At 32.2% G+C, this 71,652-nt stretch overlaps 8 protein-coding genes and 1 long non-coding RNA gene across 9 annotated transcripts in view; 6 read left to right on the top strand and 3 right to left on the bottom strand.

The window, feature by feature from the left end:
- The window catches only part of LOC114757732 (pentatricopeptide repeat-containing protein At1g64100-like), a 12,124-nt gene extending 777 nt beyond the window's left edge, over positions 1 to 11,347 (top strand). The window contains exons 1-3 of the mRNA XM_028946802.1: positions 1 to 847; positions 6,167 to 6,242; positions 9,515 to 11,347. The exon at positions 1 to 847 is cut by the window's left edge and continues 777 nt beyond it. Coding sequence (XP_028802635.1) covers positions 1 to 847; positions 6,167 to 6,242; positions 9,515 to 11,237 — 2,646 coding nt within the window. The 3' untranslated portion in view covers positions 11,238 to 11,347. The remainder of the gene's footprint in view (positions 848 to 6,166; positions 6,243 to 9,514) is intronic.
- Positions 11,348 to 30,077: 18,730 nt separating this feature from the next.
- LOC114757731 (pentatricopeptide repeat-containing protein At1g62670, mitochondrial-like) lies at positions 30,078 to 31,871 on the top strand. The gene has a single exon (XM_028946801.1). It carries the CDS (start codon positions 30,078 to 30,080, stop codon positions 31,689 to 31,691), a length of 1,614 nt encoding a protein of 537 aa, XP_028802634.1. The 3' UTR covers positions 31,692 to 31,871.
- A 2,013-nt stretch (positions 31,872 to 33,884) lies between these two features.
- LOC114757725 (pentatricopeptide repeat-containing protein At1g62670, mitochondrial-like) lies at positions 33,885 to 35,722 on the top strand. Its single transcript, XM_028946796.1, has 2 exons — positions 33,885 to 33,958; positions 34,240 to 35,722. Exon 2 carries the CDS (start codon positions 34,254 to 34,256, stop codon positions 35,544 to 35,546), a length of 1,293 nt encoding a protein of 430 aa, XP_028802629.1. The 5' UTR covers positions 33,885 to 33,958; positions 34,240 to 34,253; the 3' UTR covers positions 35,547 to 35,722.
- Positions 35,723 to 39,290: 3,568 nt separating this feature from the next.
- LOC114757726 (ribosomal RNA small subunit methyltransferase) lies at positions 39,291 to 41,731 on the top strand. Its single transcript, XM_028946797.1, has 2 exons — positions 39,291 to 39,651; positions 40,749 to 41,731. Exons 1-2 carry the CDS (start codon positions 39,340 to 39,342, stop codon positions 41,502 to 41,504), a joined length of 1,068 nt encoding a protein of 355 aa, XP_028802630.1. The 5' UTR covers positions 39,291 to 39,339; the 3' UTR covers positions 41,505 to 41,731.
- Positions 41,732 to 44,568: 2,837 nt separating this feature from the next.
- LOC114757727 (60S ribosomal protein L11) lies at positions 44,569 to 46,503 on the top strand. Its single transcript, XM_028946798.1, has 5 exons — positions 44,569 to 44,615; positions 44,716 to 44,823; positions 44,914 to 44,956; positions 45,544 to 45,739; positions 46,083 to 46,503. Exons 1-5 carry the CDS (start codon positions 44,613 to 44,615, stop codon positions 46,279 to 46,281), a joined length of 549 nt encoding a protein of 182 aa, XP_028802631.1. The 5' UTR covers positions 44,569 to 44,612; the 3' UTR covers positions 46,282 to 46,503.
- A 1,990-nt stretch (positions 46,504 to 48,493) lies between these two features.
- On the bottom strand, positions 48,494 to 50,065 carry LOC114757737 (mitochondrial import inner membrane translocase subunit Tim9). Its single transcript, XM_028946807.1, has 2 exons — positions 49,837 to 50,065; positions 48,494 to 48,962 (listed from the first exon to the last, which is right to left on the bottom strand). Exons 1-2 carry the CDS (start codon positions 49,929 to 49,931, stop codon positions 48,776 to 48,778), a joined length of 282 nt encoding a protein of 93 aa, XP_028802640.1. The 5' UTR covers positions 49,932 to 50,065; the 3' UTR covers positions 48,494 to 48,775.
- Positions 50,066 to 51,359: 1,294 nt separating this feature from the next.
- Positions 51,360 to 53,602, bottom strand: LOC114757736 (uncharacterized). Its single transcript, XM_028946806.1, has 2 exons — positions 52,490 to 53,602; positions 51,360 to 52,341 (listed from the first exon to the last, which is right to left on the bottom strand). The coding sequence occupies exons 1-2, from the start codon at positions 53,514 to 53,516 to the stop codon at positions 51,719 to 51,721; spliced, it is 1,650 nt and encodes a 549-aa protein (XP_028802639.1). The 5' UTR covers positions 53,517 to 53,602; the 3' UTR covers positions 51,360 to 51,718.
- A 228-nt stretch (positions 53,603 to 53,830) lies between these two features.
- Positions 53,831 to 55,162, bottom strand: LOC114757729 (uncharacterized). The gene is made up of 4 exons (XR_003741607.1): positions 54,924 to 55,162; positions 54,188 to 54,423; positions 53,974 to 54,056; positions 53,831 to 53,875 (listed from the first exon to the last, which is right to left on the bottom strand). It is a non-coding gene; the product is annotated as an uncharacterized LOC114757729 (long non-coding RNA).
- Positions 55,163 to 66,413: 11,251 nt separating this feature from the next.
- On the top strand, positions 66,414 to 67,281 carry LOC114757728 (60S ribosomal protein L11-like). The gene is made up of 2 exons (XM_028946799.1): positions 66,414 to 66,555; positions 66,893 to 67,281. Exons 1-2 carry the CDS (start codon positions 66,440 to 66,442, stop codon positions 67,101 to 67,103), a joined length of 327 nt encoding a protein of 108 aa, XP_028802632.1. The 5' UTR covers positions 66,414 to 66,439; the 3' UTR covers positions 67,104 to 67,281.
- Positions 67,282 to 71,652: the final 4,371 nt, after the last annotated feature.

Here is a 71,652-nt window from a genome sequence, read left to right as displayed (position 1 = left end):
ATCAGACCTAGTATTTATACCTTCAATATATTGATAGGTGCATTTTGTAAAAAGGGGAGGATAACCAAAGCTGAGGCAATAGTTGGTAGGATGATGAAATGTGGTACAAAGGGTGATGTTATTACTTACAATTCTTTAATGGATGGGTACTATATGATGAATAATGTTGATGAGTCGAAGAAGGTTCTTAATAGAATGATCAAAAGTGATGTGTTGCCTGATGTTTTCAGTTACAATATCTTGATTAATGGGTTATGTAAAATGAAGAGGATTGGTGAAGCAATGGATCTCTTTCAGGAAATGCAATGCAAAGGTTTGTTTCCTGATATTGTGACATATAGTACTCTTATTGATGGCCTGTTCAAATCAGGAAAGATCTCAAACGTGCAGGAACTTATTTACGATATGCATGATAGTGGTCATCTACCTAATATAGTAACCTACAATGCCTTGTTAGATGGATTGTGCAAGAGCCAGCATCTTGATGAAGCAATTATGCTATTTAAAAAAATGGGCGTCCTGGGAATACAACCTGATATTTACACATATACCATTCTTATTGATGGCTTGTGCAAAGGGGGCAGGTTAAATGCTGCACAACAGATTTTTCAGTATCTTTTAGTCAAAGGCTATCGTTTGGATGTCCAAGCATATACTGCTATGATCAATGGACTTTGTAAGGAGGGCTTGTTTGATGAGGCAAAGACATTACTTTTTCAAATGGGAGAGAATGGATGTCTCCCAAATTTTGTAACTTTTCAAACAATCATTGGAACTCTTCTGGAAAAAGGAGACAATGATAAGGCAGAGAATCTTCTTGATGAAATGATTGTTAGGGGTCTCCTAAAATGATAAAAGAAGGTTAGATACTTGTGTTCATGTTGACATTTGTTGTAATAATTGACTAATGTTTTTGTTACTCTGGTGAAAATTGTTGACCATATAATCTTTTACAACCATTGACATTGAAAGGCAATTGCATTGATCTGCCTCTGCTTTTGTAGTTCGAAGTTAAAGTTCTTTTCTCTCTGAGCTCCGTGTGTTTGTTTGGTATTAACCTCAGCTGTTTCATCCTTGGTGTGCGTTGGGTCCATGTCAATTGGATTGTTTAATTGCGTATACTGTAATTGAACTTTCTATTCTACCCTTGTGATATGTACCAATATATCCTTGTGAAGCAATGGAAACAATTTTATGATTCGACAGTGGTAGGTTCTTCATTCATATGCAAATAAATTGGAATTGGGCCTACTTCTTTTATGTTTTCCACCGACAGTTGCCATCTTTTCCTTTTTTTGAAGCTGAGTGCATATGCATATACCTGTTTAATTGAAAAGAAAAAGTAAAAAAACACTCAGCAAATTTCTGTGACATAACCCATGTGAAACTGCAACACAGGTCAGTGCTTTATCCTCATGACATTTTTAATTTATCTCGTTTCCAAAATACAACCTCGTTTCTGTTTGCAGGTTTGGGGATGAATACCATTTGGAGAGTGATTAAATGTCCTTTTCTAATTCGATGGCTTTCACATCTTCACCTCGTAGAGATTGTGTTTTTAGAAAATCAGAGCTTTCCTGGTTTTGTTGTGAAGTCGGGTGCTTGTGGTTATAATGTACTATCTCCAATCCTTAATATAAAAGTTAGATGACTAATTTGGAGAGATTGAGAAAATCAGTTAAGTTGATTAATTACTTCTCTAAACTACCTATTTTAATAATGTGCATCACCCCTTGATGGAAAACCCTAACAATCAATGAGAATATTTTAGAGAAAACTTATAAATTTGAGAAACAAAGTGAATTGATGTATTAAATTTAAAATCAAACGTAACCCTCCAACTAACTCCTATATTAAAGATCAGAGATAGTGTTTGATTGTTAATATGATGAACAGAGGGATGTTGCATTATTTCATAGCTCATTGTAATGCTTGTATTTAAGAGTAGGTTCAAACTCTGAAACGGTTGAAAAAAGCACCCTTTGTGACAGGACTGTTTTGGAGACTAGAGGCATCATATGGTTGTGAGAATGATAAGTCTGTCTTGGAAACTTTCTCATAAATTCCCTCTTCTTCTGCGTTAACCAAACATAGGACTGTTGTTTCTCTTTCTCATGGTATTTCCTGATGAGGGTGTTTAATGGCGACCTTAGGTTTTCTCAATTCAGTATGCATAATTTGCCATGATTGCGGATGACCCTGACTGGTTGGGTGGATTACCAGCAAGTGTCTCGGCCAGTGATTGCTGCAATGCATCCATTCCATCTCCCATCCCATCATTTGTTTGCTCAGGTAAGGACTCCAATTGACGAAAAAGAAGCTGCACCAGACTCAATTCAGTTTGAAGTTAGACAACATATTATGGAAGGACACATACTTTGGTACAATGAATATAATCTACTAAGTGCCTGTTTGGATTAGTGGTAAATAACTATGATTCTAGATAATCATAAATTTTATAAGTGACATTAACTATAAGTGATGTTAGTTAATTATAATTTCTGTTTGGATATTTTTTTTCATTAGTGACAGTAAAAATTGTGATTATATTTGGTTGTTATTCATTAAAATCACTTACGGATGTATAATTAACAAAAAGATATGAATTTAATGAATATTATTAAATATAATTATTTGGGAAGATATTTTAGGAAGAGTGTGAGAAGATAAATGGAAGAAAATTCAATTGATAAAAATTGATTAGGATTTTTCAAAAGTACAAGCTACTTTTCAGTGCTTATCTCATAATATTTACATCGATTTTATAAAAATTTACCCAAATAGAATAAACATGGTTCGTGGTCACTTATTTATTCTATAAAAAAAAGGGGCTTATTTAAGCTCTCACCAATTTACCAAACTGATACTAAAACATGTATTGAATCCTTCTTTGCTTTCTTTCAAATATTGACCAAAAATATGTTAGATATGATTAGTTTTGATGATGTTAAATAATAGAGTAAAAAGTTTGTATAAATTATTTACCTCATATTTTAACTAATTATCATACTTAATATCTTGTGTCGTTTCCTCAAGAAAAGAAAGGAGTTATTATGTTGAACGTTGAGTTGTGGAGAATGATCAAGAGGAAGAAGAAGAAGAGAGATTGAGGGAAAAAAAAAAAAAAAAGAACTTGCAAGACCACAAGAAAATATCAAGATTCAAGTTCATAGATATGATGCTAAAGGTTGTTATGCTCAATCAGAAGTTTGAATGGCTCAATCGGAAGCTAAAATGCACAAACCGGAAGTTATATAATCATATATTGAGTCACCCTTCATATAAACATGGAAAGTAAGCTTTAAAAGTGATTTTCATGAGCATTTATCGATCAATTGATCAATCATCTACTTATTAATCAAGTTATCGATAAAACACATATTGTGTTATGTTCTGTTTTTCGTTCAGCTCTGACATAGGTTTGGTATTTCTCTAATATCTCTCAAACCACAAATCCGTTTGAGATGAAACTTGATTCATATGAAATTAGACTTAGAACACAGTTCATGGACACCAAAATCACCTTTAAAGAGTTTCATATGAGGGAGATATATTGTTCGAAACATTGCAGTAAAGATTAACGCCTTTATTCCAACCTTCAGTCACTTTGCAACGACAACGAATTTTGGGATGATTCTTGTTGCATTAGAAAGTAGACTCAGAGAGCTTTCTGGGAATAGGTCATTTGTAAAATTTGGAGTTGAATTGGAAGATTTATGATCACTCAAAGTTGACTTTTGTTTTGATTGAATCAGAATTCGAATTTATTGAGGCAAAGACCAGAAGTTTTACATTAACCGATTAAGCTCTTGAACAACATGCTACTCAAACATGTTATTGAGTAAAAGTACTAGAAGAAATGAAGAAATGAAAAGTCATTATCAAATGTTACTCGAGCCTAATCAAGCAACTACGTACTCGATCATTTTATTGAGTTCTTGGTACTATCTCTTCAATTCTTCTATTTTATCTTCATTTGCATTATTAAGATTTTATCATTAACATGTTGAATAAATGGTTTTTAAATAACGTTATTGATAAATGTATTTATCGATTACTTGATCGATAACTGTTAAGTTTTATCGATCACGTGATAGATAATTTACTCTACTCAATAACTTGCTAGATTGATCGATCAACTGATCGATCATTGGTATAGCTGCTTAATATAAGATGTTGCAGGAAATAATCGATCACTTAATCGATCAAACATTTATCGATAACTTGTTCTGTCGAAAGCATTCATTCAAAATCTTTTATCGATCAACTGATCTATTAAACATTTATCGATCAAATGATCGATCAATATCTTCACTGCATTAACTTATGTTGAACTATTTTTTTGATCACCTAATTGATCATTGATTTATCCATAAAATGATCGATTATCTAATTTTCTGAAACTCCTGTTTTCACATAACGTGATCGATCAAAGTTTTTCCTAGTATTTCTAAAATAAGTTTTCAATGATATTTTATTGATCATTTAATCGATTAATCATTAATCGATCATGTACTCAATTATCTTATATTCGGTAGCTTCACTGTGAAAATCTCTTTGAAACTTTTTATCGATCATTTCTCCTATCAACCGTTTATCGATAAAGTATTTGATCAACACATTTTGAAAATATACTTCTCTTATACTTAGCTTTATCGATAATATGATCACTCAAACAGTTTTCGATCACTTGTTCGATTATTGTACCGGTTTATTTTATAACAGTATTTCATGATGATTTCAAAAAATTTTATCTTTTTATCTTTAAGCTTTTCTCAGCTTTCCTTTTACACATAACTCTCTATTAAAAGGATACGAAGGCAAACATAATTTGAAAAAGATTATCCTTGCATAATCCATTTAAAAGCTCACTGCATGCATGTTTCATCAGTTATTGATTATTTGTTCAATCATTATATTGTCCATAATCTATTCGATAATTGCATATATCTACTATATCTTTTCTTCATATAATTAATCGATCAAAGGATTATCAATCAAGGCATCGATTAAGTAAGTTCATCTTATTTCTGAATATCTGAATATCTGAATATCTGATGATTAATTCCATGTTTTTCAATTTATTGTTTCTAAGATTATCATATACTTATCACTTGATTTGAGGAAGATTATTTTAGGTAAAGAGCCACAACGAATTTATGATGTGAAGAATCGACTTTCGTGAGAAGTTTCCAATAGCTAGTTTCAACAGTTATATTCTTCAAGCCAAACGGGAAGAAAATGCTCAACGGTTAAGTACCTGATATCATCTATAAATAGAAGAGTATTCAAAACAAGAAAAAGAGAAGAAGAGTTTGAATTTACAACATTAAATGCTAAAATGCTGAATCAACATAGTCTCATTTAGAGCTCCAAGAGAAAACTCCCTGTCTTTGTACTTCATAGACTAAAACTTATGTATTCGTAAGATAGAGAGGAGAGTTTCCCAGATGTGCTTAAGATTTATCTATCACTTCTTTGAGAGAAGAAATATTCAATCTTCTTTATCATTATCAGATTGTATCCTTACGGTACGTAAGGGGGAGTATTTACCTCAGTAAGAAGTTGTTGTTGAATAGACTGATTAGTTTAAGAATTGTAAGTAGCGTCACAAGTACCCGAATCAAATTTGTGGTTGTAGTGGTTCTCAAGTACCCGTGTTAAACTTGAGAGAGATAGTCGATTGAAAATCTCAGAGGGAGCTTGAGAACTGGACGTAGGTCAGTGAGGACCGAACCAGGATAAATCACAGTTTGCATCTTCTCTTCCCTTACCTTTTTATATTTCCAACTAAACTATTTTACTACTGTGATTATGCTTATATTCATTGTTTTTATACTCAAAATTTCTCATGAATTTCATTACATTGCGGAAAGGTTTTTAATTTTAACTAACACCTAATTCACCCCCTCTCTTGAGTGTTTAGCCATTCTTACAGAATAGCGGAGTTAGAACATGTATTGAATCCTTCTTTGCTTTCTTTTAAATATTGACCAAGAATAGAGGAGTTAGAGTAAATTTTGCATTCTATTTTGATATTACAAGTTAGAAAGATTAAGGAAACATTAAAAAGAAACTCCTCAACATGTCTAATCTGATCTTCAAAAGCACAGAAAACGACATGAAGATACCTTGCTAATGCTAATTAATGAGGCATTTTGTGTAGGCCTCAGTCCGGAATCTCTCAATAGGTTTATATGCTTGGTCTTGCAATCTCGTACTCGCAGTGCCAAGCAGAAGAGGTAACCCACTGTCCAGAGATTAGATTTCGTAGCTAGCAGAAAAGTATGTAAGCTTAAGAGGATGTTTGGATAAAACCAAACATGGTTTTGAAAAATAATTTCTTGAGAAAAAAAATTATTTTTAAGAATAAATTTTGGAAAAATAAATAATGTAAAAAATGATTGTGATAAAATGATAGTATTTAGGTAGTTGTTAACAAGAACACTTTTTATATATGCATATTACTAAATAAAAACATAAGTTAATATAATAATTACATAAAAGATTGATTTTATAATATATTTTTATTTGAAGTAATAAGTTTGTTAATAATATATTTTTTGCCAATATAATAAATAATATTAAAAAAATTAATTAATAAATAATTAATATGTGTATATGTATTTATAAAGTATAAGATTAAATATATTTTTAGAAAAATAATTTTTTTGCCAATAGAAAAATATTTTTTTAGCTGAATAGAAAATATTATTTTACTTTAAAAATTTTAAACATAAAATCTTATAATATTTTTGCTTGAAGAGAAAAAACGAAGCTTTTGAATGTGATGGGTATTTTTGTCCAAATATCGTTGGCCAACTTCTCAACTTCTGACAAGAGATACTCTTTGCTGCAGCAATCATATTTTCACTCCCAGATGCGAAATATTTTAGCTTAACCATGGTGTTGAGGAGGCCAAAACAACGATTTTGAACCAAGCTAAGGTTTTATTAAAAAAATAAAATAAAATTGAGGTGTTTAGATTTTTTTTTGGGTGAAATCATGATTTGGAGTCCAAAAACACTTTTTATCAATTTGCCAAACGCTCCATAAATGTTTCGCTCACCCCCCCCCCCCAAAGTTTTTCTTTCCAGCATGAATGTTTCCCTCTCAATCCTTTTTATAATATTTTTTTATCATCCCCCTTTTGATTTTTCTTTGATTTGATGGCAGGTTTTTTCTCTACCCCAAAAGCTCGGTCTATTTTATTAAATGGTGTTGTAAGGAGAGGGAAACGATTAATTCCACCTTCTTCATTTGAAATATTGATGCGAGTTACCTTCCCTCTATCTTCAACTAGAGTAAAAGAACCTTTATCTCTTTCACTTCGAGAAAACGGAAGATCAGAGCTTTACTCTGTAGGATGGGCCTTAGGTGTTTGATAATTTATTGTTTCACACAATCCAAACCCATATTGAATTAGGTTGTGAATATGTGATGCCTAATTACAGGTGCATTTGTTATTTTTCTAAAGGTTGTAATGTATAAGAACGAGCCGTAAATTGCTATTCCTAAAGGTGATTGGAAAGTCGTTAACAGCTTGTCAAGGTTAAGAACTCTGCAATCGCAATTTGTTAAATACTACCTCCGGTTTGAATTATAAGAGCTAATTGACTAATTTGAGAAAATTAAAAAAGTAAGTTGAGTTAGTTATTTATCCTAAATAAATATTGTCTTTCCTAAAATATTCTTACTGATCAAATGTATTGACTAAAACTATCATTGTTATAATGTCTATTTTGAAAAAAATATATAAATATAAGAGACAAAGTGGATTGAAATCTTATATTTATGACCAAAATAAAAGTCAAATAGGATCTTATATGAAGGACCGAAAGTAGTATTAAAAGTACCATTGCTTGTTGTAAATTACTGATTCGATATTGGTCAAATCGATTGAAAGTTGTCAATAACTTATCAAGTTTAAAGATGTTATCATTGCAGTAGTAGTGCCAAGTCTTATTTTGCCAAGCATGTTGCAGATTACTCTCTCAAATAAATAAAATTGATTGACAAGTCAAATTTTGTAATTGTGACAAGAGGCCTGAATTCTTACTTTTTCAAATATGTACGGTATAATATCTTATTGTAAATTGGTCATCCAAAACGGGTAAAATTATTGAAAAAATGCCAATAACATCCCAAGGTAGGAACTTGGAAATTGCAATAACAAGTCTAATTTTTATTTTCCAAGTATGTAAGGTAAAGTAGTAGTGTGTTGTAAATTGATAATCAAAATGACTAAAATTGACTGAAAAGTTGTTATAGGGTATAGTATTGTGTTCCAAATTGATAATCCAAAATGAGTAAAATTGATTGAAAAATTGTTAATGGCTTCTCAAATTTAGGAACTTTGCAATTGTAATAACAAGTTTGATTCTTATTTTGTAATGTACAATCATATGTTACAAATGGCTAATTCAAAATGATTAAAGACCTATTCAAGAATTGTTAATAACTACTGAACTTAGGCAATGGGTAAAATCCAAAGAATATTAGTGAACTTTATTCAAACAACATTAGTGAATTTTCACTTCGGTGTAAGTGATTAATCTGAAACGTTTAAAATGAAGCATCTTATGAAGTAAGGGAGTGTTTGGATAAAAAACAAATTATGATTTTAAAAGTGTTTTTACAGTATACAAAGTAAATACTCCTCCGGTCCTTATTATAAGACCCAATTTGACTTTTTATTTGGTCCTAATTATAAGACCCAATCCATTTTCTCTTTTATATTTATACATTTTTTTCCAAGATAATCCTTCTAATAATGATAGTTTTAGCTAATATACTTAATTAGCAAGGATATTTTAAGAATAACAATACTTATTTATTATAAATAACCAATTTAACTTACTTCCTTAATCTCCTCAAATAAGTCAATTGGGTCTTATAATTAGGATCGGAGGAATATATAGAGGAGTTTGTCTTGTTTTAGAGAAAAATGACATTTTAAATGTCACCAAACACTCCATAAATATATGAAAGAATTTATCTCGATTTGTAAAAAAAGTTCTTTTAAAAAAATATTTTTGTAGTTTCCCAAATACTCCCAAAAAATATGTAAAAAGAATTTTCTCTTTACTTATGTAAAAATACTTTTTAAAATGATATCAAACTCTCCCAAATAAAAATGATACTAATCCTTATACCCAAAAAAAAAACATTAATCCTCTATTTTATTATAAAATAAGTTTTATATTTAGTTATCAAATAGTACTATCTCCGGTCTTAATTATAAGAGCCAGTTGACTAATTTGAAGGGATTAAAGAAGTAAGTTGAGTTAGTTATTTATCCTAAATAGGTGTTGTCTTTCCTAAAATATTCTTGCTAATCAAATGTATTAACTAGAAATATAATTATTAGAAGAATTATCTTGAAAAAAATTAAGTAAATACGAAAGACAAAGTGAATTAGAGTCTTATATTTAAAATTAAAATAAAAATAAAATAGGATCGTATATTAAGAATGAGAAGTAGTATTAAAAATATTTTTTCGGAAAAACAAAAGGGACCTTCCATTCCTAGGCTCGCAGTCGCAGCCGGCGTCCGGAGATAGCGGAAGACTTTTTGTGGCGAGCGATTGTAATCTTCTGGCGTCTGGTTCTTCACCAGTCCCATTGTCCCCTTCCTCCTCAAAGCTGTTCTGTAAAACTACAAGGTACGCCTTCCTCAGACATTTTTCCCATTCGCCAACTCCTAGGAGCATTGAAGAGGCTATCTCTTCATTTCATGGCTTGCTTCATATGAATCCCCAACCCTCTATAGTCCGTATTAATAAGATTCTAGGATCTGTCGCGAAGACGAAGCATCACCGAACTGCTATTTCCCTTTTCTCAAAAGCAGAATGCAAGGGATTCTCGCCATGTTTGGTTACTCTAAACATCTTGATCAATTGTCACTGTCATTTGGGTAACATGCCTTCTGCTTTCTCTATTCTAGGGAGGATTCTCAAGATGGGCTGTCAGCCAGATATAATAACTTTGAATACTCTGTTGAAAGGTCTCTGCATTAATAATAACGTTAGAGAAGCCCTTGTCTTTTACAATGACATATTGACAAAAGGATTTCACTTAGATGAGGTAAGCTATGGCATCCTGATTAATGGCTTCTGTAAAATTGGAAAAACGTCTGCTGCTCTTGAATTGCTTCGAAAGATGGAGAGAGGGTTGGTTAAGCCTGGTTTAGTTATCTACAACACAGTCATAGATGGTCTTTGTAAAGAAGGGCTTGCAATTGAGGCAAAAAAATTATATCATGAAATGACTGATAAGGGAATATCTCGGGACATTGTTACCTACAACTCTCTAATATATGGTTTCTGTTGCATGCATCAATGGCACGAAGCCACGTGGTTTCTAAATAAAATGGTGGTGGAAGGCATCAGACCTAGTATTTATACCTTTACCATATTGAGAGATGCATTTAGCAAAGAGGGGAGGATAACCAAAGCTGAGGCAATAGTTGGGAGGATGATGAAATGTGATACAAAGGCTAATCTTATTACTTACAATGCTTTAATGGAGGGGTACTCTATGATGAATAATGTTGATGAGTCGAAGAAGGTTCTTAATAGAATGAAAAGTGATGTGTTGCCTGATGTTTTCAGTTACAGTATCTTGATTAATGGGTTATGTAAAATGAAGAGGATTGGTGAAGCCATGGATCTCTTTCAAGAAATGCAATGCAAAGGTTTGTTTCCTAATATTGTGACATATAATACTCTTATTGATGGCCTGTTCAAATCAGGAAAGATCTCAAACGTGCAGGAACTTATTTACGATATGCATGATAGTGGTCATCTACCAAATATAGTAACCTACAATGCCTTGTTGGATGGATTGTGCAAGAGCCAGCGTCCTGATGAAGCAGTTATGCTATTTAAAAAAATGGGCGTCCTAGGAAAACAACCTGATATTTACACACATGCCATTCTTATTGGTGGTTTGTGCAAGGATGGTAAATTAAATACTGCTCGACAAGTTTTTCAGTATCTATTGGCTAATGGTCATCCTCCAGATGTCCAAGCATATACTGCTATGATTAATGGACTCTGTAAAGAGGGCTTGTTTGATGAGGGACGGGCGTTACTTTTTCAAATGATTGACAATGGGTGCCTCCCAAATTTGGTAACTTTTAAAACAGTGATTGGAGCTCTTTTGGAGAAAGGTGAGAATGATAAGGCGGAGAATATTCTTCATGAAATAGTTGCTAGAGGCCTTCAAAGACGATAAAAGAAAGCTAGATACTTGTTTTCATGTTGAAATTTGTTGAAATATTTAACGAATGCAATGTCTGACAGCAGCTGAAATTTAAAGGCAATTAAAGTTGTTTTCACTTTTTATTTCAGTATCAGCCATGGTTGTCGTTGAATCCCCTAAGTTCATTTGATTGTCTTTGCCTTGCTGATACAGGTAGGCAGCATATGCCACTGATGATTATTTTCGGGGTTCATTCTCCCATCCCATCCTCTTTGTTATGTTTAGAAGCAAAACTACTTGAAATGTTGTGAAAATCTATCTCTTTTCTGTCGATTTATGGCTGTCTTCCTGTTATTTTGTTTCTGTTCCTAACATCTGTATCTAGTAAGTTACGGCATATATTCGTTGTAGTTTATGGTGGGGAAATAAAACACTGCAAATTTCTTTGTTAATCTCGGTCCATAAGATGCTATTTTTGTGGTTTTTTCAGTTCTTTTGTAGTTGGGATAAGTTCACATGTAGAACTGAGATTTAGCTTAGACACTTTTTCCTTGAAATGTTTTGTTTTTTTAACCATGTACAAACTCAGAAAAAACAGTTGAAAATTTTGCCTTTTGAGTTTGACATGTGCGGCTTACGGATTTAATTCGAAACACTGGTGTTGAACTTTTTTAGACATTCAGTTGCAATGTAAATATGTCTGGACATTTGGATCAGTTCAACTTTTATCCTGTATCCAAGCAAGTGTCCAAGAAGAAGAATGTATGTCAACATCACAGATTGTATAGATGAGCAAGTACTCTAGCGTAGGCAATTGCCGATGAACACAACAACAACGTAGGTGTTAGAGTTATTGCCCCTTGGAAGGGTCCCCATACGGCTCAAATCCGGATTAGTCTAGGTCCTTGGAGTTCTGAAGAACAAGGTTGGCCTGAGATACTGAGTGCACTTCACAAAAATAAAAATGTTGGCGAACACAATGATGATGGATTACACAGTTCATTGAAATGTTTGTATTTATACCAATGTTCACACTCTAGAACAGATGAAAACAAAAAGGTTGCCATTTTATCTTGTGATAGACCAATATAAGTTTATGGGAGATGAATGAACTTTGATCCTCTCACTTGAAAGGTTTCTATACCCTATTTTAACTTAATATCCGGTTGCCCACTTTAATTGATGGTCTTTGGAAAGAAGGTCTTGTTATTGGAGCAAAAAATTTGCATCATGAAATGACTATTAGAGGAATAACTTCTAATATTGTTACATATACCATTCTGATGCATGAATTAATGGCAAGAAGCCACGTGGTTGCTCAATAAAATGGTGCTACAAAGCATCAAGCCTTGTATTTATGTCTTTAATATATTGGAGGATGCATTTTCTAATACAAAGGAAGGATAACCATATGGCTGCAGTTTCTATTATAAGGGAAAACATGTTAAAAATACTTATGCTTTTTCTCAATTTTTAATTTGGTATCTACATATTTTTTTAAAATTAAATATTTAATTTTACTCTATTAACATTAATCCTTGTATGGAGACTAATAATAACAGCAAAGCAAGATTGTAAGAGTGAATGTTGTTAAAAAAATTAAAATTAAATGATTTAGTTATGAGGAAAAAATCATATAGATATTAAATCAAAGAAAAATTTTGGTGAAACTATTAAATTAAAAATCAAAACAAGGTATATGTACCTCCAATATGGTTTTGCTTTTTGAAACGTGGTCAAATAGTTAATATAATTACTTTCTTTGCTTTAATGGATGGGTACAATTGGATCAGTAATGTTTGATGAGTTACATTGCATAAAATGATCAAAAATTGATGTGGCTCCTAGTATTTTTAAGAAAAAATCACCAACAAGATCTTGAAAATAAAAAAATTATAAATAGGGATCCATTACACTCTTCTGGTTCTAAATATAAGATCATTTTTGTAGTGTAAATTATTACAAAAAAGGTTTTATATTTAAGACCGGAGAAATAGTATGGGTTCTGACAACAATTGATAAGTAAATAACAACAATTTTTATGAATGGGTCTTTGTATTAATTTTTTAATTTCTAAGATCTCTTTTTGCCATTTTCCCTATTTTTAATGACAATATATTGATTAATGGGTTGCATCATGATAGCATGTATAAATAACCATATGCTAGATAACTATAATATCTTGTTGGATGGATTATGCAAGAGCCATGGTCTTAACGAGATAGTTGCTCTCTTTTTAAAAGTTTGACTTTAATATTTCCATTACAATGAAAAAATTTTAAATAATAAATAAATGAAAATTAGTGGAATTTGATTTGGTTTGAGTAATTTAAATTGGGAAAAAAAGAGAGAGCGACAGCGAGATAAACGAAATTAAAAAATAATCTTCATTGAGAGACAATATTAATATGTAATCTACATCAATTCATTTTGCTCTTTCTACGTGTCGCTTATATTTTATGAATAAGATAATTTATAATAAAAATTGAAAAGAATCAAATCAATAATTTTTATTTCCGTTAATAAAATTCAATGGTCCTGATAAACCTGAACATATCAAATAAGGGTCAAGTTGTATTTATTCGTCTCATAATTTTTTAAGAGCACCCAATATTTTAAACTAATTTTTGATACGTTCAATATCTTAATGGGAGTTGCTAAATAAAAAGAAGAATTACAATGAGGTCCCAAACAAATAAAACAATTGAAAAACAAGTCCCAGATATTGTTATTTCCACTGTAGGACTTGTCATTATAAGTACTCAGGTTGTTATTGGAACTTTTTAGTAATTATTTTTCTTTTATAGGACTTGATTGTAATTCTCTCTTAAATAAAATGGTGCTACAAAGCTTCAAGCCTTGTATCTATGTCTTTAACGTATTGGAGGATGCATTTTGTAAAACAAGGGAAGGATAAGCGTATGGCTGTAGTTTCTATTATAAGGGAAAACATGTTAAAACTACTTATACTTTTCTCAATTTTTAATTTGGTATCTACATATTTTTTTAAATTAAATTTTTAATGTTACTCTATTAACATTAATCCTTGTATGGAGACTAATAATACCGGTAGAGAAAAATTGTAAGAGTTTAAAATATTAAAATTAAATTACTTAGTTATGAGGGGGAAAAACACAGATAATAAATTAAAGAAAAATTTTGGTGAAAGTATTAAATTAAAAATTAAAAGAAGGTATATGTACCGCCAGTATGGTTTTGCTTTTGAAACGTGTTCAAATGGTTAATATAATTACTTTCTTTGCTTTAATGGATGGGTACAATTGGATCAGTAATGTTTGATGAGTTACATTGCATAAAATGATCAAGGTTAAGGTGCGCCCAGCATCTCAAACTATTTTTTTAGATGCGTCCAGTGTCTTAAAGTAATTTTTAGTGCATTCAGTGTCTCAAACTAATGAAAACAGTATGTTCATATCTCAAGCTAACAAAAAAGTTAAGTTTGACTATTACCTTGTTAACTCAGCCGAAGATTGACTCAAAAATCCTACATGATGGACACATAGGCGTCTGATGTGTATTATTTTGACGGGTTAAAGAGTGCCCAACGCCCCGAACTATTTTTCTAGGTGCACCAAGTGTCCTAAAGTAATTTTTTGGTGCATCTAATGTCCCAAACTAATTAAAACAGTGCGTTCATATCCCAAGCTAACAGAAAAGTTAAATTTGATCGTTACCTTGCTGACTCAATTGAAGATTGACCGAAAAATCCTACATAGCAGACATGCAAGCGTCTAATGTGTATTATTTTGATTAAAGCTCTCGAGACGAGCCCGGTGGTGGTGGGTGTTTTCTTGGGAGGCGACGGCGATGTCGACAGAGTGACCAAAGGGAAGTTTACTGTGTTCTACGAAGAGGAAAGCAAATGCGAGTCAGATGAGAAGTTGACAGAGACAGAGATAAAAGTGTGTTGTGATGACAGTTGCAGTTTCAAATCAAAGTGATGAAAGAAATGGGATAAAATGCTAAAGACGAGGATGTGATTAAATAGGTGGTACATGCACTGGGATTTAAGAGGGTGGATCTGTAACATCCTGAGTTTTAATAGCCCTTTAACCCTGATTTTTGAAGATAATTGGTGTTTAAACTTGAATTTTGGTGTCTAGTTTAGGATCAAAGTGAGCTGGAGGAGCAAGTGAACAAATCCCTCTCAGGATTTGTTCGTTGTGACAAAGTTTCACTTCGTCGAGGTGAAGCAAAGAGTTTTGGGGAGAGCTTTCTTTCAGGAATAGGTTTTCATCACGACTAAGTTAAGGGGGAGTCATGACGAAAGGCGTTAGGTGAGTAAGAGTTCCTTTCGGGAAAAAGTGATCGCCGCTACAAAATGGACTTTTGGCCGCAACGAGCTTGGTCTCTCGATTAGAAAATCCCTCTCGGGATTAGTTAGTCGCAACCAATCACTAGGTTCGCCGCGACGAAAAGGTCGCGTCTTTAAATCCAGAGGAAGGGTCTGATGTGCGAAAAATAGAAAATCTGAAGGAGGGAAATAATGCTCTGTTAGGGCTTTGCGTTTTTGGCTTGGGGAAGGTGTTTCTAAGGGTCCATTGCCTCAAATAAGTGAATTTAACCCCTAATCTACTCTTTCTCTTGGGATTTTTGAGGATTTTATAAAGGAATTCTAGGGCTTTCTAGTTTCTGATAGAATTGAGGTTTTTGACTAATTGTTTTGAGTTTAAATGATTGTTATGGGCTAGTCTAAGTATTTAATCGGTGTAGTTTTCTTGAATTTGGAGATTTGGAAGTTTTGGGAATTTGGGGTTTGTGAAAGTGAAGGTTTATGATTGAGGATGATAATGTAGTAGTTGAAATTGAGTTTTGCGAATTGGGTTATGTTAAGAAAGGTTAAATTGGATGTTTAATCGGTTTAGAATGTTAGTAAGACTTGATTTTGCTCTAATTAGATGTTTGGGTGATGAATTTCTAGAGTAGGACTTGAGTTTCTAAATTTAATTGAGGTTTTGGAAGGAAAGCTAGAGTTTTAATGGTCTCTTGTGGTTTTGGGATGTTATTGTGATGATTTTGGCCCTTGTGAGTTGGGTAGAGTTTTGGTTGAGGCTAGGAATTTTGAGTCCCCAATTGTTGTGTTGACCATTTTATTAGTTTGAAAGCTAATAATTGATGGTTGTATGTTTGTGTGCTTGTGTAGACTAGTTGTGAGTCTTGTTGGTGCACGAGGCATTGTTGGTGTTTTGTTATTCCTTGCTAAGGCGAGATATAACCACTTTCTAATCCTTTGTATATACTATCACGGTACTGTGAGTAGATTTATGTTTGCTAAGGCGAGTAATAAATGGTGTTCTAAATGAATTTTTGTATATTAAAAAGGGAGAGTTGTCCTGTGTGGTTTTGTACAATACTAAATGTATTGGGAATTTTCTGAAAGATATGCCACTAATTCAAGTTACTTGTGGATTGGTATATATATATTTACTCTTCGGTAAAGATGTTTGAGCATGATGCATGAATTGGGAATTGATGAGGGACTTGGTTGTTACTATCACATGGTAAGGCTGCCATTAATGCATGATGGTTGGCTCTTTACGTCTCCCATAGTGAGGGATAGGCCTTTTGGCTCCTTACGTGCCCCATAGTGAGGATAGGCTAGGTTCGACTCTTGAAAATCCCCCAAAGTGAGGGATTTGGTAATGGGTTGCATCGTTACACTTGCATGACTTGTTATGGCTATCGTTTCTATTATTATTTGTTAACTGCCCCACTTGACACCTCACGAGCACCTAATAGTTTATACCCTGAATTGAAAAGGTTGGTTACTGGGACTTTTGTCTCACTCTGTGGTTTACAATATTTTCAGGTGAGAGTTCTAGACGTGCACCATTGGGAAGGGACGCAGAGTCTTGAGCGGTTAGCTTTATGCCTCTAGCCTGTGGCACATATATGACTAGCTATATATTACTCCTCCGGTCTTTATTATAAGACCCCATTTGACTTTTTATTTGGTCCTAATTATAAGACCCCAATCCATTTTGTCTCTTATATTTATGCATTTTTTTCCAAGATAATCCTTCAAATAATGATAGTTTTAGCCAATATACTTAATTAGCAAGGATATTTTGGGAATGACAACACTTATTTATTATAAATAATCAACTTAACTTACTTCCTTAATCTCCTCAAATAAGTCAATTGGATCTTATAATTAGGACCGGAGGAGTATCATATTTAGGGTCTTTTTGAAATATTTTGATTTTCTGGCCTTATTGTGAACTGGAAAAAGTGTTATTTCCTTATCTTTGTTGGTCGGAGGCGGTTCTTCTTATTGTACAAAATACTAAATTTATGTTCTTATGGATAAGTATATGAGCTTTTGCGTGATTCTCTGTCTACCCAAGCATGAGGCTCGGAGGCCCAACTGAATGAACTGTTTGAAGGAATGAGTGAAAGATCTTTAGTTGCATGCAACTTGTTTGGGTTTTTATCCACAGTTTAATTGTTAGTTTTAAAATGTTTACACGTTTTCTTTTCTACTATGGTAGATTGTATAACAGTTTTCCTTTTCTACCATAGTAGTGGGTTATATGCTAAGTTTTTCATGTTTTGAGGAAGGGAATTTTACAGGATCGATGGTCTTTTTTTAAAAAAAAATTTAAAAACCACTAGAAGATAAACATTAGAATAGGAGGAAATAAATTGAATTTTCAGTCAAAATAATACACATCGGATACCTGTGTGTCCACCATTTAGGATTTTTCAGTCAACCTTCAGCTGAGTCAGTAAGATAACAGTCAAACTTAACTTTTCTATTAGCCTGAAATATGGATGCACTGTTTTAATTATTTTTGGACATTGGATGTACCAAAAATTACTTTAAGACACTAGGCGCACTTGGGAAAATAGTTCGGGTTGTTGGGCGCATATTAACCCGTCAAAATAATACACATCAGATGCCTGCGTGGTCGCCTTGTAGGATTTGTGGGTCACCCTTTAGCTAAGTCGACAAGGTAACGATAAAACTTAACTTTTCTATTAGTTTGAAATATGAACGCACCGTTTTAATTAGTTTTAAATACTGGATGCATCGAAAATTAAAAATAGTTTGGGGTGTTGGGTGCACTTTAACCCAATGATCAAAAAGTGATGTGGCTCCTAATATTTTTAAGAAAAAATCACAAAAAGATGTTAAAAATAGAAAAATTATAAATATAAACCCATTACAATATTAGTATGGGTTTTGACAACAATTGATAAGTAAATAACAATAATTTTTATTAACAAATCTCTATATTAATTTTTTAATTTCTAAGGTCCTTTTCTACGATTTTTTCTATTTTTAATGACAATATCTTGATTAATGGGCCGCGTCAAGTTAATTATCCATGGCATGTATAAATAACCATATGCTAGATATGGTAACTATAGGATCTCGTTGGATGGATTGTGCAAAAGCCATGGTCTTAACGAGATAGTTACTCTTCTTTAAAAAGTTTGACTTAAATATTTCCATTACAATGACAAAATTTTAAATAATAAATAAATGAAAATTATTGGAATTTGATTTGGTTTGAGTAATTTAAATTGGGGAAAAAAAGAGAGAGAGGGAGAGCGAGATAAATGAAATAAAAGATAATCTTCATTGAGAGACAATATTAATATGTAATTTAAATCAGCTCATTTTGCTCTTTCTACGTGTTGCTTATATTTTATGAATAAGATAATTCATAATAAAAATTGAAAAGAATCAAATCAATAATTTTTATTCCGTTAATAAAATTCAATGGTCCTGATAAACCTGAACATATCAAATAAGGGTCAAGTTGTATTTATTCGTCTCATATATTTTTTAAGAGCACCTAATATTTTAAACTAATTTTTGATATGTTCAACATCTTAAATATTTTTTTAGTAATACATATTATTCTAAAATAATTTTTTTAATATAATTTTAGTCTGGAAATATTCCTCTCGACAGCCACAAACATTCCAAACTTACGATGCATAATGTAGCTGAAACAATAATATATTTACACAAAATTACCGATGGTGAACATGCTTTTCGGTATAGCTACAAGGTATGCATCTCCCAAATTTCTTGAATAATATAGTTGATTTAATATTAAAACAAATTTAAGAGTTGTTAATACCTAACGAAGCTCAGGTGAACTTCATCCAAACAACTTTAATAAATTTTCAATCTAATATAAATGATTAATCTAAAACGGTTAAAACAGAACATCTCTAAATCATTCAATCATTTAATATCTTCTAGGTCTTTTGTTGTCATTTTACTAATAAATTATCACTAAAAAATTTTTTGAGATAGAAGTATTTATTTTTTTATTAAAAAAGAGGAAATTCTAACCAAAAGTTTGAAATAAAAACCAAAATGCTAAAAGAGGCAGAAGGATGCCTTCGTCGCCAGAAAACAGAACCACCGAAAATCAAGTCCGAAATAAGGGATGGCGGTTCAAAGGGCCATTCTAACGGTCCCATCCCTTTTGAGAAACCATATGCTACCATAAGAGCAAACTTATCACCACGCAACTGCCGTCGTGTAGGAAGAAACACCACCACTAACAACGACAATGCATTAATCCGGTGAGACTTCAACCTGAGTGACTAACTCCCAGGAAAGAACCTATATTTCATTGCTAGCCAGACCAGATCGGAGTGAATGGAACTAGAAAACATACCAAATCGAGGTCTTCATTATGAGATATACTAAAACTTGAGGGTCGCCGGCCTGCGCGTTGTTCTCTGTTCATCGCAGTATTGCTGTTAATATGAGTGGTCTTGTTTGATTATTGCTAATATAGATAGGCAAGCCCTTCTTTTTAATTGGATGAACATATAGGCAGCTTTTGTGGCTGATCTTTATTCAAAAGGTTCATCCCCTCATTCTATCCTCTTTTTTATATTACTTCTGATTCTAATTATAAAAGCTAGTTGACTAATTTGAAGAGATTGAGGAAAGAAGTTAAGTTAATCATTTGTAATAAATAGATATTGTCTTTCCTAAAATACCCTAACTAGTCAAGTGTATTGGCCAGAACTACCATTATTAGAAGGACTATTTGGGAAAAAATACATAAATATGAGAGACAAAGTGGATCAGGATCTCATATTTAGGATTAAAATAAAAGTCATACAAAGTTTTATATTAAGGACCGGAGGTAGTATATATTTAGAAGCAATACTATTTCTTATTTAAAAAAGCAAAACTGTTTCAAATGTTGTGAAAATCTATCATTTTGTTATAGGTCTGGGGATGAAAGCCTTTTGGAGAGAGATTAGATGTCCTTTTTTAATTTCAAGGCTTTCCCATCTTAGCCTCGTACAAAGGGTGTTTACTGTTTTTAGAAGATCAGAGCTTTCTTGATTTTGCCGTGAAGTTATATGCTTGAGGTCTATAGTATGTCTGATTGCTAATGTAACAAACATAATGATGTTGCATTATTTAACAGTTCATTGAAATGTTTCCATTTATCAGCAGCTTCGAACTCTGGAATTTTTTTTTTCTTTGAAAAAAAAAGCACCTTTTGTCTGTTTTATAACATATTGATAAGTTTGAAAGTATACATATTAAAATTACTTTTATGTTGTTGAAAAATTATATTTAGGAAATGATAAAATTAAAATTATAAAATTTCATGACATAAGCAAAATCAATAAATTTTATAACATATTTTGGAAAATATGTGTTTTAGAAGTAATTTTATGATGTGTTAAAATTATATTTTGGAAATGATTAAATAATTCTTATGTTAAAAAAGAGTATTTTGATAAAAATGAACGTTTAAGAGTCAAACTAATGGTCAATTAAAGTATGAAAATAGATTCTTAATTATATCAGAGAGGTTTCTATATGACACAATTTAATTTTAAAGGATGTTCATATATAATTTTAAAATAATTTAGGTAAAACTGAAGGGTGGTTAATGATTTTAACCATATTTTAATGTAAAACTTGTGTTAATATCCCGTATTAGACTAAAAGTTATTTCTTTTCCACGGCAACTTACAGTAAAGTTAATCTTGTTATGAATATAATAATATTTTCGTGGATATCCATATATCTCCTATATCTCCTATAATCTCTAATATCTCCTATTATCTATATATCTCACAATTATCTCATATTATTATGTAATTTGTAGATTCTATCAAAGGTGTAAAGCTATGCCTATAAATAGAGGTAATGTATAATGTATTAAGTACTCTTGAATTGAATGAAAAATATTCTCTCTTGTTGATCCTCTCTTCCTCTATATAATTCTTCTTTATATTTTCTCTTTATTTATAACACGTTATCAGCACGAAATTCTAACAAGGTACGTATGATATACCTTTCTACCCCAGCATAATTTTAGAGCATCATTTTTATTATTTTTCTAAAGTGTCCTTTATTCTGTTCAAATAAAAATATCTTGAGCATCATATATATGGTGTTTTAGAGTATTCGTATTCCTATTCAATTTATCTAGGATAATCTAAGCCATTATATGGAATTAAAAAGATTATCTACTGTTGTTTTAAACATCGGGTTCCATGGCTATAATTGGAAATTTTTTCCCCTCTATTTCTTATTGACCCGAGGTCAATATTTCGATACAACCCGGAGTTCCAATAGATACTAGCAGTGTCCGTAAAGAGTTACCATTTAAAGTTAAATAGCCAGAAGCCATATAATTCTAAGTTTTCATCTCATTATAATTAAATGGTCTAAAGCCATATAACTCTGATTTTTCATTCTTTTCACAAATAGATAAGTTGGAATATGTTTACATCATTCTTTCAATCGATATTAACCACATTGCCTCATGTAAAGATTTAATTGAATAATGTTCTTAAGAACATAATTATATGCTTCTAGAAACTCAAATCCTTCAAGAATTTTCACACATTATGATCCAGATCTATTCATATATTGGATTGTTTGAATTTATACAAGGATTTGAATCCTTCTGGAATTCACATATAATTTCACTATGCCTCAGGCACCAAACCATGCTATGTGGTCTATGAGTGCAGAAAATTGAGGACGCTTGTGGTAGTTTAATAAGAGTTGGTGATTTGGTCTGTGATAGGAGACTCCCACATATAGTAGACAAAGGTGATTTGGTAATAAGAGTTTAATAAGAGTTGGTGATTTGGTGTACATAATCGATCACGGTGAGGTCACATTTATGGCTATGCAATAAGGGAAGTTGAGCCAGCAATCATCACAAAGATGAACTTGTGTGTGGGAAGAAACGTTGATGGGTACTAAGGAGCATTCTTGGGTAAAAACTAGTTGAGGAAAATCACAAACCAAATATGGAGGGAACGAAAGATTTCAAATTTTGAACAGATAGCACATCCTTAAAATACGCATTCAGAACAAAAATATGGAGGGAAAAACAAAGGTTTAAATTTGAATTTAAACATTCTAAAAACTAAAAGACACCCAAGCTGAGCATCAAGCCAAATGTGGCTGCATTAAATGCATTTGAGCTAATGCGAAGCCGTAGGAATATATTTTAATAATGTATGCGGCTTGTGAATAGTAACTTTGTCTCTGTAGCTGATGGTAAGCCGTCTCAGGGATGAGTTTTGGTGGAAGAGTATTTATTGATATATTGATGCTTTAATAGATGGGTACTGTATGATGAATAATGTTGATGAGTCAAAGAAAGTCTTCAATAGAATGATCAAAAGTGATGTGGTGCCTGATGTTTTCAGTTACAGAATCTTGATTAATGGGTTATGTAAAAGTAATAGGATCTTTCAAGAAATGCGTTGCAAAAGTTTAGTTCCTCGTATTGTCACTTACATTTCTCTTACTGATGGAGTATGTAAGACCCAACATCTTGATGAAGCAATTATGCTACTTAATAAAATTGGTGGCCTAGAAATAAAGCCAAAATACAACTTTAGTAAATACATTTCACGGAAAAAAGTGAGGTAGGTTTGAATTGGGTACGGTTGATTCCCCCCCCCCCCCAATTTAAAACATAATAAGTTAACTACTCTTCCTTTATGCGGCGTAGTTGAAAATGATTTCAGTTTTGGACGAGACTGAGTATACACACACATATGCACAGTAGGATTTCAATAGTGAAATTAATAACAAATAACATATGGTACTCCTCTGATCCTATTTATAGGGCACTTCCAGCATATTTCACACAGACCAATAAAAACCTTAAACTGCAATAACTCTGTCTTAAAACATAACAATTTTTTAATTTTACCCCTATATAATACTTTGAAAATAAAAAGAATAAAACTATTGAATGCTCTATTTACATTTATTGATGGGTGGAAGGAATTAAATAGCATTGCATCGCGCACAGATAAGCACCGAACTTAAATGCCCCATGGCCCTTCATCAACCAATCATTTTAAAAGATGGTGCGGCGCACGGATCGGTGGTTCTATGCAATGTTTTAAAAGCCGGACCGGAAGTCGAACCGGAAAGATTAATGGGTCATGGTTCAATCGGTCGGATCAGTCAGACCGTTCGGTCGGACCGATGACGCAATAATTAATTTAAAACTATATTATATACATATAATTAGTATATATGAAAAATATCAAATTATTAAATAATTTAGAAATGCATTTAAATAATCTAAAATTATAATGAAATCATTGAAAATGGACTAAAACCTTATATATTTAAATTTATGTATGTTTAAAATATTTAATGATATTACAAATTATCAATTCATTCAAATCAAAATATTTTTTTAAAAGATAGACCAAATATCGAAACAAAAAGACTAGCGACTCACGATTTTAACATCACAATATATGAAATTTTCAATGAAATAATACTTTATGGTTATAAATAGTCTAAAAATATATTAGGATATTTAAGGGGATCAATTTTTTTTATTTTTCTTCTATTTTTTTAAATTTTTTAGTATTTTTTCAGTCAGGCTAAAAAACCGTCCGGTTTTCTGAAAACCGCTCCGGTTCCCGGTCCAACTCCGGTTTCCGGCTTAATAACGGCTCAACTCCGGTCCAATCCGGCTCAACTATGTGAACGGTTTTTTGGTCCAAACCGAGCCGCTAACGAGTCCGGGTGACGGTTCAACCGGTCCGACCGTCCGGTCCGGTCCGGTTCTTTAATCATTGGTTCTATGTGAAGAAAAATTTTATACTCTGCCTATGAACGAGAATGTGGCGCGGTAAGTCTGAAAAATCTTTCTAAAAAATGGTGGCTTCACAGTTTCAAATGACTCATGCCTACCATCTAAAAAATGAACTATAAAAGTAACATTAATCAACCACAAGAAGTAAATATTCTTCGAGTGTTTGTGGTTACCACGCCATTGAAGAGGACATTAGAAGTCATCACTGTTCTTTCGACCTGAATAGAGAACCAGTTTTGCTTCATGCTGAAAGAAGAAAGCCAGAGGAAAAGACGGGAATAATGGCATAGGAAGAAGACAAAATTAAAGGATAAGTATTTAGCATTGGAAAGAGGAACGAAGAAAATGTACGAAGTGTTCAAAGGAAAATGTGCCAGAAATTTAATAAGGACAATTCTGTACATCTACATCAAAAATTGCATCAGGTGCCCTATATATAGGACCAAAATTTACACTCTCTCTGCCCTATAAATAGGACCAAAGGAGTATCTAATAAGTTATTCTTTAATAAAACCTACAAGCTCTTGATGCTAAGAGATGGGAATATGGACCGGTCCTACAGGGTTGACGGGTTTAAAAGAGCCGATCCTACAGGATCGAAATTTTAAAACTACCCAAATTTATTAGGCTCGGCCCTTAAGCTAATAGGCTTAGGGCCGACCTATGGGCTTTCGACCTGTTTTAAAGAAATATTATTTTTTATATTTCTTATATTTTTTATCAAAAAAATAAAAATAAACCAATGAAATTAATAATAAAAGACATAAATATAAATAAAATTAAGTCAAAAATACAAAATATCATCATATGAATATCCATCAATATCCAAACATTTAAAACATTTATTAACAAGATAACAACATCCAAAAGTTTCATCTATAGTGCAAATGTGCAATAAACAAACACTATCATTAATCTTTTGAAACTTCATCATCACTATAATCAATTATTTTTCCGAGTAAGTATGCTTTTCTTTCATAATAAAAATATCAAGTTTTTCTTCTTTATAAGAATTTTACTTTTAAATTTTGTAGTCTAGCTATTATTTCACCTTAGTTTGAAAAATATTGTTGTTGTAACTTATAAATTTCTAATTCAAATTATAGAATCACAAGTTATTTAAGTATAAAAATATTCTCATCAAATATATATAGTTTAAAAATATCAACGCATATAATATAAATCAAATCATTATTGAAGTCCAAATTAACCCATTTTATAAAAATTCAATTAGACAAATTATTGGCTAAAAATAAATAAATCAAACCATTCTATAAAATTTAATTTTAAAATGATAATAATAACTAAATATTTGAAATGCAATTAACGGTGTAAAAAATTAATAATATTAAAATTACACAAAAAATTAAAAAAATAAAATAAAATGGCTTAAACGGACAGGGCCGAGTAAGACCTACTTTTCATTTGAAGGGAAAATTTTCAAACCCGGTCCTCATAATTTTCGGGCCTAAATCTATTTTCCTGACTTTTGGTATTGATCTTATTATTTGGATTAGCTTCAACTTTGTGTTTGTGGTTTGATGTTTTAGTTAACATGTGCGTCTTAATTGTTGTCTTGAGTTTTTTCTATGATCTATCTTGTGTACTTTCTTATAATTTTTGGTGTCACAAGTCTTGTTATGTCTATTGCTTTCCATAATAGTTTATTATTTTCAGTCCAAATGCTAAACATGCATAACACTGAGTCGTTTACAACATAAAAGTAGTTCTATTGTAATATTTTTCATTTTTCATCTACGTAATTCAGTTAAGTCATTGATATTTGACTAAAGTATACCTTTAGTCGTTTCATTTTATATATAATTTCAATTTAGTCTTTTAACTTTAAAAAGTATAATTTTAATTATTCAACCTTAAAATTATTAACAAAAAAATATGATATTGACATATTCAATGTTGATAAAACGTCCTCAAATACTAACATATCAAGTTTAATTCTCAAAATAACCATGGTATGAAAAATCATCATTTGAACTCAACAATTTTAGGATTAAAGAACCAAAAGTATATTTTTTAAAGTTAAGGGACTAAATTGAAACTTTATATAAAGTTAAAAGACCTAGTATATGCTTTGACCTTGATATTTTTTAAAAATTAAGTCATTGATATTCAATTAAGTCATTTGTAAAAACAATAGAGGGAGTAATAATTTTAAAATTTACAAGGAAACATGTCTCAACCAAGAAACAAAAAATAGGACCGAACACTAAACTGACTAAGATAGTGGTTCAAGGGTTAGTGAGTCAAATTGGGATCAACTCAGGATCAAACAGATCATATTAAATAATATAATTTGATTGAAAATAACAAAGTAGAACAATACTAATAATCACTAATAACAAAATATAAGAAAATATAATAATAGTTTGACTGTAACAATAATAAAGTATAAGAATATTGAGAATTTTGATTTTATGATTTCTCATTAACTAAAATTAATAGTCATTGATACTAAAATTATTATTAAAATTCATTTAAATCTATAATGACTGAGATATTAGAAGCTAAATGAGAAACAAATAGGACAAATAATAATATAATTATTCAAACCGGTTTACGTTGGTTTTTACTAGTTCACACTGGTTTTACAGTTCAAACCAGTCCCTGGTTTAATCTATGAACCAGACCAAACCACTAACTGGTTCACTGGGTTTTCGATTAAACCGGCCGGTTCGGTCTTCTTTTTTTAAAAAAAAAAACTTCGTTCACAACTAGTATTGTTTTCTAATGGTTAAAGTATACATTTTGTCTTTTAACTTTGCACAAGGTTTCAATATGGTCTCTTAACTTTAAAAGTATACTTTTAGTCTTTTAACCCTAAAATTTTTTAAAAAAATGATGACATTAAGATTTTAAATGTTGATAAAACATTCTCAAATATTAACATATGAAGTTTAATTTTCAATAAATCCATGATTGTGACAAAAAATCATCATTGAAGCCTAATGATTTTTGGGTTGAAAGACCAAATGTATACTTTTTAAAATTAAAGGACCAAATTAAAATTTTGGACAAAATTAAAGGACCAGATATATACTTTAGCTTTTTTCTAATTAACTCACTTGGTATGGTCTAGGACGAGAGTAAGGTTGGCCAAGAATATTCATAAAATGCTCTTAGTTGGTTGCAAACCATGTTGGACCTAGTCTCCCAGGTTAAGAATTGAAATTGGGGGTGTAAACAGGCCAGACCAAGCCTGTTTTGTAATAAGCTGGTCTGAGCTTGGCCTGTGACTTGTTATGGGCTTTATTTTTTAGTCTGAGCCTGGCCTAGCCTATTGAAAACGCCTATAATTTTAAAATTTTCAAAATGCATAATAAAAAATATATAAGCCAATAAAAAATATAAAATATATATACTACATAATAATTATTTTTTATTATTATCTTTTATTTAAATTTTAATGTCATAAGTAATATTTTAAATCTTAATTATGGTTAATATTATTGACAACAAATTATGATTATATATTACAATTTAAAATAAAACTAGATAAAAGTACAAAACAAAAATAAAAATCAAGATAAATAAACATGTTTAACAGGCTTTTTAAGAAGCCTAGGCATGGCCTCTTAGGCTAAATAAGCCATTAAAAAGGCCTAAGCCTTTTTTTATTTTGAAACAAGCCATGCCAAACTAGGCCTAATGCAGGCTAGACCACAAGCCCATGACAGGCCATCTAACTTGTTTCCACCACTAATTAAAATAGAGACAACCATAAGAACAACCAAAAAACCTACTACCTCTAGTTTTTAATATAAAAACTAGTTAACTAATTTAAGTAGTTTAAGGAAGTTTATTTAGTTAGTTATTTGTAATAAATAAGTATTGTTTTTCCTAAATTACTCTTACTAATCAAGTGTATTAGCTTTAATACTTGATCAAACATTTGATATGTGTAATTACTATAAGGATTATTTAAAAAAAAAGAATAAATATGATAAAAAATAGATTGAGGTCTTATATTTAGAATCAAATTGAAAGTTAAATTAACTCTTATATTAAGTACTAGAGGTGATATGTGATACATACTTGCCTCCGGTCCTAAATATAAATATAACATTTATTTTGTAGTATAATCCCAACAAAATGAATATTATATTTAGGAGCAAAGGTAATAGGGAAAATCCCAAAAAAGGTCCTTGGAATATGGGAAATGTCAGATTGGGTCCTTAAATTTCGAAAATGACAGAATGGGTCATTGACCCAATCTGTCATTTGTGAAATTCAGGCGAATTGACAATTTTGCCCTCATTTATTCATTCACTACAATGATTCAAGGAATCACTATAAGAGTTTAGGTGTTACCTATATTCGTATAGCGAATAACTATTCACTTTTTTCATAGTCAGGTGTCTTGTTATTAACTACAACTAATGCTGTAATCACTAGAACAATGTAAGCATTACTTAGATTTGTATAGAGAATAACTACTCATTTTTTCATAGTCAGGTATCTTATTATTGTTAAGTACCTTATTATTAACTACAACGAATTTTATAATCACTAGAACAGTATAAGCGTTACCTAGATTTGTTTAGAGAATAACTACTCACTTTTGCTCAGGGGCAAAAATGTCAATTCGCCTGAATTTCACAAATGACAAATTGGGTCAATGACCCATTCTGTCATTTTCGAAATTTAAGGGCCCAATCTGGGATTTGATATATTCCAAGAGCTTTTTCTGGGATTTTCCCAAGGTAATATTTCATAAGTTTGGAACATAATCAATAAAATTAAACAAAGAAGCAAACAATCACAGCAACAAACTAAATACAAAAGCCAAACTAATCACATGGAAATTTATAAGCAAACTGAAATAAAGAACAATTTGATGTTATAAGGTTCTTATTTGCTTTGAATTATTTATTCCAAACCTTTAAAAAATGCTCCATAATAATTTTTGAGTAGCATTCATTCAGTTAGTGAGCAATGGTGTTTTCTTTTTATTCCTATACCTACTTAATATTTTGACGGGAGGGAAATAATATTGATTGTTTTATTTTTATTGATGTTCAATTTTTTTTATGGTCTTAATTTATTTGTAAAAATGAATGCATTCCAGAGAAGAATGAAATGCTAAAATGATTTGATTCTACAAGTTTAATAAATGATTTGATAACTCGACAAGCGAAAGAATGAGATATAAAAATTGATAAAATATATTTGTGTTTGGTCGCTTTATCAAATTGGCCTCTAAAAATGAGAAGTTATAAATATTCTGGGTTCCAACATTATCAACTTACCTGCCTAAGTCTAAAGCACGAAACAAACAGAAGATGGATTTAATATTTTTATTAAATTTTATAAATTTAAAATAATAAGCAAATGAAAATTATTGAAATTTGATTTGAATAATTTTAATTGAAAAGAAGAGCGAGAGTCAGAAAAAAAACTGAAGTAAAAAAAATCTTCATTGAGAGATTTAATATATGCTGTAATGCTGATTTACATAAACCCATTTTGCTATTTTTATCATTTGTAAATCAATTTTCTATTTTATATTAAAAACTAAATGAATCAAATCAATAGTTTTTATTTCCGTTAATAAATATGACCAATTTTTTGGGCCAATTTTAATTTACATTTTTTCTCCCCTCCGAAACAACGGCGATACTTCTTTCAGTCTGACGGAAGGCAAAACACTTTGGCGAGCGCTCGTGATTTTCCGGCGGCTGGTTCTTCACAGCTCCATTGTCCCCTTCCTCCTCAAAGCACATCTCAATTTCTGATAGCGAACATGATTTTCGGTAGAGCTACAACAAGGTACGCATTCCCCAAATTTCTTTCTCATTCGCCAAATCCTAAGAGCATTGGAGAGGCTATCTCTTCATTTAATAGCTTGCTTCATATGAATCCCCAACCCTCTATAGTTCGTATTAATAAGATTTTGGGTTCTGTCGTAAAGATGAAACATCAGCGAACTGCTATCTCCCTTTTCGCCCAAGCAGAATGCAAGGGATTCTCGCCATGTTTGGTTACTCTAAACATCTTGATCAATTGTCACTGCCATTTGGGTAACATGCCTTCTGCTTTCTCTATTCTAGGGAGGATTCTCAAGATGGGCTGTCAGCCAGATATAATAACTTTAAATACTCTGTTGAAAGGTCTCTGCATTAGTAATAACGTTAGAGAAGCCCTTGTCTTTCACAATGACATATTGACCAAAGGATTTCAGTTAGATGAGGTAAGCTATGGCATCCTGATTAATGGCTTCTGTAAAATTGGAAAAACGTCTGCTGCTCTTGAAATGCTTCGAAAGATGGAGAGAGGGTTGGTTAAGCCTGATTTAATTATCTACAACACAGTCATAGATGGTCTTTGTAAAGAAGGGCTTGCAATTGAGGCAAAAAAATTATACCATGAAATGACTGATAGGGGAATATCTCCTAATATTGTTACCCACAATTCCCTAATACATGGTTTCTGTTGCATGGATCAATTGCTAGAAGCCACATGGTTGCTAAATAAAATGGTGCTAGAAGGCATCAGGCCTAGTATTTATACCTTCAATATATTGGTAGATGCATTTTGTAAAAATGAGAGTGCAACAAAAGCTGAGGCAATTGTTGGTATGATGATGAAATGTGGTACAAAGCCTGATGTAATTACTTACAATGCCTTAATGGATGGGTACTGTATGATGAATCATGTTAATGAGTCAAAGAAAGTTCTTAATAGAATGATCAAAAGTGATTTGACACCTGATGTCTTTAGTTACAATATCTTGATTAATGGGTTGTGCAAAATCAAAAGGATTGGTGAAGCCATGGATCTTTTTCAAGAAATGCGATGCAAAAGTTTGGTTCCCAATGTTGTCACCTATAGTTCTCTTATTGATGGCCTGTTCAAATCAGGGAAGATTTCAACGGTGCAGGAGCTTATTTATGAGATGCATGATAATGGTCATCTACCAGATATAATAACCTACAATATCTTGTTGGATGGATTGTGCAAGAGCCAGCATCTTGATGAAGCAATTATGCTATTCAATAAAATTGGTGGTTTAGGAATACGGCCAAATACATACACATATACCATACTTATTGATGGTTTGTGCAAGGGTGGTAGATTAAATACTGCTCAACAAATTTTTCAGTATCTTTTGGTTAATGGCCATCCTCTAGATGTCCAAGCATATAGTGCTATGATTAATGGATTTTGTAAAGAGGGCTTGTTTGATGAGGCAAAGGCATTGTTTTTTCAAATGGGAGAGAATGGATGCCTTCCAAATTTTGTAACCTTTGAAACAATCATTGGAACTCTTTTGGAGAAAGGTGAGAATGATAAGGCGGAGAATGTTCTTGATGAAATGTTTGCTAGGGGTCTCTTAAAGACGATCAAAGAAGGTTAGATCCTTGTGCCCATGTGGAAATTTGTTGTAATATTCAACCAATGTAATGTCTGACAGCAATTGAAGTAAAGTCAATTGCACTGACCTCCCCGCACTTCTGTACAGAAATATCAAAATCCATCTCTCTCTGCTTTTGTTTTTGTTTTTTTTTGTTGGGTGTCAGCCATGGATGTTATTGGATCCCGGGAGTTCATTTTATCTTTATCAACTAGTCGTCATTTGATTGAATTTCCCTTGCTAATACAGATAGGCAGCATATTTGACTAATGATTATCCATATGGTTCAGTGTTCGATCCCAATCTTTTTGTTAGATTTACAAACAAAATTAATTCAATGGTTTTTCTTCCTGTTGTTCTCTTTCTGCTCAATTAAGCTTTGCCTTTCATTCTTTTGGCATAAACATATTTGTTGTCTAATCAACTCACTTGGTAAGGTCTAGACAGAGAGTAAGGTTGGGCAAGAATATCCATAATATGGTCTTAGTTTGATAGCAAACTAGGCAGGACTTGGTCTCCCATGTTAAGAATTGAAATGATTTTCTTAAAACAGAATTGGCCAAAATTTAGGGTTTTAAAAAATAGAGAACATGCACAAGAACGACCAAAAAAAAAAAAAAAACCATATGAGACATACTTCTCTACCGTTCTAAATATAAATATACAATTTACTTTGTAACGTAATCACTACAAAGTGAATAGCATATTTAGAACCAGAGGTAGAATTTCATAAGTGCGGAACATAATCAATAAAATTAAACAAAGAAGCAAGCATCACATCAACAAACTAAATACAAGAGCCAAACTAATCGCATGGAAATTTATAAGCAAACTAAAATAAAAAAACAATTTGATGTTATGAATAAGATCGAACTCACAACCTTCCAATTACATAATAACTTTCATATTGTTAAGCCACATGGTTCTTATTTGCTTTGAATTATCTAGTCCAAACCTTTAAATAATGCTCCATGATAATTTTTGGAGTAATATTTATTCAGTTATTGAGCAATGGCGTTTTCTCTTTGTTCCTATATGTACTTAATATTATTCCGATCCTTAATATAAGATCTATTTAACTAATTTAATTAGATTGAAAAAGTTAGATAAGTTAGTTAATTATAAGAAACATGACATGCTTTTTCTAAAACATTATAATCATCTTTCTTAATATCCTTTCTCCCTCACTTACTTGATTATGATTGATGGAGCATCCATAAGGGTAATTTAGAAAAAATTGACAAATATAAGAAATATGTTTTATATTAAAGACCAGGGGAGTATTTTTATCTTGACAGGAGGGACATAATATTGATTATTTTATTTTCATTGATATTCAATTTTTTTATAATCTTAATTTATTTGTAAAACTGAATGCATTCCAGAGAAGACTGAAATGCTAAAATGATTTGGTTCTACAATTTTAATAAATAATTTTATAACTCAATAAGTGAAAGACTGACATAAAAATTGATAAAATATATTTGTGTTAGGCCCCTTTATCAATTTGGTCTCTAAAAACGAGAAGTTATTAATATTCTGAGTTCCAACATTATTAGCTTAACTGCTTAAGTCTAAAGTACGAAACAAACATAACAAAATATACACACACACACACCACTAACAAATTGAAGCCTAAAAACTCAAAAAGAGAGTGGGTTTAATATTTTTATTGAAGTTTATAAACTTGAAATAATAAACAAATGAAAATTATCAAAATTTGATTTGAATAATGTAAATGGAAAAGAAGAGCGAGAGTGAGAAAAAAACTGAAATAAATAAATAATAATCATCTTTATTGAGAGATTTAATATTTGTTGATTCACATAACTCATCTTGTTATTTTTATCATTTGTTAATCAATTTTATATTTTGTATTAAAAACTATATGAATCAAATCAATACTAACTCCAATCCTAATCATAAAACCTGCTTTGTAAACATCCTAATTATAAGACTTCGTTTATAATCCAAATTATAAAATAAATAAGGTCTTATAATTAGAATTAAAAGTAGTACTTTTTATTTCTGTTAATAAAATTTATTGGTATTGATAACCGTTTTTTTTGGTCAATTTTAATTTTAATATTTTTCCCCCTCGAAAAAAAGGTGAGCCTTCTTTCAGTCTCGCGGAGCAGAAAAAGCAAAAGACTAGTGGCGAGCGCTTGTGATTTTCCGGCGTCTGGTTCTTCACAGCTCCATTGTCCCCTTCTTCCTCAAAGCATATCTGAATTTCTGATAGCGAACATGATTTACGGTAGAGCTGCAAGGTACGCATTCCACAGATTTCTTTCCCATTCGCCAAATCTTAAGTGCATTGAAGAGGCTACCTCTTCATTTAATAGCTTGCTTCATGTGAATCCCCAACCCTCTACAGTTCGTATTAATAAGATTCTAGGATCTCTCGCGAAGATGAAGCATCACCGAACTGCTATTTCCCTTTTATCAAAAGCAGAATGCAGGGGATTCATGCCGTGTTTATTTACTCTGAACATCTTGATCAATTGTTACTGCCATTTGGGTAACATGTCTTTTGCTTTCTCTATTCTAGGGAGGATTTTCAAGATGGGCTGTCAGCCAGATATAATAACTTTAAATACTCTGTTGAAAGGTCTCTGCATTAATGATAACGTTAGAGAAGCCCTTGTCTTTCAAAAGGACATATTGGCAAAAGGATTTCAGTTAAATGAGGTAAGCTATGGGACCCTGATTAATGGCTTCTGTAAAATTGGAAAAACGTCTGCTGCTCTTGAATTGCTTCGAAAGATGGAGACCGGATTAGTTAAGCCTAATTTAGTTATGTACAACACAGTCATAGCTGGTCTTTGTAAAGAAGGGCTTGCAATTGAGGCAAAAAAATTATACCATGAAATGACTGATAAGGGAATATCTCCTAGTATTGTTACCTACAACTCCCTAACATATGGTTTCTGTTGCATGGATCAATGGAAAGAAGCCACGTGGTTGCTAAATAAAATGGGGCTGGAAGGTATCACTCCTTGTATTTATACCTTTAATATCTTGGTAGATGCATTTTGTAAAAAAGGGCGTGTAACCAAAGCTGAGGCAATAGTTGGTAGGATGATGAAATGTGGTACAAAGCCTGATGTTATCACTTACAATGCTTTAATGGATGGGTACTGTATGATGAATCATGTTAATGAGTCAAAGAAAGTTCTTAATAGAATGATCAAAAGTGATTTGACACCTGATGTTTTTAGTTACAATATCCTGATTAATGGGTTGTGCAAAATCAAAAGGATTGGTGAAGCCATGGATCTTTTTCAAGAAATGCGATGCAAAAGTTTGGTTCCTAATGTTGTCACCTATAGTTCTCTTATTGATGGCCTGTTCAAATCAGGAAAGATCTCAACCGTGCAGGAGCTTATTTATGAGATGCATGATAATGGTCATCTACCAGATATAATGGCCTACAATGTCTTCTTGGATGGATTGTGCAAGAGCCAGCATCTTGATGAAGCAATTATGCTATTCAATAAAATTGTTGGTTTAGGAATACAGCCAAATACACACACATACACCATACTTATTGATGGTTTGTGCAAGGGTGGTAGATTAAACACTGCTCAACAAGTTTTTCAGTATCTTTTGGTTAATGGCCATCCTCTAGATGTCCAAGCATATAGTGCTATGATTAATGGATTTTGTAAAGGGGGCTTGTTTGATGAGGCCAAGGCATTGTTTTTTCAAATGGGAGAGAATGGATGCCTTCCAAATTTTGTAACTTTTGAAACAATCATTGGAACTCTTTTGGAGAAAGGTTGGAATGATAAGGCAGAGAATGTTCTTGATGAAATGTTTGCTAGGGGTCTTTTAAAGACGATAAAAGAAGGTTAGATCCTTGTGTTCACGTTGAAATTTGTTGTAATATTCAACCAACGTAATGTCTGACAGCAATTGAAATTTAAAGTCAATTGCATTGACCTCCCTGCACTTCTGTACAGAAATATCAAAGTTCATCTCTCTCTGTTTTTGTTTTTTTGTTGGGTATCAGCCATAGATGTTGTTGGATCCCGGGAGTTCATTTTATATTTACCAAGTACTACCCATTTGATTGACTCTCCCTTGCTGATACAGATAGGCAGCATATTTGGCTAATGATTATCCATATGGTTCAGTCTCCGATCCCAATCTTTTTGTTAGATTTACAAACGAAATTAATTCAGTGGTTACGAATATCTAGCGATTTTCTTCCGAGTTATGACTGTCTTCCTGTTGTTCTGCTTCTTCTCAATTAAGCTTTGTCTTTCATTCTTTTGGTATAAACATATTTGTTCTTGTGAAATAATAACGTCAATCTTTTTGATCCGGCAATGAGCTTGGAAAGAGTTTTTATGAGAGCTATCTTATTTTGTTCTGGCTAGATAATTGCCATCTCTTCCTTTCTTGAAGCATTGATGCACATGCACGTACATGTGTTGTTTATGTGGGGTGAACAAACTGAGCAAAGTCTTAGTGGTAATGCATCCTTGTAGATGCTACTTTTAGGACTTGTTTGATTCTTTTGTATTTGGGAGAACGCCACGTATAAAATTGAAATTTAGCTTAACTACTTTTCCTCATGACATTTTTTTTTCCATATTTTTGGGGATGAATACCATGTGGAGTGATTAAGTGTCCTTCTGTTTCCATGGCTTTCACATATTTGGTTTTTACAGATGGCATACTTTTAATTGTGTGACTGAGATATTGCTATCTCTCTTTTCTGAAAAATGTCATTTTTAGTCGAGAGTTATTCAAGTATTGGCGCTTATTGGACATGAGGTGACTTTTCTACAAGTTACCTGGTGACACTTCGTGAACATGCTTTGGAAGACTCACTGTCTTTTTTGTAAATTGTATAGTATATGGTCCCCTAAGAAGTAAGAAGAATGCATGAGCTTGTGAAAGAATAAACACTAAACAAAGTGAGTCTTGCAATAGACACAACCATGGCGTTTCTTCCCCCCCCCCCCCACCCAAAAAAATATTATAAGGGTAAGTACCGACTAGAGCCGGGAATCAGGGCCGGCCCTTCAGGGCTGGCGGGCTTAAAAGGGCCGGCCCTCCAGGGCTGGAATTTTAAAAATACCCCAATTTGCTAGGCCCGGCCCTTAAGCTACAGGGCCAGGGCCGGCCCGCGGGCTTTTGGCCCGTTTAAGAAAAAATACTATTTTTTATATTTATCATATTTTTTATAAAAATAAATCAATGAAATTATTAATAAAAGACATAAATATGAATAAAATTAAGTCACATATAAAATATCATCATATATAAATATTCATCAACATCTAAGAACATCTAAAACATTCATTAACAAGATAACAACATCTAAAAGTTTTATTTATAATGCAATTGTGCAATAAATAAACACTATTATTAATCTTTTGAAACTTCATCATCACTATAATTAATTACTTTTCTTCATAAGTATACTTTTCTTTCGTAACAAAAATATCAAGTTTTTCTTCTTTATAAGAATTTTAATTTTAAATTTTGCAATCTAACTATTTTTTTACTTTAATGTGAGAAACATTGCTGTTAAAACTCATGAATTTCTAATTCAAATTATAGAATCACAAGTTATATAAGTATAAAAATATTCTATTATCAAATATATATATAGTTTAAAAATATCAACGCATATAATATAAATCAAATCATTATTAAAGTCCAAATTAACCCATTTTTTAAAAATTTAATTGGATAAATTATTATTTAAAACTAAATTTACTTTTAAAATGATAATAATAACTAAATATTTGAAATATTATTAACAATGTAAAAAATTAATAACATTAATCTTATATAAAAAAATTTTAAAAATAAAAAAAATATAAAAGGGCTTAAAAGGGCCGGCCCGTGGCCCTCCAGGGCCGGCCCTTTTAAGCCCTCGGCCCTCTAGGGCCAGCCCTCCAGGGCTTATGTTTCATTTTAAGAGAAAAATATCAAGCCCGGCCCTCATAATTTCAGGGCCTAAAAGGGCCGGCCCGACGGGCTCGGCCCGTTTTCCCGGCTCTAGTACCGACTGCTTGAGGTTACAATCATACTATCTATTAATTTACAATTAGATATTTTTTGGGCGATTACTAAAAAGTCCCAATAAAAAAAATTTAATCACCCGAAAATTCGATAACAATTGAGTAGCATATTATGATGAGTTTCAGTGAATGAAATGACATGTTTTTACTGTTTAATTATGGTTGAGATTTTTTTTATAATTAAATCCTTTTATTGGAATCTCAGCAATTCACCTGATTGTCTTCCTCCTCCCTATCGTTATGACATTACGTGTGGTTGGTTTATGAGCAATATAAATAGGAGGAAGTAATACCAAATCTGGCTCATCACCTTTAGCACTATGTGATAAGATGTATGAAAGCTAGGAACAGAAGCATACTTGTGAATGAATCCTCCTCTCCTTATGTTGATTAAGAGCTTTCCAAGCTAATGTCAATCCTACTGTCAAGGCCATCGATATCATCTGGACTTGGAAAAAAGAATATATATACGAAGGAAGGGCTTGAGATCAACGTTTTCTCAAAGCCATTCTTGACGTTCAATATAATTTATTATATAGAAAAATATTCTAAAAATGGTTATATATTTCTTAATTTTCAATAGAATATAATTTATATATATAATTTCCTCATAAATCAATGGATTTGTACCAGTCATGAATTTTATACTTTGTTTGGATGAAAACAGAAAATATAAGGAAAGAAAATGGAAAGAAGGAATATAAAGAAGGAAAAAGGGAAATAAATATGTTTTAGCCATATATTCAGATTAATAGAAGAAAAGAAAATGATAGGAAAAAAAGAAAGAAAATAACCTGTTTAACAGTGATGATAATATTCATATAAAAAAATGTGGGCTCTTGCCCCTTTTCTCCTCTTTAGAGTAACTTTGAAAAATCTTCCTTTTTAAAAAAGAAATTTTTTCCGTAAAAACTCAAAAGCATATGGGCATGATGTCTATTATTTCTCTTACATTTTTCATTTATTTTCTCATCAAATATGGGAAATTTAGGTCTGGTTTGATTCAATTTTTTTTTTTTTCATTTTTACGTTCTTAGAAAATAAAGTAATTTTCTAAAACAAAATTTGGAACAAAAAAAATAAAAACGTCAATTTAAATCACTATTTAAAAAAACATATCTAAAATGGTGAAGTGAAGTGAACGACAAAAGAATATTTGGCTTTATTAGCATAATCATCATTTATAAAAATATAATATTCTTTGCCTCTTCCATAATTTTGTAGAACAAAAAGAAACGAGACACGCTGAAAATACATTTTCAAACCCTTTTTTTAATTTTTTTTTTAAATTGAAAACATACTTTGAAAACTGAACAACAAACAGGGATTTATTTCTCTTGTCTTCTAAAATTTCCTCTTCCACCTATTTTTCTATTCATTCAAATTCAGTGGAAGCATAGTACCAAGATTTCCCCCCCCCCAAATTACAAATTTAAGCCTGGGCCGGGTCGGGTTGCATATTTTGTGCTCCGTGTTGAGTATTTGCACCAAATACGAGGCCCAAAATTTAACCTAAACAAGGCCTTACCTAATCCGTTTTCTTCTTCTTCTTCTGCCCTAGTTGTCGCGATACCGCCACATTGCAGTGTCCTGTGTCTCTCCGATCAATGGCGGGAGGTAAAATCAGGAAGGAGAAAGGCAAGCCACAGCAACAGCACACGCCGTACCAAGGCGGTATATCATTTCACAAATCGAAGGGTCAGCATATCCTCAAGAACCCTTTGCTGGTGGATTCCATAGTCCAGAAATCTGGCATCAAAAGCACCGATGTCATCCTCGAAATCGGTCCTGGGACCGGAAATCTTACGAAGAAGTTATTGGAAGCTGGAAAGATGGTAATTGCTGTTGAGATTGATCCTCGTATGGTTCTCGAGCTTCAAAGACGATTCCAGGGTACCCCTTACTCCAGCCGCCTTAAGGTTAAGTTCTTTCCCTCTGTTACTTAGATGATTAAAAATTACTGAGAAATCTCAAGAGAGAAAGGCCTTCTAGGTTATCTGTGTTTGGCCATTCGTGAAAACACTTGCTGTACTGTTAGGCATTGGTTTAAAGATATTGTTGGACATAAGAATCTGAGAGCTTTCCTTTTCCCTTATTGAAATTTGTGGATAGGTCACTAGAAACGGATTTTTTTTTTAATAGTTTATACGTTTGGCTGTTTAGAATCTGCCCATGTTGTTAGAATGTTAGTCGTTAGTCCAGGTAGAAGTCCATTTTTAATCTATTTATAGGAAGTTGCACTTGAATAAGATGATATCCGACTCCAGGCAAGAGATGGCTATCGTTATATTTAGAGATAGAGGCTTCATCAATACATAAGTGTTGCTTCTTATGAGTTACGGAACATTTGTTTGGTCCTTTATTTTGTGTGCTATAACAGTTTAAAGGTCTTGGATATGTAGTTGTGGATGCTCATGATTAGTCACCTCACTACCACTGATACAATGCCTGAGCGTTCGGCCTTTTTTTCCCTTGTTTTTTTGGGGGCTTTTCCAACGTCAAACTGGTGAAGGAGGAGCTGACCATGATTTCAGTGATGTTATATATATATATATATATATATATATATATATATTAATGATCCCTTTTCCTTTTGATGTCATTTTGCAAGAAGTGGCAATTTGTTATTCTGTACTTGCTTTCATCAAATGATCTTATTAGACTATAGTGCGAAGAAATTGTCTTATTGAGTAGTTACTCTGTTGCCTTTCATGAAGCCAGGTTTGACAAGCCTCTATACTTTTAGCTCAAGAAGTTGAAATGGGTGGGGATTTGGATAGAGTTCCTAGTAGTCTTAACTTCAAGAGATAGCAGCAGCTTCCCGTTATAGACAAACAAATAAGTAAAATAAAGAGAAAAAAGAAAAAAGTGATGTTTGACTGGGAGGAACTTGTCACTTTTTTTCTCTCCTTGCTTGTCTAACCTTCAAAATATCTGAGAACGGAATATAATTTATATTTTATATTTGATATGACTCGGCATCTTATATTTTTTTTCCTTTCTGTGTTCTGTTTAGGTTATGCAAGGCGACGTGCTTAAGACTGAACTTCCCTATTTTGACATATGTGTGGCAAACATTCCATATCAAATATCTTCGCCGCTCACATTCAAGTTACTCAACCACCAACCTGCATTTAGGTGTGCAATTATTATGTTTCAGAGAGAATTTGCCATGAGACTGGTTGCTCAGCCTGGTGACAAGCTCTATTGTCGTCTCACTGTGAATACTCAACTCCTTGCTCGAGTCTCCCACCTCCTCAAAGTTGGAAAAAACAATTTCCGACCTCCCCCAAAGGTTGATTCCTCCGTAGTGCGAATTGAGCCGAGGAAACCTCGCATTGAAGTTAAGCAGAAGGAATGGGACGGATTTTTGCGTATTTGTTTTAATAGAAAGAACAAGACACTTGGTTCAATTTTTAGGCAGAAGAATGTGATCTCCTTGCTGGAAAAGAACTACAAGACTGTGCAATCACTAAAACTCTCACAAGAAGGTTTAACAGAGCAAAACGATATGAAAATGGACTTCTCTGGTTTTGGCAACTCCACGGAAGATCAAGGCATGGGAATGGATAATGGATTAGATGAAGATGATGAAATGGAGATCGAAGGTGGGGACGGTGATGCTGAAGAAGTGCAATCTGAATTTAAGGACAAGGTTATGGGTGTTCTAAAAGAGGGAGATTTTGAAGAGAAGAGGTCATCCAAGCTCAGTCTGCAGGAATTCCTATATTTGCTTTCTTTATTCAACAAAGCTGGCATACACTTCTCCTGATTTTGGAGTCTTTTTAGTAATTTTTGTCTAATTCTATCCCAAAATTTTGAGCTTGTTTCTTCTTAAAATTTGAATCTTGAGTGAGAGTGGAGTAGCATCAAAATAGCGTGAGCAGTATCCAGGTTCCTCAATGATCATGCAGATGTAATATATAGCAATTTTGATTAGATGTTGCCCTTCAGGAGTTTCTTATATTTATTTAGCTCTTGACAAGTTTTCCTTGAATATGATAGCTGCTTTTTTCGATTGCTTTTATTTGCGCTCTAATTTCGTTAGAATCCCCCTCCCCCCCGGGGGACAAACCCGACCAGATTGAAGGTATCGTTCTGTTTGATTTGCCCATTTACCGCACTCTGTTTTGCTCATCTAATCTTTTGATTTGAAAAGGAAACGAACCTGGATCCATTACAATTAACATAATTGTATCCCCACCCACAAACAGAAACAGGGGGGAAAAAAAGTACAGGAAATCAAAATAGTCGAGACAGCGGTTAAAGTAATAGCAATCCAATCATGACTCCAAATGATGGTCAGGTTAAAACAAGCCTGTTTGACCAAGCTTGTGGTTGGATCATGCTCTATGGATCAGGTTGGACCAAAAGTGGTTGGATTTTTGTTCTCTGTCCCCCCCCGGGTCTCCCTCCCCAACTTGACATTATAAGCAGAATCCAACTTGCCCCAGTAGGGTTACGTTAGGGAATGTTTGGGTTTTTCTTCAAACCATAGTTTTGAAGAGAAAACCATGATTTGAAGAGAAAACATCCAAACACTATATATTTTTTCAAAATCTCTTTTCAATTTGAAACTATGGTTTGTATAAAAGCAATCAAATACCATAATTTTTTTCCAAAATCACTTTTCATTTGGAAACCATGGTTTTGGGTATGAAACCATGGTTTTTTATAAAATGATTTTTTTTTTTTTGCTTTTGAAGGTATAAAACCATGGTTTGGGATATAAATATATATACACATATTAATTACTATCTTTGATCCTTAATGTAAGAGTTAGAAAATTAATTTGTAAATATTAAAAAAATTAGTTAAATTATTTATTTATAATAAATATGTGTTGCATTCTCTAAAACACCTATTAACAATATGCATTGGGATTATTATTTAATGTAACATTTAACATGTGCAAACTAACATAAGGACTACTTTGAAAAAAATGGATAAATATATTAGACAAGATAGATTGATATCTTATATTCAAAATCAAATGGAATACCCAATTAGCTCTTATACTAAGGACCGGAGATAATATTAATTATATTTTTTCATATATAATTTATTATTTAGAAATTTATTATTTCAAACAAAAATATAAATTAAAATCTATCATTTATCTAATTATCATATTAGCTTATGTCTTTTTTAGTAATTTGTATATGAAAAAAAAGATTTTGATAACAATTATCCAAATATTCTCATTTTATCAAAATCACTTTTTTTTCAAAATCTAGTCACAAAATTTATTCTCCCAACAAGCTATTATCCAGAAGCTATTCTCGAAACCATAGTTTGAGTTTATCAAAACACCCCTTAAATTGAAGAGATTAGTTTCCCATAACATGGTGAATCAAAGATTAAATTCTCGATGCTCACATTTAATATTTGATAATGGCTCAAGTAGGATTGTCTTCAAGTGAAAAAAAAAAAATCTGTGTCTACCCCAAAAAAAAAAAAAGCCGAATTTGCAACTTTCCATTTGAATGGGAGTTTTCATATCACTATGTTACCAAACTACTAACGATAATCTTTGTTTTTGCTTGAATTATCTAGACAAGACAAATTGTGCTTCGCTAACTATTGACATGGATTATCTGAACTCATGGTTTGGTTGCTGCAAGTCAAATTGCGTTTGGGTTAAGCTTATGCAATAGTGTTTTGAGTTTGATCTTTGTTAGTGATTGATGATGCCTTTCCTCCTAACCATGCCATTTTCAATAATGAAGAACAGAATCAATATTATAGTTTTAAAACTTTGATTAACTTAAACAATGAAAAAATTTTCAACTGTTGACCCAAAAAAAAAATCTTTTGACTTGTTCAAGGGGCATCGACCTCCTTTCTAATTTTTTCTTTGATAAAAGAAAAACTAACTACAAATAAAATTTAGTATAATATAATTTTTGGTCCCTCAAGTTTATCCTCATTTTAGTTTTGGTCCTTCAAAGGGGCAAATTAGTCCAAGTTTTTATTAGATTATAAGGATTAATGTTATAAATGAAAATAAATTTGAAGGACCAAAATCAAAATAAGGATAAATTTGAAAGATCAAAGATTATATTAACCCTAAAATTAAAGTACAAAGGTTAAAAAGAAAACCAACGGAAAGATAAAAGTCCTAAGTCTAAGAATAGTAAGGATATGGTTTTAAAAGGAGAATAATTATGAAATCTTGAGTAAGGAATGTAATTATAAAAAAAAATCCTAATGTAATAGAGTAACCTACAATAACAAGTTTCATAATATTAAATAATGACTACTCACTTATTATTAAAATTACAAACAATTATTTTCTTTTCTTAAGACGTCATTGTAATTCTTTTATTTTAAAATCAACTTCCTTGTTTTAAAGTCCATATATCAAATGAATGAATGCTGATCTCGGTCTCCCGTGACATTTGTTATAAATATAATCCCTTTAATTTTTTTTTAATTTAGAAGATTCCCTCTTTTCATAGATTTTAATATAAAAAAATGTTTTCCCAAGTTCAAGTGTTTTCATTTTTTTATAATATCAAATTAAAATATATAACTCAAAAACTTTATTTCATTCTTCAGTGAATAAATAAAATTCTTTACCTTGAAGCCTAATGAATAAAATTAATTTACGGTAAAAAAATAAAATTCAAACGCACAATATATCAAAATATAAAAATAAAGTTTAAACAATTTGTGAGATTGAATTAAAATTAAATTAAAAAATACATGGGCTAACAAAAAGCGAAGGCCCTAAAACTGTTTTTTGTTTTTTTTCTAATAATGCTTCGTTCTATGAAAACCCTAGCGCCGTCACCTTCTTACTCCGTATAAGTGCTTCTCGTTTCATTCTTTCTTCCTTGCATCTGCCGCTGCAAATCTTCGCTCAGGTTCCCTTCCAATGGTACGCATGTTGTTCATCCGCTCACTCTTCTTCTCACTCTTTTTCGTTCATGACTGAGTCATTTTCTGCTTTTGAGTGATCTGGAATGCTTGTTGAGCAGGCTTCAGAGAAGAAGCTGGCGAACCCTATGAGGGAAATAAAGGTCCAGAAGCTCGTTCTCAATATCTCAGTGGGCGAGAGTGGAGATCGTCTCACCAGAGCGGCTAAGGTATTTATTCATCACGTATTGTAAATGGTCCTTCCTTTTTCTCTTTTGGCTCCATTGACCTTTGATTCGAATGACCCTTTTCGGTAATAGGTGTTGGAGCAGCTTAGTGGTCAGACCCCAGTTTTCTCCAAAGGTGAATTTTGGACCCTTGCTATGCTTCGCTTGGCTCTGCCCCTGTGATATTTCTTACCATTTTCTTTGTGAAAAAAATCTTATGGTTTGACCTCAAATTGTAGAACTTGCCACCATTCTGATGGTAATGCATGAGTCCTTATTACACATTGATGATAATGTTAAGGAATTTTGGCATGGTTTTTGACTTTTTTCTGTAAAAATATTGGCATATGTTTTTGGTTGAATGCTAAATGTGCCTTAAAGCAAAAATACTAGCGGAGTAGCCACTCGAGTCTTCAGTATTTGAGTGACGCATTTTTCACCTGTTATTTACATCACCTGATAAATTTGTATTTTAGATCCGGAACTCGAGCAGTAAGGATTTCAAGTGCTAATAAAAATTAATGACTTCTGATTATGATATCTTCAAGACTGTTCTCTTATATGTGTTCATATTTTATCCTTAAAACCTCGAAAGAAAGATGTATGATTGGTTTCATTTCAGGTATTTCCAGCGATTGAAATTAGTGTTCTTTGGATTTATTGTTCACGCTCGCTGCACTCTCTTGTTGGTTAGTCTCATTCTTCGTGTCTGCTTTTGGACAGCAAGGTATACTGTTCGTTCCTTCGGTATTAGAAGGAATGAAAAGATTGCATGCTATGTCACTGTTAGGGGTGACAAGGCAATGCAGCTTTTGGAGAGTGGTCTGAAGGTGAAGGAATATGAACTGCTGAGAAGAAACTTCAGTGATACTGGATGTTTTGGCTTTGGCATTCAGGAGCATATTGATTTGGGGATCAAGTAAGCTGAAAATCTCTTTAGATTGCAGTATTTTTGTCATCTGCTTTGTGTTTTATCTGTTGAACTATGTCTCATGGGCAATGGCATGTAAAGTTTCTACAGGGTGTGGTTTAACCTTATTTTTTGTTTTTAACTTTTTATTGGCTAATTAGTTTTTCTTTTATGAAATTCTGAGCTTCAGTTCCATGAAGTTTTCCCCTGTTATTTAAATAAAGCCGGTTTCTGTCCGTTGGCTGTGTGCATAAATCCTTCCATCTTTGCAGTATAAACTGAATTTAGTTTCTTTCTTCAATCTTCAAAACTGTTATGTATTGTGTATTGAAAATTGGCTACTCTACTTCAGATACGATCCATCTACTGGTATCTATGGAATGGACTTCTATGTTGTTCTGGAGCGCCCTGGATACCGTGTGGGACGTCGCCGCAGGTGCAAGTCTCGTGTTGGGATCCAGCACCGAGTCACAAAGGAGGATGCAATGAAGTGGTTCCAAGTGAAATACGAAGGAGTGATCCTGAACAAGTCCCAAGCATTTGTTGGTTAGATTGCAATGTTGATAGTTGCAAGTTTCAATTTTGTTATTTTAGTTTGAGGTCCCTTAGACTGGCATCTTGCCTTGTGGTTTGGTCTGAAGGTAAAGATTGCAAAGCCGAAGAAAAGGGAAAGAAAAGAATGACAAGAGACTCGTTTGGTATCATTGAGAAGCATTTTCTATCTTATTCTCCAAAATACATTCCCATTGAAAAAATCTTATCATTTTCAAGTAGACGGGCAATAATCAGTGCCACCACTGCCGTGTCCCGAACCATCCGTATCAGTGGCATGCACTTGTTTGTTTAACTCACCGCAATAACATACTCTTCTTCCTGTGCTTCTTGTGCTTGATGTGAGATATAATTAACTAATTTAAATAGATTAAAAATATTAGTTAAATTAGTTAATAGTTAATATAATAAGTTTTTTAAAAAAATATTTTAAGCATTTTATTTCTTTTTTATTTCTTTTTTTACTTGATTATTGTTTGAAAAACATCAATGGGGGTTAATTAGAAAAAATTGATGAACATATAAAATATGTTTTACATATAATACTAATACTTACTTCTCAATGAAGGGAGTATCGTCTGCTATATTTGATTATTGTTGCAGAATCTGTCAAACAAATAATATTTTCACCTGCCCTGTAAGTTCCACAAAATATAAAATTAAGAAAAGTAGCAATTGAAGAAGAGCGCATGAGTTGATTGTGTTTACGTACACGTATTTGCATGTATGAAATGGAGACAAGTGGTGTGCTTGTGGAAAGCGGACAAGCTCTGCTCAGTCACTTTGCCTTTGCACAAGTTACGTAATTACATTTGTCTTCTCCATTAGTGGTTGAGCACCAGCAGCCATTGGATTTTCTCTGTAGCGCGTCCTTATATGAAGGGGAAGGAGGTAGTTAAAGCCAGATACCTAAATATAAAAGGATGCCGGGAAAATAAAAACCTAAAAGCCTCGGTATGTCAATGTCAGGTATTACAAGGTTGAGTTGTAAGCTACACTTTTCATAAATAATTTTAACCAATTTTTTTATTAATGTGGTTAGGTTGTTTTTCATCAAAAAAAAAGGGGGGGGGGATGTAGTATTTCTCAAGTCAGAAATGTTCAGAAACCGTAGTAAATATATTATGATTACTGAAATCCTAGTCCCCATGCTTCTGAAAGAAGCTTGCATGAAAACCCTCAGGAACACTCACTTGGAAACTGCCAAACTGCTTTGATCTCACAGAGGGAGGGAGGGAATGGAATGTCCAGGTCAAGTGAACCATTCAGGATTTCTTCAACTGATCTCTATTGGGAGACTTCAAATAAGGTTGAGTAGTGATTCCACGCTTAGGAGTGGAGCTCCTTTCTATTATTTCGCACTCTACATTTCATAAAGCATAAAATCACTTAAAATAAGCTAATTTAAATTTATACAGGTATATTCTCATGTACATCATATAAGAAAATTAAAAAAAAAAAGTTAACCTTTTATTTTACTCTCATGATGCTTGGATACAACTTGTATATCCAAGCATCATGGGGGTAAAATAAATGGGTTAACGAAGAGTAAGACGTTTATTGTAATTTCATATTTATTTTATTTCATATGCTCATTGCCTTCGAGTTTTTTTATGGGAAAATTACAATTAGATCCCCCCAAGGGAATTAAAGAATAAAAAGTTCCTTAAAATCATAAAATTATTCTGAAATCCTAAAAGATTTTTTTACAATAAATTTTATTTATTTAATTACAAATTACTCTTATGATATTTTTTTTTTTAAGTTTGCATTGACAACTGAAAGAACAGTAGTTAACAACTTAAGGTGTAAGGATTGACAGCTCTCACGACAGATATTAACAACATATTTTCTTAGCATATCAGAAAATGTAATGCATAAGCTATCAATATCTGCTGCGATAGCTATCAATCTTTACACCTTAAGTTGTCAACCACTGCTCTTTCAGTCGTTAATGCAAATTTAAAAATAATAATAATTTAGTAATTAAACAAATAAAATTTATAGCAAAAAAATCTCTTACAATTTCAGAATAATTTTATTATTTCAAAGGATTTTTATGTATTTAATTCTCTTGAATGGGACCTAATTGCAATTTTCCTTTTTTTTTTATTACAGTACAATATTATCTTCATCGATGGTAAGTGTTCTTGTAAGCTTTTCTTTTTTATAATCATCGAAGGAAGAAGGGCTAACCAAAATCTCCATGAATGAGGCACAATGGTCATAAAACCAAAATTTATTCATTACGAATTTCTTTTCATTGCACATTGCAACCCTGAGATTCAAAGAGCCACAGTGTATCCTCATATCTAAAGAGCAAAAGCATAATTGAACAAGCAAAATTACTGACCAGAAAATTAAACAACCTCCTGGGGAAAAAAAGACGGTTTATAAAAGAGCAAATCACAGGCAAGGCCGAGTTTCTAACTTTTGTAAATTCAAAGGGGCCTGTGATCCATGTCTGATAAGATCGTAGCTTAATTACAGTTCTCAATCTTGTGTAGCTGCTCCTTGATTGAGCTCTGCAAACCTCATGCCAACACGCATGGAGTGCTTCAGAAACTTCTCAGCACATCTTCGAACACAGCTTTCCTCTTGCTTCTGCAGGGATTTATGCTTGAAGGTGTCGACACAATCATTAAAGCATCTCTCCACCAGTGAATTGTACATTCTTAGACTGCAATTACGTTGTTGCAAATCATACTCCAATCTCAAACCAAAGCAATGGTTCAACATGAACAACCAAGAGATTGAGAGAGTAACTTCCCGATGGCAGCATAGAAATAACCAAATTATATTTATACTGTCGCCCTACTAGTTGTAAATTATAAATTTGGGAACAAAGTGGATTAAAGACTAAAACAAACCCCTCTACTAGTTGCATATTTAGAACTGGAGGGAGTAATTATTAATAAATTTGACTAGTCACATTTCTGGTGGACAAATCTAATCAAACTACGAGACAGAAATGCTGGTAGACTAAGTTTAAATATCTAATCTTTTCCTTTGATCAGAGGTACTGTGAGAAACAAGGCAAGAACCAAAAAGTACATTCTATGGATCAACACGGGGCACCTTCAGCGCTCAGAAAAGGCGACTACTGGGCACAATGGACTAGAATTTAACTTTCAGACAACCGCTAGCAAAGGCTAGTTGATAACAGCTAAGATCAATAAAAAGGAAAAAGGAAAAGCTCTAACAAAATGTTTTCCCAAAACGTCCAGGTGCAACATGGGCTTGCTGAACTGGTTTTAAGGAGAACATCACTCTGGCTTCACAGGAAGAGAACCACAAGAATTAAGACCTTTGTGATACTCATGAGTTACTAAGTCACTGTGAAGCCCCAGAATTGGAATGCTAGTCAAAATCTGACGGTCATGTAACCTTTGATGCAAATATACGCACAAAAAACTAAACCGACAAACTGGCAAATCCCATCTTCGCAGAATATCAGAGCCCCAAGCTCGATTAGCAAGACGGACTTACAAGAACAAAATGCGTGAAATTACAAGGGCTAAAAACACAGAAAATATTAGTACGAGTGAAGGAACCTGTCTCGGATTTGGAGCTGATCGATCATGGCAGCCATTTTGAGCTTATCTTCCTCTGGAAGGTTGTCCAGGTCTCCTAACATGCTCTTGTCCATGGTTGATCAACCAACGAAACGCCCTGAAAAATGTAAATGAATGGTGGGCAGCAGCGCCCGCGAGTATTGACGACAGAGGAACGGCAATGGCGGAACAGAGAGAACCGCGGCTGAATGCAGAGTTAGGGTTCTGAACTTTGCCGTGCGATGGGCCACGGGGGCGTTTAATGGTCAGGGAGACGGACACACGAAGTATCTTAATTCTAAACATTAAATATTAAATATATGTTTTATCATTTATTTTATTGTTAGTATTTTTCTTTGGAAAAATGACAAAAAAACCCTGAAAATTGTGAAATCCCCATTCACCCATTAAAATCTCAGGGAAGAACTTGTGTCTGTTTTAATATTTCACAAATATAGTTAAATGATTAAAATGTTCTTATTTTAAAAAGTTTAATAAATTAGCAATGACAAGTTATTATAATATGTTGTAAATTGAAAATATGTTGTAAATTGAAAATGACAAATTTTGAATAACAAATAACGAAAAATTTACTAGTAATGACAATTTTAAAACAATGGTATTTTGGTCACTTAACTACATTTGCAAAATATTAGATTAGGTATCACTTTTTCTTTTGGGGGTTTTGAAGTATTGAGACGTGAATTGGGATTTCACAATTACAAGTTTTTTTTCCCTTTCTTTCCTTCTTGTATTTACCTTTTACTATTAAATAAGGACACACCGAAAAAGATAAACATCAATTTTTACATATTTATTATTTTAACTAATTTAATTGTTATATTAAACTGTCTAATTTAGTCAAAAGGATTTAAAGGAAATAACTTAATTGCCCTCATACATTTGTATATATATCTCCACTAACCATAATTGGGGCTCAAATGATGTTTTCAAAAGCTATTATCCCCATTTTGTTTATATCAAAATCATGGCTTTGGAGGTAAAAATTACTTTTGATCTTTGAAACCCTGTTAGGCTACTCTGCTTTGAAATGCTTTAGATCCCGAATTTACTTTTGGATCAAAATTATAGTTTTGAGAGTTCTCCCAAGCAGAAATCCTGTTAGTTTTTGATTCCCAAGAAATTCATATATTTACTAGACCATTAACACTTTTATTAATAGATGGGGAAAAAATCATGCTTTTATTAATACTATAGCATAAATATAATTACCATTTTTTATACACACTCGACGGTATAAATGAAATGAAATGACTCATTTCAGTATTATAACTTTAGTTACATGAAATTTTACGACCATTCATACTTTTTTTTTTTTAATTACTGCAATTATTCATGCTTTAGCATTTGATGATACAGATTTCTTTCTCTATGATTGAAGCTTCATTATTGATAAATGAAAAATGAGGCTTGATTTTGGAAGAGTTATACTTTTTTTTTTTGGGAAAAAAAAAGAAGAGTGTAAGTATTTTTTTTTTTTTAATTGGAAATAGGGCCTTGTCTTAACCAATACAGGGCAAAAAAGGCTACAAATCCTAGCATTTAACTCGAGCAATCATATAGATTATTTACATAGAAATTACACACAACTCCATAACAAACTCTACAAAAAAAACATCGACCAACCGTACCAACAAGAATATGAACAAAGAATCCCCCCTTTGTTTCCCATCTATGCTGACACTAGTCAGTTAAAAATTGAAGCCCTACAGAATCACTCGAATTTGCATCTTTCTAAGCATTTCTACAATAAGAGAGCGTTCATGTGTCAAGGCTGCGAAACTCCCATATCAGACTGATATCGTCAAACAAAACCAAGCTGCTAGATTTGATTTGAAGCTTAGAAGATCTAATCAAAACCTCAAGAGAAGATTATTTCATCTAACAAATCATCCACAATCATGTCCTCTAGTTCAAGTGCTACATGCTCTTCTTCACTTTGAAGGTTCATCCAGCCATTACTTGCCAAATCTCGTCTCACAACATCATCTAATGTCTGATCTAACTCCGGCATTAAGCTCAGATACGAGTTAACTCGAGCCCACACTTCCTTAAGAAGACGATGACCCTTTGGTATAGGATGAAGGCGAAGGTTGAAGGAGAAGGGCCTAGGGAAGTGGGTAGATGATCCTTCATATATTTCAAGCAAACTCTCATTCACTATATCAAAAAGAAGCTGATGATCAATTGGTTTGCCAATCTCTTCTCCAAAGCATTGAGTTTCTTTGCACAAGGAGGGCTTTAGCGGTTGGTTCACTGTGTACCACATTTGAGTATGGTCATTCTCCATGAAGCCTGAAAGCTCAATAATGTGCTTCACATATTTGAAATTTGAATCATTTATTATATCTGATTCCAAGTGCAGGAAATAGCTGTCACTGTTCCTGTTCATCCCTTTTGCTTCCAAAGGGTATCTGCTTTCTATTTTCTGTAAATCTGCCTCCATATCATTCACGCTAGAGCCTCTTGTATCTCTCTCTGTGCCTGTTTATGAGTTAACCAATTGAGCGAAAAGTTAACTTCAATTTTTCTTTCAATCAAACATGTTTAATTTGATATTATATTCATCAACAAAATAGAACAGAATCTTAAAAAATAATCATCTTCACACACATGAACATATATTTATTACCTCTTGTATTGTCGGTTGCATTGTCTTCACTGCTAGCTTCAAGAATGTCCATCATATCATTGCCACAATCCGTAGTCACTTCTATTTCTGCATTTTCTTGATAGGAACTTCCATTTTCGGCAGCTGAATGGGGTAAAGCATTGGGAGTCTCATCCTTCCCACTACTTTCATCCTCTTCCTTGACTTCAGTCTCGATTATATCACCGAATGGTTTGTCTTTGCTCACAAGAAGGCTTGCTGATTTTCGTTTAACAGGAATATCAGTTTCTTCTTTTTTGTTATTATCCAAGGAAGTGTTTGCTGGAATACTCCCTGCATCATTTGCATCGCAAATGGCCTCATGAAGAATGAAGCCTATGGACTCAATATTAGGGAGAGACAAGTTCCTTTTGGTCAACTTTGGAGCATAGCCACTTGTGTGATTGCTATCTGCATTTGTGACTTTTAAGCTCTTGGACTTTGAGCTATGCCACTTGACGTCTTTGCCAAAACTTCGCTCAAATAATTGAGTATATTTATCCAGTGATTCATTTAGAGAAGATGTTCTTCTTACGAGGGGAGTTTCACGTCTGTTGGAGTCATAATCAGGGGCCTTAATCTCATCTGAACTTACATTCTCAATCACGCCATCCTCTAAACTCTGTGACACCTCTTTCCCAAGCCTATTTTCATACGAAACTCTACGGCGGAAAGCTTCGAGAGAAGTATGATAACCATTTTTTGTGAATTCCATAAGAGCATGTTTTATCCTCTGCTTTATGACTTTGAAACGATGAAGAACCAGTTGATTCCACCCTTTATGTTTGTGATTTAATCCATTTGAAGGTCTTGACAAAGCAAATCCTGTTTGTTTCATAGCACTGTCCATATCATAATCACCCACTAATGGCACTTCTTTCATATAAGCACCATCTTTTGCAAACATTTTTAGTGCTTGAGTCCCAGCAAGCAACTTTTCTCCCTTTGGAAAGGCCCAAATTTCTGTTTGCTTGTGTTTGATGGTACTTCTTGATTTAAGATTCCGCATTTGTGAAGATGCTGCTATGGGGAATGACCCTGATTTTGTCAATCTTGCTTTCTTGCTTTGAAAGCTTTTAGCGTCCACATCCAGATCTCTTAGAATTTCAGGAGAAAATCTTTTTCTGCTCTGAAAACCTCCACAACATCAGCATGCTCCTTAAACTTACTGAAAACATCCCTTCCAAGTTTACTAGTTTCTACTGCAGATTCATCAGAAGACTCAAAATCCTGTGGCCTACTACGTGAGCTTAAGATCCCATCTTTGGAACTTTCTTCTGTGGACCTACTTTCAATATGCAATCCTGTTTTCCTCTTTCTGAAAGAACTCTTGCCAGTTGCAGTGACTTTTTTGCTACGTTGCCTAACCTGTAAGTCATCAGATTTAGTTCTGTAAGTACATATTGTCTAATTTAAGGAACGTTCATGTCATCATCTCAAGTCAGAAAAGGGTTATCACAAAGTACCAGTAGGGGTTTAACATCCATACTCTCAAATTGCTGCGCTTCACTATCACTGTCATTGGACAAAGCGTTCCTTCTCTTATAATCTGCAGAGAGGTAATAGAGATGAGTGAAGCATTTAGACACCCTTAATTCTTTATATTAATAGTGAATTGAGCAACTGTCAAGGAACTATGGCTAAAGAAGAATAAAGAATGGAAAGCGGAAAAGGGCTTACGTCTCGCATGTCTTCCCAAGTAATGCCTTTTGTGAGGAAAGACCCTTTTAACGTTATGCCAACGATGGTAATCAAGCATATGAAATATACCCCACATGCATCCATGGGCGTTCTGAAATTGAACAGTGGAATTGGAAGAAAGTAATTGCTTTCCCATATTTTAATGCAGCTATTCTGCAACTCTAGTTTTAAAATCCACTTGAGTGATAATCAATTCCTTCCCACTAAGCCTTGTCCTGCGGAATAGAAAAAGCATATATGTTAGAGAAAAGAACAGTACCAACAAATACCTAATACCCATTCCTAACACTAATGGTGGGGTTTTCCGTTTTGACCCTTTTTTCCCCAAAAAAAGTCCAGATTTCTTCACCAACCGTTGCAGAAAAAAGCCCTTAAGTTGTTCTTCAATCTGATTAGACTAGAGTATAGATGGCTGAGACATATACACACACATGCAAGAACAAGAAGCCTACAAACTTATGAACAGAGCATGAAGGACCGGGGATATAGGGTCAACCAAACAATCAAAGAAACATCATCAAATCATCGAATTCCAGATGAAAAGTGAAATTTCATCAGACAAAAAAAGTGGAAGAACGAGTGAAACAGATACAGATAATGGGTTTCAATAACATGATTAACAATCAAGAAATAAAAAAAACGTTGAAGATTGAACATAACAGGGGGCAGTTCAACGAAGAAAGAAACAGACAGAAATTAAAGGCATCCTCATAACCTCCAAAGTAATTAACGAGAAACGGCGAGCTCTAAAGTAGCCGATGAGGATGAAGCGTGAACCAACTTGAACGACAACTGAAATACAGATTATTATTAACAGTAATTACAGAAAAAATTGTTGGCGAGAATAAGAAGAAGAAAAGGGTGTTTGGTGGGATTGTGTAAACGAGGAAGACGAAGACATTTCGGCGCACAACACCCGCCAAAGGAGGTGGTTCTGGTCTATGAAGGCGCTTACTTGGACCAAAAGTCTGCGGAGGCAAAGCTAAGTTGTAAGCAGCGATTCCTCATTATAATATGGAGGCCTGGAAGCTGTGACAGTTAGACTCTGTTTGGATGAAATGATTGTCAATAGATTCTTCGGAATCCGTCCAATTTTATTAGTTTTAAATATAAAAATTATTTTTTATATTTGTTAATTTTTCTTATACTATCCCATTGATACCTCTTTAATCATAATCAAACAAGAGAGAGATGGAAGACATTAAAAAAAATGATTATAATGTTTTAAGAAAAACATATTATATTTTTTATAATTGACTAACTTATTTAATTTTTTAACCTAATCAAATTAGTTAAATAGGTTTTAGATTAAATCATTTTTAGTTACATAAAAAAATCAAGAAAAAAATTAGTTAAATTATTTGTTTTTCTTGAAAAAAAACGAAGAAAAAATTTCTCAATTCTTCTTTATTAAAAAGACTTTTTTTTTCCATTCACATGCAAATTCTCATCTTACAGGTATAAAATTGTACAAGGTTAAATTTGGAAGAAAAACAATTAATAGTCCGTCTTTTCATGCAAATTGACTTATGGGGAAGATAATCATTTTTCTAAAATGTGACTCATCTAGACAAAACTGAAGAGAGGATATATAACTTTGGATTCAGAGGGTGTTTGGAGATACTCAGAAGCACTTTTAAAAAATATTTTTTTTTGCAAATCGAAACAAATTTCTTCACATAATTACTTTGTATACCATAAAATTATTTTTACAATTATGATTTGGTTTCTATTCAAACACTTTTTAAGTTTTAACAACCCACCCCACCCCCACTCCGGGGCCACAAAATCATGATTAATTTTAATGATTAGTATGAAAGCGTGTTTTTTTTCCAGCTAAATATGAAAGTGTGAAAGACAAATGATCATTCCACTAGAAAAGAGGTAAAGGATCTTTTGCCATTGATATACATAAGTCATGTTTTTTTATCTTTTCTAAAATTTGAAAACAATTTTGAAGGCGGTCATATTTTTAGTCAATTTTTAATTCAGTATCCATGAGTTTTTCTCTTAATTAAATTTTTAAATTTGCTCCATTAGCACAATTAGCACTATACAAGAGCTCATAGGCCCAACCAAGCAAAATTATAGGAGTTAATGGTGTCAACGGAGAAAAATTAAATGCTTTAATTATGAAATAAAAATGCATAAATAAAAAAGTAAAAATTACAATAAAATATAGGTACTTAAAAAAAAATTTATTTGACACGTGTGTTTTAAATATTTTAATTTTACTTTTTTTTACCTAACTTAATTTTACTTTGTTAACACCCTAATTAGTCCTATAATCACTCTGTTAGTACGGTTAGTCTTGATACAGATGCTAACATAGTAAACTTAAAGAATTTAATAATAAGAAAAAAAACAAAAATACCAAATTAGAAAATTAAATAAAAGTATAGATATCTACAAAATGATCTTCTCAATTTAGAATCTTAAAGACTTGAGGGGTGTTTGGATTAGTATAAAAGTGCTTTTCCACGTATCGAAACAAACTCCTCCACATATTTATTTTGTACACTATAAAAATTTTTTTAAAACCATGATTTTGTTTCTACCCAAACACCCTTTAGTAATAGTAGTCTAAATAGAGATTTATGCCAGAATGGGAACTCACAATAATATATTAAGTGGAAATTTGGATTACACTTGGGAAAAAAAATCACTTTCACATCCTACAAGACAAAATTTTTCTCATATATATCAAGTACGGCACAAGAAAGGAAAAAAATGAAAAGAGATTGAGTTGAGCCAAACACCTCTCTAACTTTCAATCAGAACATTGTCTCACCATTTTGAAAAACGAATTATATATTTGACTTAGCTAACAAAGCTGAACAGGTACATGAAAATGACATGGAAAGGGATTGGCGTTAATACAAAGATTCAATACTAATTTGTGATTTACAAAAATGAGGAGCATGAAATTGCCTTGCTTTTTAAGATAAGATTTGGATATTAAAAATGGTGTGCATATACGACCTAATGCCATTGGGATGGTCTAGAAACTGGACTTGGACAAACATAGGTCCTCGCTCCAACTCTGACCAAATAAAATGGATGCCTCCGCGGCTCCGTTAGTTTTCCACGTTTTGACTAATCACTATTGTATTGACTCGTCTTAATATCATATTCTCCCACATTAAATGTGAGATTTTTTTAAAAATTAATTTATGACATTTAAGAAAATAGTTGAATTGTTTTTTTTGCAATTGATATGCAGAGAATTTGTAAACAAATTTTCAAAAAAAAATACCTTTATTTTTAATATAAGAGTTGATTCTAGATTCAATTTGATTGTGAATATAAGACGTTGATCCACTTTATCTCAAATATTTATTTATTGAATAAAAGTACATATTTAGTCTTTTATCTTTATAAAAGATTTCTATTTGGTCCCTTAATTTTAAAAAGCATACTTTTAGTATTTTAATTCTAAAACTATTAATCTTGAATGATGACTTTACAATAATTATGGTTATTTTAAAAATTAAGTTTAATAATACCTCCGGTCTTTAATGTAAAACCTTATTGGATTTTTATTTTTGAACCTAAATATAAGACCCAAATCCACTTTGTCTCTTATATTATGCATTTTTTCCTAAAATAGTTTTTTTAATAATAGTAGTTCTAACTAATACACTTGATTAACAAGAATATTTTAGGAAAGTTAACACCTATTTATTACAAATAACTAACTTAACTTATTTTTTAATTTTTTTAAATTAATCAACTAACTTTTATAATTAGGACTGGAGGTAGTATGTTAGCATTTGGGAATATTTATCAACCCTCAAGATCTCAATATTATCATTTTTAATTACTTTATAGTTTATAATTAAAAGACTAAAAATATGCTTTTAAAGCTAAAGAAATTAAATTGAAACCTTAACAAAAATTAAAGATTAAAAGTATACTTTAGATTTATTTATCCATTTCTCCCCAAGTAATCCATACAATGATTATGTTTAGGAGACTCCAATGTAAATGATTAATAATGACATTTTAGGGAAAAGACTTACTCATTTATTACAATTAATTAATTTTACCAATTTTTTAATATCTATAGATTAGTTATCTAACTCTTATATTAAAAAAATAGTATTTAATACCAATGAGAGTTGGGTCTAGTAAAAGTGAGTTAGTCCCAACAATGTGGTAAACCAATATTTGAATTCTTCCTAAGAGAGATGCCCACATTTAGTGTCCAATAATATCTTGAATAAGATTGCTTCTAACATAAGAATATTTGTGCCTAATGAAAAAAATAGTATTTAATTTGATATATGAGACCGTATGGAATTGAACCTTATAGTTACGATTACTAAGTTAAAAATTTCAAACCAACCTTAAATTGAGTCAGTCAACTAATTTGAAAAAAATTAAAGAAATTAATTTAATTAATTCTTATTAAAAAAATATGTGTTATTTTTTTAAAAATATCATTTTAATTATTTGTATTGAAAACTATCCTTATGGATAAAAATTCTATTTAATAATAAGAGAAAATAATAGAAATAATTTGTGAAAAAAATTGTAAATTTGAAAAAACAGAGTGATTTGAGACCTAACACTTAACAATAGAACAACACGTTCTACTAGCTTATACATTTTAGAGGAAGGAAATACGTGGAAAATCTAGCACAATTGAATATTTTTTGTAAAGTGTCATACAATTTACAAGTAACATACATGAATTTTTTTATTATGCTATAATAAATGTCATTATTCTAAATATGAGATAATTAATCCACAGCTCCTTATAGTTTCAACTAATTTTGAATCAGGTCTTTATAGTTTTTTTTCTTTTTATCAGGTCCTTATACTTTTACTTGTTTTTAATTAGGTCCTTATATTTATTTTTCTTTTATCAAGTCCTTATAAGTTCACCTTATTTTTAATTAAGTCCCTGAATTTTTTATTCTTTATTTTATAAATTCTAATAGTACTATTATATAACATAAAATAGTATATATTATTTAATATTAGTTTATAAACAATAATATTTCAAAGATATTGAATTATTATAATGATTTTAATTTTTCAGCAAAAAATTAATTGTTCTAAAAAATTTTCATGAATTAATTAATTCTATTACTTTTTATTACATAATTATTAATTTAATTAATTATTAATTTTTATATTTCATTATTAATCTATTTAATTAATCTTATATTTAATTAATAAATAAAAATTAAAACTACATGGACCTGATTAAAAATTTAGTGAAATTATAAGGACTTAATTAAAAAAAAATACAAGATCTAATTAAAAAAAGGTAAAAGTATAAGGACCTAATAAAATGAAAAAAACTATAGGAACCTACTCAAAATTCGTTGAAACTATAAGGACTTACGGATTAATTAACCCTTAAAAATAAATAATATAATATTTATTTTTTCTTGGTATTGTGATTTTTCATTGTTTGAAATATTTTTTATATAATGTGATATAGTCAAAATTATTAAGAACTTGATAATAAATATATAATATAAGCAGCTGCTAGTCATAAGAGAGAAGCTTATAAAATGACCATTCCGTGTAGACCCACGCAAATTCTGAAAATTTTCAACCTTCAGCTGGTTTGGGAGCCAATCTTAAACCGACAATGACGTAGGACTGTTGGATGGATACGTGCCACAAGACTTACTTTTATATTTTTCTGGCCTTAAACTTACTTTTAATATGAAACTCAGAGTTATTTGGATTGGCAGTCATGAGTATTTATAAATATATTTTATGTAAGTTGACGATAAAATTTTTTCACATACTTACCTCCTATTTCATAAATAATGATTAAAAAATATTTATAAATTATTCTAAACAAGCCTTTAGTTTTTTAGATTAAGGTTCATACTGCACCATGAAATATTTATTTTTAGATACGCCTAATATTTAAAATATTTTGTAATTCATTTATCATCATAAAATTTTTTAAAGCGTAACCAGCTCCCTAAATACTCTAACCCTATTAATTAGAGTGATAAATGCATTAAAAAAAATATTTCAATATGCTAAATAAATATTAAATAGTTAAGACGTTAAATACATTTTAAAAAAATACCTAAGAATGTTGTATTAATCCTTATTATTTTGAAAGTGATTTTTTTTTGGGTGAGCATCCCAATATTTGAACCGGACAGCTACCTAATCAATTCAAGCATTGCAGAGATCCATAAAGAGGGCCAGCCTTCCAAGCCACTTCCATTCACATCTCCTTTTCTTTTTGCTACAAAAAAAGTTTAGGTGAGTTGAGTCACAGGGTTCACCAAAGCCAAAACATGCATTCATACTTAGATAGCGTTTACAAAAGTGCTTACAAATCATCCACCAACAAGATATATTGGCAGTGAGATTCGAACTCAAACTTTATGAGTTATGAACTGACTTCTTACCAGTCAAACAACTCTTGGTGGTCATTCAATCTCCATTTTAAAAGAGAACCAGACGCCATGCACGGGATGCCGAAAGCTACCAGCAAACAATTGATGTTTTCAACTTGCCGTTATTAGACGTTACAAAACAAAAAAGCCCAATTTCAAACCAATCCACTTTTTTTTTTGACCGGAAGAAATATATATTAAAGGAACACCAACAAAAAAGTCTCACAAAGAAACCACAAACACAAAGGGACAGAGGCCCAAACAACAAAAAAAACCCTAAGCCCAAGAAAACACCACCAACACAAAACCTAACCCTAAGCCACACTTAGAGAGCCACTGAGCCGCCGCCTCTGTGTTGCCGCCAGAAAACGCAAAGGAACACTGTAAAACTTCGCCGGAAATAAGGGATGGGCATTCAAAGAACCACCCCATCGGTCCCATCCCTTTTGATCTCCTTTCTACTAATGAAAGAGCAGAATCACAGGCCCCACACAACCACCGCCGCATGGAGAGAAACAACAACAACAGCATTAGCATCGCAGTAGCCCCCAAAGATTCCGACCAACACCAACCCGATACAAAGCAACTGTAACTGAGAGGATCTACCAGAAACAAAGCCTGTGATACCAGATCGAAGAAGATTCAAAAAGCCATACCTGATCAATGGCAACTAAGAGAGAAGAAATAGCAAGAGGAATGTCTTCAATTTGCGGTCATCTAACCACCGTATTAGTGTTGTTAAATAACTACCATCCACATCGTTTTCCTCCTTTCTCTCCTTCACTAGCCGGACTAACCTTTCCTTAATGCCCACCCCCAAATCAGAAGAAGACAAAAACAAACTAGAAGAAAAGAAAACCTAAACCCCCAAAACAAAAACCCCAAGCAGGACAGCCTCCTCTCGGCAAACGCCGGAGAGAGAGGTGCCGGAACACTAAGCACACAGGCACAAGCTCACACTACGGAGGAGGACGGAAACCTCTCACCCAGGAGAGACTATGACACAAACTCAAAAACCAATCCACTTTACTATATCCATTGAACTTGTGATGACATGTCCTAATGTCAGGTGAAAGACTCCTGTGAGGGTTCACATTCTCCCCCAATCCCAATGAGGCAGGCAGATCTTCATTGTCCTGCTCTATTGGATTGAAAATGACCTTACTAATTTGATGGTGGTTTTGCACTTTTGCGAAATAGTACCCCTGAAATAACGTTAACATGAATTTTGTCACATGCATGCCAGTTATGTTTGATTGTCCGAAGGAATAGTTCAATTATGCCTTTGCCTTTTTCACACATAAGCTTCCCAAAATGGATGGCAATAACATCATCTTCTTGAAGTTCTTCATCATTCTCTTATGTGCATTTCCCTGCAATCTCATCTATCACGACGCATTGTGGTGGATTTGCCTAATGATATTGTAGCAAAAGAAATTATAGTACAACAATACATTCAAATGACAGGATGTGAAGTGTCACATTCTTAAAGCTTAAATGATATCATAGGTCAGATATTGTCAACTCCAGCGAATTTTGTGAAAGCGCTGCCCATGGGCCATGACTCAAACTTTTACATTGCCCAGTTCTTTCAATAGTCCTATTACATTTTGGTCCAAAAGGAGCTAGCCTTAACGATTCCAAAGGCAGCGCACTGAATGGCAGCATGCAACAACAAAAAGCGAAGACTGAGGCCCCATTTGGCGAAGCAGTAAAAATCTCTTATAAGCACGTTTGATAAAGTCAAGACAAAACTCTTCTCACATACTTGCATCGTATTCCGTAAATCACTATTAAAAAGTAGCTTATAAGCTAATTATAAGCTGTTCTAAACGGATCCTAAGGAAGAGATGTGAGTTTTCAATCAAATGAGAATCAAACCTTCCAGCCTGAGATTGCAGACAATATAGATGACAAAATTCACTCAACAATGGTGATCAACAAGCTTGATCAGGCATGTGAGGCACTAAGTGAGACGAAGATGAAAGCTAGGGGGTTCTGCAGTTCTGTCCGATGAGTGGAGAGAAAAAACCAACTGATAACTTCATTGTCCTTCCTATGAATTAAAGTGGTTAGGGTTGAAGGTGAAGGTGTTATTTTGAGTGATTTTGAAACAATTGAATTTGAAAATTGAAAATTTTTGCCCGCGCATGCTCTACATTCATCATTTCATTGTATACCTCCAATAGGAAATAAGATGGAGACAAATCTAATTGGTTAGACTGGATGAAGTCATTTATTAATAGTTTGTGTGAGTGAATATAGTAATATATTCTGAACTTTATATGTCATCCAACTTTTCATCTCATAAGTTGTATTCCACCGTATCTTTAACCACTAAACGACTGAGAAAGGGTATACCGTGGATGCACAAATGGACCAATGAACAACTTGCTACGAGTTTTAGTGGTATTTATTTATTTATTTATTATTGATTACTACTCTGGTCTTAATTATAAGACTCAATTGACTAATTTAAGAAGATAAAGGAAGTAAATTAAGTTAGTTATTTGTAATAAATAAGCGTTGTCATTCCTAAAATATCCTTACTAATAAGTGTATTGGCTAGAACTATCATTATTAGAAGGATTGTCTTGGAAAAAAATACATAAATATGAGAGATAAAATGGATTGGGGTCTTATAATAGGACCAAACTAAAAGTCAAATGGGGTCTATATTAAGGACCGGAGGAGTAGGTAGTATTATTATATTATTTTATTATTATTATATTATTATTGATTTATGGATTATTGATTATTGATTGATGAATTGATTTCTCCCTGAACTCCTCTATGCCACTTTCTATTCTTCGATCTTTGCTCGTATCTGACTCGTGCAGAGTATTACGAGAAAGGCCCTTTCTAAGTTTTTCCAAGCCCAAATTTCAGTTTATTGTCTCGAAAGCCTGTTGGGGCCAGTATTACAAGAACGACCTTTCTTACTTTTTCATGGCCCAATGTCTAAAAATTTCATCATGGTGTGTAATTTTAAATATATTCCTCAAAAAGTCCCTTTTTTTTTTTTTTTAATCTGGACGCCTAATCACATAATTCATCATTAGAGGATTTGTCAAGTTCTAGGCTATCGAATTAATTAGATGTCTCTATTCGACAAACAAGCCCCACCACCAAATAATTAACGTAGTAGCATTTTTAGGGTCGAATTCAAAGCTTCTGATTAAATTTATATTCCTCCAATTCTTAATATAATACCTATATAACTAATTAATTAAATTAAGTAAATTAGATAAGTTAGTTAACTATAGAATATAACTTTTTTTTTTTAAAACACCCATGATCATCTTTAAAAAAATTAATAATATGAAGAAATATCATCATAATATTTAAGGTTACAATCAGCTTAATAATTAGATTTTATATTAGATAGTCAGTATCATTTTCTTAATTACCAGTTGACCGAAGCGTTGGTTGATTTTAAAAAGCTGTCTTTAAAGTGTTTGCTGGAGCCATTCATCTCTTTCTCTGTCACTTTGGGTGAAGAAATGTAGTGCCAGAGTAATATGGCAGCATGAGAAATGTACATGACATGCACTGTAGGCTTGCTAATTAAGAGAATTTCACAAATGATTGTATTTAAAATTGACACATAACTCTCACATATATTATACTCCTAGTTCCTAGCTTATTATAAGATCTGATTTTTTTTGAATGAGTCTTTTCTTTTATAAAAATTCTCTTTGAGTTTATATGAGCATTTAAATTTTTATTATCTATTTTATTCTTAATTAATGTATTTAATACATTATCTTTCTTTATTTATCTCATCATTACTTTCTCATATTACCAATTATATATAGGGGTTATTTGGGAAAAAAATTGCATTTGGGTAAAAAATTTGACATTTGTTAAAGGTTATATTATCCTATAAAGTTAGTGTCAACAAACATTGTAAGATTGTCAACAGCTTTCCTTAGTTATTAATACTCACCGTTGAGATTGTCAATAGACTGTGCATTAAAATTTTACTATAATCGGGTTTAGTTAAAGTTCTTAATGGTTTTCGAAAAACTTTCTATTTTAGGTTAAAGTTGTTGTATTATACTATTTGGTTTTAATTTACTCTTATATGGAGGTTATGTGATCCTACAAAGTAAATTGTCAACGAATACTGCTTGGTTGTCAAGACCTTCTCATTAGGTTGTTTAATAGTCGCTGCTGAGGTTATCAATTGCAATAACAAAAAAAATATGAATTGAGAATCTGAGGGGCAATGATGTCATTTTACAATTAAAATATAATACTCTAAGGTCTCTAGAACTTGCTAGTAATTTTCACATTTTGTAGGACCTTAGATGAATAAAGTTTCCTCCTTAAGACCTGTGCGTAATTTTCTCTTAATTTAATTGCATCTACCCTGAGTTTCATCGTTTGAGTTCTGATTTTATAACTAAATTTCATACCATATTTCATTTTTTATGCAATTTTATTTTATTCATAATTAAACTATCAATTTTATTTTTAAAATATTTTTAATACTATAATGTAGAATATTAAAAAAAATTGTTTGATTCTTCAGTAAAAGAAAAATGCAATATTAATCAGAGGGTAATAGGTGAATCAAATTAAATTAAAATTATAAAGCAAAATATTAGTAACAAATAAAATTACAAAAAAAATCCTAAAAATAGAAAATGTAAGAGATAAAATTTAAAATTTATTTAAACAAAAAATATTTTGGCTTGCCAGTGAGGCAGTGGCTGCCTCTCGGGGCTAACTTTTATCATCGGCTCTCTTAAAACCCTAGCGCCGTATTCCTCTCGCATTATTAGTGTTTCTTCTAGCTGCCTTTCTTCTCTGTCTCCGCCGCTTCAGGTCGCCTAGGTTCCTTTCCAATGGTATGCACTCTTCTTCCTCCTCCTCTTTTCGTTATTCTCACTTTTTATCTATTCATTTCTATGACTCATTTTCTGCTTCTGGCTGATGTGAAATGCTTCATGAACAGGCTTCAGAGAAGAAGCTGGCGAACCCTATGAGGGAAATAAAGGCAGAAGCTCGTTCTCAATATCTCAGTGGGTGAGAGTGGAGATCGTCTCACCAGAGCTGCTAAGGTTTTCCATCCGTATTGTGAATGGTCCTTTCTGTTCTTTGTGGTTCGAATTGACCTTTTGATTCGAATTATTCTTTTTTTTTTTGCTTTGTTATAGGGTGGAGCAGCTTAGCAGTAGTGGCCAAACCCAGTATTTTCTAAAGGTTAATTCTTTTATCCTTGTGATGCTATGCTTGGTTGGGTTTGTACAACGACACTTTCTTTATGGTTTTTTTTTCCTTGTTTGGCCGGGAAATCTGGGTGAAGTTTGGTTGTAAATTGTAGAACTTGTCACCAAGTTGATTATAATATATGGGTTTCGATTACAAGTTGGTTATAATGTTGGGGGATTTTGATATATAATTTTGCTTGATGGCTAAATGTCTCTTAGAGCAAGATACACAAGTCGGCACTCTAAATATTTGAGAGACATATTACACTGCTGTTCCTTGCATTCGTTGATATAATTGTTGGTTTTAAATCTGTAATCGAGCAATAAGTATTTTTAATCCCAATTAAAGTAAAGACTTCTGAGCATGGTATCCTTAAGACTACATTATTGGCTGCGTGATGATGTTTAGCTTTTAAACATAAAAGAAAGATTATGATTAGTTTCACTTGAGGGAGCTAAAGTGACTGAAGTTAGTGTTCTTGGATATATTGTTCGTTGCTCGCTGCATTTTCCACTTTATTAGTTCTCAGTTGCTTGTCTGCTTTTGGACAGCAAGGTATACTGTTCGTTCCTTCGGTATTAGAAGGAATGAAAAAGATTGCTATGTCACTGTTAGGGGTGACAAGGCAATGCAGCTTCTGGAGAGTGGTCTGAAGGTGAAGGAATATGAACTGCTGAGAAGAAACTTCAGTGATACAGGATGTTTCGGCTTTGGCATTCAGGAGCATATTGATTTGGGGATCAAGTAAGCGGGAAATCTCTTCAGATTGCAGTATTTTGTCATGTGCATAGTGTTTTATCTATGGAACTGCAACATATCTAATGGCATGTAAAGTCTTTACAGGCTGTGTTTTTACCTTATTTCTGGTTTTTATCAACTATTTTGTCATTCTTGGTGAAATTCTGAGCTTTAGTTCCATTAAGTTTGTTTTTTTCCCTGTTATTTAAATTAGGCCGGTTTCTGTCCGTTGGCTCTGTGCATAAATCCTTTCATCTTTGCATTATAAACTGAATTTAGTTTCTTCCTTCAATCTTCAAAACTGTTATGTATTGTGTATTGAAAATTGGCTACTCTACTTCAGATACGATCCATCTACTGGTATCTATGGAATGGACTTCTATGTTGTTCTGGAGCGCCCTGGATACCGTGTGGGACGTCGCCGCAGGTGCAAGTCTCGTGTTGGGATCCAGCACCGAGTCACAAAGGAGGATGCAATGAAGTGGTTCCAAGTGAAATACGAAGGAGTGATCCTGAACAAGTCCCAAGCATTGTTGGTTAGATTGCAATATTGAATGTAGCAAGTTCCAATTTTGTGATTTTAGTTTGAAGTTCCCTGGACTAGCATCTTAGTTTTTCTGGTAGAGTACAAGTTGGATTTTGCCATCAATATTTTATATTATGTTGTTGACACTACTTGAGTTGAATGTTCTACATTGTCCATTAATCTACATACCACTCGCTACTGTAGTATGCTGTTTGTGCAATAGATATATGAATTCTGAATAATATGCTTCAGAACATGGATCAAGATATGAAATGTAATGGAATAAATCAGGTGGTAAGAGAAAATGGAGTACGTATATGGGCTCATTTCTTTTGGAAGGTATCTCCAAAGTAGAGCAGCTTTTTATCTTTTTCCTGTAATGGAGAATTGGTGGCCAAGGAATAACATATTTGTATGAGGTACTGGCTATCTTAGAATGATCAACATCTCTTGGTTCCAGTGGAATGACCAGCTCTGGTTTTCATTGGTCCTTGGCCATAACAAACCTAGTGGGATCCTTCTCTTCTATCTTGATGGATTTTGGACCGGGTACTAATCATATGCGGAGTTGACCATTGACAAACTCGATTCCAAATGAAAAAAGACCCCCGTTCAACTTAACAAGTGAGCCGGGCAAACAAATTTGAAAAGCTAGATGGGTTATGATGAAAAGGAAAGTTGATGCAAGGAAATTTGTCTTGCTTAGAATATGATAGGACTTTCTGGCAAGGAAACGTTTTAACTAAATCTCAAATGATGAAGTAATCCCTTGATCTCCGGTGTCACGATAGCATTAGGAGAAGGAATCAAAATGTGGTTTCATCTTTTAAAAAATGAAGTACTACCTTGAGTTCTTGATATTGATTTGCAGAAATTAATGAAGTTACTAAATTAATTAAATTATTTATATTTATTGTTTTTTTAAAACTAATGTCTTATTTATGAATTGATAAGTATAACTATTTAAAGAAATCATGTAACATCTAATTAAGTAATTTAATAATTTTCTTAATCTTCTTAAATTAGTCAATTGTATCTTGTATTAGGAATTAGAAATAGTATACTCTTCTGATCTTAATATAAGATTCAATTCTTGAATTGGTTTTGGTCCTAAATATAAAATCTATTTCTCATATTTATTAATCTAAATTACCCTTGTGAATATTCCTTCAACCCATAATCAGTAGAAAAATGAGGGGATATTAAGAAAGATGATTAATGGTGTTTTAGAAAAAATAATCACTTTTCTTATAATTAATTAACTTACCTAACTTTCCTAATCTAATCAAATTAGTTAAATGAGTCTTATATTAAGATCGGAGGAGTATTAAAATAGCAAGTCAACTTGCAATTCTACCGAGTACCCGACATTCATTTGTCAATTTTATTGGGGAACTTTACAACAAGGTTAGAAATGTAAAAAGAGAGTTTTTGTGACCTTACGTCTACTTGTCAAGATGATAGGAAAACTTGACACAAACACGCAAAAACATAATGTCAAATGTCTCTCGATCTGCAGTAAAATTAGATGTTTTGGATCTGAATTGTTAATATGCCCCCCCCCCTTTTTTCCCAATTCCAAACACACGTATATGCCTTGTGTTTATGTAGAACTACGGAAAGGAGAAACAAAACCTATAGGCTACTCCAAAAAAAATTAAAAAAGCAAAGAAAGGAAGGAAGGAAACCTATAGCTATAAGCCCCAACGTTTGATCACTTAAGGCTTGCTCTGCAAATTTCTCTTCAAAACAAAGAACAATTACCTTATTTGCCAAACAAGTATAACCTCAATCCTCTCACAAAAGACCAAATTTTTTTCAACCCCATTACATTGACAAACCAAAGCAAACAACAAGGAATACTCTCCTCAACAAGGGAAAAAAAAGACAAGATCATTCTTGAACGCAAACGGCTTTCCACCATATGTATAAATACATGCACACCCAGAAGTTGGATTATATTGAAGGAGTGTGTGCTAGAACATATTTTGTGTTTGGCGAGAGAGAGAAAGTTGAGAAAAAGAGAGAAAGAAAAAGAAGATATTATGGCTATGAGTATGAGGCCAAGAAGACCAGCTTTCAGGACTCAGCCATCTAATCTGCGTCCTGTGTATCAAGACTTTAAGCCTAAGTCTGATCTGACAGAAAACCCAGAAGCTCACGTCCTGCGGATAACTTCTTCCTCCCTCCCGTGTTGTTCCATTCTTTCGTTCTGATATTTCATCTTCCCAGAATATTTTCTTCTTTCTCTTCCCTCTTTTAATTAAAAAAAATATAAAATATCTAATACTATCACACTAAATTGAATTTTATCATAATAAAAAATGAAATAACTTTTTTTCCCAGTTATGCAATTTAAACGCACATGCACGTACAAATATATTAAAGTTGAGCTCGAATTTGAGACCTCATTCAATCATAGTGGGCGGTGCTGTCACTAGAACAGCTTACCATTGGTGTGACATTTCTTTTTAATGTGATTGCTTTAATTCAGAATGCTTGAGTTATTAATTAGTTGACATTGTTTACTGAAAATCAAGTTAACTATGCATGTTTTTTGGTTAGTGAAAATCTTATTATAGAGACGAATGAACTTGAAATTCCGGCATCTCTATTCTTTTCCATTAGCAATCCTCTTTCCAGCTTTTATGGCAATATGGAGTAGATGCCGATTCTTGAAATCCACAAGAAATAAATTTAAAGGAGAACTACAATAAGATTTCAACTCCCAAAAAAAAATAATTACTAGTAAGTTCTAAAACAAGTGAGCAGTTATTATTTCTTATAGTATAAAAACTTTTTGAATTTAACTAAATTTTTTAATATTTATGAAGTTGTTAAAAATGTTCTCATAATAAGTAGCAGAAGGTAAAAGCTGCCAATTTTTTCTTTTAACTTTAATGGGATTAGAATCAGCGGAGTTCTTGCTATCTGCTATAAGATTTGTTAGTTTGTAGTGTCATTTGTTATTTTTTTTAACTTATTTATTTTTCGTATAAACTTATATTATAATTAGAAAATCCTCATATATTCCATAGATCAAACAATTGAGATTGAATATTAACCGTATTATTAAGTACATATAAAAATATTGTGAATACTTTGAAATAATAATAAATATTTAAATATTAGAGTCCAACCAAATAAAAAATAAGAGAAAAATGATCTCACTATTGAATTGTAATGATAAAAATACTTTTCAATAAGCAAATAATAAAATCACAAATAGATATGACATATCTCTTTTTTGGCCAGCATGATATATCTCAATTTTCGAAATTAATAATATATTTTTTTGAGAGAATCCTAATTAAATCCGTTTGAAATATCAAAACTCAAATTTAAAACCCATTTTTAACAAATTCCTAATTAGACCAAAAAACCTTATTAATAATTTTTTAATAGTGTAAAAGACTAAAATACCTTTGATAATTAAAATAATATTGTTTGAAAACAAAAATATCAAATCGTCTAAAACTGACATTATATAGTATTTATCTATAAAAAAATATTTTACATTAAAAAATTTAGAAATACTAAGAGCAAAAATTGATAATGCATAATATAAATTTTTATACTAACTCTCATTATATTGATAAGAAACAGAACCTTTAATTACTTGATTCCAATACTATTAAATTAATAATTTTTTGAAGAAAAATTCTCTTTTTATAATTAAAAAAATCAGAATCTTAATGTATTCGTAGGTTTTAGCATCAAATTTATCATTTTTTTTCTTAAGTTGCTTTGGTTGTATCTGTCATATAGACGTTTTCATCGTATATATTTTATAATCTCATGACTAAAATTCATAGTAATAATTAATATGAACTGTATAGAAATCAAAATAATTTTTCCAACATTTGATGGGAAATGGAGATAATAGAATTGCTAATATAAACTTATATTAAAAAAAGTCATAATTTATATGGGGCAAAAACATGTGCAACCAATAGATCATCAAGTAGCATCTCAAGAAAAAAAGAAGCTAGGTCATAAATTAATTGAAACAATTACTAATTTACTAACTTAAAGGGACATTTTAGTCTTTAATAACATAAAAAATCCCTAATAAGGCTTTTTAGCCTAATTATGGATTTATTAAAAGTGCAGATCTTAATTAAAATTTTGATAGTTCAACTGGATTCAATTGGGGTTTTCTCTCTGTTTTTTTTTTGGTCATTGAATATATATCAAGGTTGTGCCTTAGTTTCTTTATGTTTTCAGTACGAGCTCTTTCTTTTGAAATGAATCAATTTCATTCAATCAAATAATCCGTAAAAATAAAAAATCATTGTTGTGTATCAAGACCGGAAAAAAATAATTAGAAAATCATCAATATTTCTATAGATCAAACCAGCAAAATAGATCAAGCCCAGAAAAAGCTATATATTTTTTCATAAATTTAATTTCAATTCGTATGGGGTATTTTAAAAAAATATATGACAAATTTGTGATAAAAGAAAACATTACCTTACATTTAAATTTCATTTTAAGTTTATGAACATACATTTCAATGATTATTTTTGAAAAATAATGTATTAAATTAATAATGGCAATTTTTCCATGAAAAAGTT

Source organism: Neltuma alba, unplaced genomic scaffold (assembly GCF_004799145.2).
Source record: "Neltuma alba isolate B1F8T4 unplaced genomic scaffold, ASM479914v2 tig00010622_pilon, whole genome shotgun sequence".
Taxonomy (NCBI): Eukaryota; Viridiplantae; Streptophyta; class Magnoliopsida; order Fabales; family Fabaceae; genus Neltuma; species Neltuma alba.
The sequence above is the reverse complement of the archived record's forward strand: the minus strand, read 5'-3'. Positions and strand labels throughout refer to the sequence as shown.

Coding starts and splice junctions, on each gene's coding strand:
- LOC114757731 (XM_028946801.1), top strand. CDS start 30,078: ATGATTTTCGGTAGAGCTACAACAAGGTACGCATTCCCCAAATTTCTT.
- LOC114757725 (XM_028946796.1), top strand. CDS start 34,254: ATGGGCTGTCAGCCAGATATAATAACTTTAAATACTCTGTTGAAAGGT.
- LOC114757727 (XM_028946798.1), top strand. Junction 44,824..44,913: donor GTCTCACCAGAGCGGCTAAG/GTATTTATTCAT, acceptor TTTCGGTAATAG/GTGTTGGAGCAGCTTAGTGG. Junction 44,957..45,543: donor GACCCCAGTTTTCTCCAAAG/GTGAATTTTGGA, acceptor GCTTTTGGACAG/CAAGGTATACTGTTCGTTCC.
- LOC114757736 (XM_028946806.1), bottom strand. CDS start 53,516: ATGCGGAATCTTAAATCAAGAAGTACCATCAAACACAAGCAAACAGAA. Junction 52,342..52,489: donor TGCAACCGACAATACAAGAG/GTAATAAATATA, acceptor ACTCATAAACAG/GCACAGAGAGAGATACAAGA.
- LOC114757737 (XM_028946807.1), bottom strand. CDS start 49,931: ATGGACAAGAGCATGTTAGGAGACCTGGACAACCTTCCAGAGGAAGAT. Junction 48,963..49,836: donor CAGCTCCAAATCCGAGACAG/GTTCCTTCACTC, acceptor ACGTAATTGCAG/TCTAAGAATGTACAATTCAC.
- LOC114757728 (XM_028946799.1), top strand. CDS start 66,440: ATGCAGCTTCTGGAGAGTGGTCTGAAGGTGAAGGAATATGAACTGCTG. Junction 66,556..66,892: donor CATATTGATTTGGGGATCAA/GTAAGCGGGAAA, acceptor ACTCTACTTCAG/ATACGATCCATCTACTGGTA.
- LOC114757726 (XM_028946797.1), top strand. CDS start 39,340: ATGGCGGGAGGTAAAATCAGGAAGGAGAAAGGCAAGCCACAGCAACAG. Junction 39,652..40,748: donor CTTACTCCAGCCGCCTTAAG/GTTAAGTTCTTT, acceptor TGTTCTGTTTAG/GTTATGCAAGGCGACGTGCT.